This window comes from Malania oleifera, chromosome 10 (assembly GCF_029873635.1).
Source record: "Malania oleifera isolate guangnan ecotype guangnan chromosome 10, ASM2987363v1, whole genome shotgun sequence".
NCBI lineage: Eukaryota > Viridiplantae > Streptophyta > Magnoliopsida > Santalales > Ximeniaceae > Malania > Malania oleifera.
The window spans coordinates 26,446,701-26,518,789 of record NC_080426.1 but is presented as its reverse complement, the minus strand read 5'-3'; the positions used below and the strand labels follow the sequence as shown (position 1 = coordinate 26,518,789).

General features: G+C 36.0%; 2 protein-coding genes and 1 long non-coding RNA gene across 3 annotated transcripts; 1 reads left to right on the top strand and 2 right to left on the bottom strand.

Annotated features, from left to right (window-relative positions):
- The first annotated feature begins 5,156 nt into the window (after positions 1 to 5,156).
- Positions 5,157 to 22,372, top strand: LOC131165856 (protein STRUBBELIG-RECEPTOR FAMILY 7). The gene is made up of 16 exons (XM_058123978.1): positions 5,157 to 5,556; positions 11,918 to 12,050; positions 12,146 to 12,217; positions 12,311 to 12,376; positions 12,476 to 12,547; positions 12,644 to 12,715; positions 13,831 to 13,902; positions 13,983 to 14,048; positions 14,159 to 14,221; positions 14,318 to 14,622; positions 17,867 to 18,150; positions 18,631 to 18,902; positions 19,907 to 20,039; positions 21,432 to 21,568; positions 21,656 to 21,812; positions 21,904 to 22,372. The coding sequence occupies exons 1-16, from the start codon at positions 5,475 to 5,477 to the stop codon at positions 22,057 to 22,059; spliced, it is 2,142 nt and encodes a 713-aa protein (XP_057979961.1). The 5' UTR covers positions 5,157 to 5,474; the 3' UTR covers positions 22,060 to 22,372.
- A 4,508-nt stretch (positions 22,373 to 26,880) lies between these two features.
- On the bottom strand, positions 26,881 to 27,989 carry LOC131165855 (uncharacterized). Its single transcript, XR_009139665.1, has 2 exons — positions 27,624 to 27,989; positions 26,881 to 27,358 (listed from the first exon to the last, which is right to left on the bottom strand). It is a non-coding gene; the product is annotated as an uncharacterized LOC131165855 (long non-coding RNA).
- A 21,096-nt stretch (positions 27,990 to 49,085) lies between these two features.
- Positions 49,086 to 58,478, bottom strand: LOC131165854 (uncharacterized). Its single transcript, XM_058123976.1, has 8 exons — positions 57,915 to 58,478; positions 57,776 to 57,840; positions 57,590 to 57,688; positions 55,845 to 55,892; positions 53,888 to 53,957; positions 53,699 to 53,770; positions 52,613 to 52,768; positions 49,086 to 49,561 (listed from the first exon to the last, which is right to left on the bottom strand). The coding sequence occupies exons 1-8, from the start codon at positions 58,107 to 58,109 to the stop codon at positions 49,418 to 49,420; spliced, it is 849 nt and encodes a 282-aa protein (XP_057979959.1). The 5' UTR covers positions 58,110 to 58,478; the 3' UTR covers positions 49,086 to 49,417.
- Between the last annotated feature and the right edge of the window lie 13,611 nt (positions 58,479 to 72,089).

Genomic DNA, 72,089 nt, shown 5'->3' with positions numbered 1-72,089 from the left:
TTAAATTGGTGTTTGTGAGCCTAGAGATTTTATAATAATTGTTATTTCAAAGTTGAACCGATTGAATTAAAGTATTTGATTTCTGGATTATTGTAGTAGATTTTCTGAATGATTTGATCGGTTAAAATTATTGGTTTGATTTATTACACATATTTTGTAAACAATTGAAGTGAGTAGGGTTGGTTATCTCCGTTTTTCCTTTAAATACACATTTTGCGTTAGATAAATTATGGGGATAAATTAAATCGGTATTTTTGGTAAAATAGATATTGGGTATAAAATGACCCATATTCCAATAGTTTATATAATTATAAGAAACAATCAAATCGTGTGGCATGAGAAATAATTTTATTGCTTAATTAAAGTTATGAGTTTATGGTTTGATATAATGATATAATGGAAATATGTTGATAATATATTATTTTCTGGAATGGTTGAAAAGAGTGCATGTATAGTAAATAATTATGGTGGCGTATAGACCATGGGTAATTTTATTAAATTGCAATGTATGGTTTAAGAACTCCGATGGATCATAAATCGTTTGGTACCGTAACTACAATAATGAAGAGCTTAGTGCAACCACACGTCTCAAAGAGAGTGTTGGTATTGAATAGTTGAGTGGGCCAGTGAAGTGTAAAGTTCCCACCTGGAGTCTAGACCAGTTATGGGATGACTATACGTACTTGCAAACATACAGTATAGTTGACTTAACTTGGTGGCAGGCCGGCCAAGGCTAAGTCCAGCCTATGAGCCGCACAACCTGTCATAGGGGGAAATATGTTGTTTATCCACTCAAGAGTGAGTTCTTATATTCATATTTATAGATTTAACCAAAGTATAACAGAGTATAGTATATAAAAACAGAGCATATTTAATAGAGTATGACAAAGCAAAGTATTCGAGAGATTATAATTCACAGAGTATAGTTGTAAAATATTTATAGTATATAGCTTATAGTTGCAAAAATATTAACAGCTTACAGTTTATAGTATTTATATAGGTGTGAGTTATAGTTTGCATGTGAAAGTTATTTTTAGCAAAGTATTATACGTATTTTATATTGTGGCATTACGTGTGATTGAGGCGAAGTAAACTCTCCGCCCAAGGGCTTGCCGAGTAAGACAAGTGCCTTGATAGGTATTAGTTGTAACCACGATAAAGCTAAATGGGTAAGGTTACACAAGGTATCAGAGCAAAGGGGTATTACATGTTATGGGTCTGTAATCTCCCAAAATCTTAGGAACTCTTGCTTATAAATAATGATGCATGTATGAGTATAGTCTATAAATATATTAACAGTTGTTATTATTGATTAACAAATGGTTATATTTTGTATACACTAAACTCATTGGCCGCACACTGATGATAATTTATTCCATCCTTATTGAGAAGTGTCTCACCCCATCATACAACTTATATTTCAAGACCGTCTCGTGATTGAGCCTAGTGAGTTCCAAAGTGGGGTAACAGTATAGCTTAGAGTGAGTGGTCGTAGAACTCAAATGTATTTTGTTTATTTTATTTTTTGGTTATGTAATATGGATAGAAGGATACATCTTTTTGGGTTGTATAAATTAGTACTCTTGGTATTTTATTTGAGGATGTTTAATTATATTCTACTGCTTGGATGATATTTATAGTATTAGAGATATGTGGAAGGTTTAATTAGATTCTACTGCTTGGATGATATTTATAGTATTAGAGATATGTGGAAGGTTTAATTAGATTTTACTGCTTGGATGATATTTATGGTATTAGAGATATGTGGAAGGAACATATGACACCCCGGGCCTCACTTGGCGGTTTCGGGGCCTTACAAGTGGTATCAGAGCTTAGGAAATAGATTCTGTAGACTTTAGGAGAATTATTACCAGAGTATAGGTATGAATGGCGATGAGGATAAGAACGAGTAGATTAGGATATTAGTAGGAATTTTGAGTTTTGTTTCGTAGCCTGGAGATAGAAATCTCTTGATGCTCTTCTGTAATTTTCTGAAGCAGTTGTGGGTTTCAGAAAATCAAGGTAAATTTATTGACGGTGATGTTTCCGAGCAGAGAGACGGGAACTTGAAATTTGAACTCGAATATTATGTTAGTTGATTGTGAGGAAAAGTCTTTAAAGGAAAATCTTGGTAATTTATGTGTTGTGATTTGACGGTTTGTGGTCAAGTTGGGTGTTTATTGTTTAAACTGAGGATTTGAATGTTAAACTGGTAAATTGTGCAGGAGAAATTCATAAGGGAAAATTTAAGTATTTCAAAATGAGGATTCCCAATAAACTCAAGCTACCAATTTTAGAGTTAGATATCTATTTAAAGGAAAATCTCATAGTGGTGTTAAGTGATTAATTAGCAAATTTCGAGAACGAAATTTTTATAAGGAGGGGAGAATGTAGTAACACGGGAAAAAAATTAATTAATTAATTAATTAATTAATTATTATAAAATTAAATTAATTAAATAAATAATATGGTGGATATATAATAGAGTTCCCACTTGGAGTCTAGACCCGCTATAGGATGACTATTCGTACTAGCAGACATACAGTATAGTTGACTTAACTTGGTGGCAGACCGGCCACGGTAAGTCTAGCCTACGGGCCGCACAACTCATCATGGGGGGAAACATGTCGTTTATCCATTCAGAAGTGAGTTCTTATATTCATATTAGTAGATTTAACCAAATTATAACAGAGTAGAGTATATGAAAACATAGCATATTTAACAGAGTAAAACATAGTAGAGTATTCGAGAGATTATAATTCACAGAGTATAGTTGCAAAATATTTACAGTATACAACTTATAGTTGCAAAAATATTAACAGCTTATAGTTTATAGTATTTATATAGGTGTGAGTTATAGTTTGCATGTGAAAGTTATTTTTAGCGAAGTATTATACGTATTTTATATTGTGGCATTACGTGTGATTGGGGCAAAGTAAACTCTTTGTTCGAGGACTTGTTGAGTAAGGCGAGTGCCCTGATAGGTATTTGTTGTAGCTACGCTCAAGCTAAATGGATAAGACTACATAAGGTATCAGAGCAAAGAGGCATTACATGTTATAGGCTTGTAATCTCTCCACTTCTCAGGAACTCTCGCTTATAAATAATGATGTATGTGTGAATATAGTCTACAAATATATTAACAATTGTTGTTATTGAATAACAAATGATTATATTTTGTATACACTAAACTCATTGGCCACACACTCATGATAATTTATTCTATCCTTACTAAAAAGTATCTCACCCCATCATACAACTTATTTTTCAAGACCGTCTCATGATCGAGCCTAGCGAGCCCCAAAGTGAGGTGATAGTATAACTTAGAGTGAGTGGTCGTAGAACTCAAATGTATTTTGTTTATTTTATTTTCCGGTTATGTAATATGGATGGATATATCTTTTTGGGTTGTATAAATTAGTATTCTAATATTTTATTTGAGGATGTTTAATTATATTCTGTTGCTTGATATTTATGGTATCAAAGATCTGTGGAAGGAATACATGACACCTTGGGTCCCATTTGGCGGTTCAGAGCATTACAATTTTATCTTTCAAAAAAAGAAAGAATTTTAATTTTTCAATTTTGAAAATCGTTAATATCAACGAGCATAAATTAAAAAATTACAATTTTTTATTTTAATTAAACTTTGATATTTTTATATTTAAAATTTTATGTTCTAATTTTGAAAGGATTAGGAAATGGTAAAATATAAAATATGAGTTTGCCTTGTTTGTGTAACCAATACACAGTGGGTCTCCAATGATTAAGAAGTTGTCATTTTTATGGTTAATTAACAATAGTTAATTCTTAATAAGGACACATAACTATGAATTAATTAAATAATTTTCATTGATTAGAATAATTTTGTATATAATCAAGTCAATTATAGAAGGCTGGATTATAAGATGAACCCATTTCAAAAGTTCTTTAAAAGTCGCATTTTTTTAAATATATATATATTTTAAAATTTTCCACTCTAAACTTTCATTAAGTAAAGTTTACCAATTTAAGCAATTATTATCAAATTATGTAGTTGGCTTCTATACATTTAATTATTTAAAAATTGATGATTTTACAAATCTCAAATTATTTAATAATTAATCATAAATGTATTTCATCTCTATGACAGCTGTTATCTTTGTTTTAATTATATAGACTGAAAGTGTAGAAAAGCATCGCCCAAATCATAATGTCACTATGATTATAATTGCTTTAGTAATTTTTAAAAATTATTATATATATATATATATATATATATATGCATTTACAACCATTTATTTATAATTATCACAATACATATCTCAAAATTTAAATTTGATTTAATACCTTTGGTTGACTAGCAAAGCAATTATAATCATAGTGATTTAAATAGCATGAAACAATTATATACACCTTAATTTTCTCAAATTTTAATTTATAATAACACTGTGATTTAAATATATCTCTATCTGAAATTATATAGAAATTTTTTTTATATAAAAAATCCAGGGTCTATTTAGTTGTGGGCATTTTTATTTTTCATTTTAGATTTTCAAAAAATTACAAAATCTTTGTTAGTTTTTTATTTTTATAATATTTGTATAAAATAAATTAACAACAATAAACGACATTGTGATAATACTTTTATATAATTACAAAATGCCATTTTTTTATTTTTTAAAATTATATAAAAAAATAAAAAATAATTTTTTTATTTTTCTAAATTTATAATTTTTACTTTGTTGGAGTATAGAATTTGTAACTTAAAGTTTAATTTGTGTGGATGTGTATATAAAATTTCTTTTAAATTCCAAAGATTTCAAATATAACCTTATATATAATTTGAAAAATAGAAAATAGGTTACTTTTGTGATTATTTAATAAATTAAACAAATAAAAAATTATTTTTCACTTTGAATAAAGTTTTTATTTTTTATCTTTTCAATAGAGATCTTAAAAAATTAAAAAATAAGTTAAACTTTTTATAACTCTTTAAGAAATGAAAATTTTAAAATAAAAAATAATTTTTAACAACTATAGGACTCTAATTATTTTCCAAATTGAGGGTTAAAATTTTATTTATTTTTATATATTTTATTATATATATATATATATATTTTTTTTCTATTCCATGAAAGCTACTAACGAAATTTGGGAAAAAAAAACAAAAAAAAGGGAAAACAACTACGACTAAATTCAAAAGCGTGTTTTCTTTGGGAAAGCTACGCATCATTTCAAACTATAATATTTGCATTGAAAGAAAAGTTAGGACTAACCGAGATAAACCCCTAAATTCTTCCTTTTTTTCTTAATATAATTTTTTCTGTGGCTTTGGATTCTTCTGGCATGTCGTGCCTGCCAGCTTCTCCTCCTCTGTTCTGGGTTTGCAATAAAGTACAGCACTGGTGAGAGAAAAGAGAGAACACAGTGAGGAGGAGAGGAAGAACAGACCAAAAGGGTTGGCTAATCGAGCTCCAGTTCACGGGAGGAAGATGGGGTTAGCCACGCTCTTGCTCATCTGCATTTTCATCTGGAGTCCGACCTCCTCTAATGGCGCCACAGATCCGACAGACGGTCTGCACTTCTCTTTCTTTCTTTTTGCTTTTTGATTTTTTGTGGGTTTTTGATGGTCTTAACTCTCGTGCATTGTTCTTGTTGCTCTGCTTCTGCAAATGATTTGGTTTGTGCTGATAACGTTGATGCTTTCCGGATTTGTTTTGTCGAAATGCTAGTGTTTTGAGGGAAATGGTTTTGAGGGAATATTGTTGGTTTTAGTCGAGGGTCGGTAGATTCAAGCTTAGAATGAGTGTCGGCGTCTACTGGAGCTCTTCTCTTATTGACGGATTTCTGGCAGCTGCTCGGGTTTGTAAGGCTTCAGGGGTTCTTAGTTTTTGGTCACGACCTTTGAAGCCTCTTTCAATAATTGTTGCTGCTTTGGATCTTATTATTTTGCAAATTTATTTTTTAGCTGAAATTTTTTTATGCCGGATCCTGACTGCTGCATCATTGAATTAAAAAGTTAACAAAATGTTATTCTATTCTATGAAAAAAAAAAAAAGAATTTTGTGTGCTTGTGCCCCTGGCATGCACTTGCGCGAGGGTGTCTTGTTGTAAGGTCCAAGTTGAGACTGGGATCAGCGATTGGCTGAAGCATTTACAGGAAAGTCATATTCTGGCATGAAAGTGAGACTGCAACAATTAACGTTCAAGACTGGACTCTTGCAATGGTTGTAGTTGAGTAGACCTCGAATCTTTATATGGGTCATAACTTACAACTTCATTTTTCTGTACAGAATGAACGCTCTTTAAGCTGTTCACTTTCCCTTTGTTCATAGCATTGGAGATGACTTTTTCAAACCCTGCAGAGGAGGAAGGATGCTTTGGCATTTCTTTAGTGATTTTGGAATTGAAGGGATGTGGGAAAAAATAAATGCAGTCTTTCACTCCTTTCCTTAGATATATGACAGGAAAAAAAACTCAATTGGATAAATATGTCTGTGTTGGATGGGATGCGTCTGTTTTAACAAACAATATGCCCATGGACCAAACACGTACACTAATCAAATTGCTGTTCATTTAGTCCTAGAATGTGAGACCGCAATCTAGGCCAGGTTTGTGCGGCCTCTCTCCTGGATGAATATCATATTAACTGCTTAAGATCATTGTGCTTCAACAAATACACCATACATGAATTTTTTCCAAATATATATTATCACATCGTTGAAATATATAATGGCTTATCATGCTCTATCAGCCTTTTCAATGCCAACATCTCTTGTAGTTTGACAAGTGAGATACTAAAGGGAATGTGATGCAGCATGGCAGAGAGAGAGAGAGAGAGAGAGAGAGAGAGAGAAGGGAAGGGAGAACAGGGAGAGCGATTAGAGCAATGTTATCTAGAATGTGGAATGTTCAACGGGATTGAGAACTCAGTATGGCACATGCTAAGTTAGGATAGGAATATGCTTAAATAGATATATCGGTGAAAAAAGTGTGACGACACTTGTATATTTTGGAGAGTATGTTGAGTTCCTAAATAAAGAAGAGATTTTCTTCTGTGAAATAAATTAATAATGACAGAAAATAGAATTAAAATGTGATGAATCCCCACTTTTAACGAATAAAAAATGTGTTATGGGAAAAATACTGAATTGAACTATGGATTATTATATTTAGCATTGTGGAATGAAAGTATATGACATTTCGAAACATTTGTATGCATACGTGGTTCACTAGGATGTTAGTGTTTTCTGGTAACTATGGATTAGAATAATAGAGGAGAAATAGAAAGAGAAGAGGGAAGAAGTAGAAGAAAATGAAGGGAAACATGAGAGACAAGGAAAATTAGAAGAGTGGGGAAGCAAGAAACAAGAGATTAGGAGGTAAATTCTTAATAATTCGTCAAAGACTGCTCAATTAGATACATCAAGTTTGCATTAATGGCAAGTAAAATGCCCTGGATATTAACTGACTGAAATTATAAAATAACTCCAAAATTATCAAAAATCCCTAGACAACTAAACTTTAAAAAAGAAGCAGCCATAAATAACTAGATTTCTTAAAATATCCAAAGGCCCCAAAAATCACAAACATCTTGAATTTATGTTTCTAGCAACTCTTCCTATACTGCATGAAAATGCTATAAAACTTATTCAAAATTGAAATCACATTATCGTTTGTTGGCTACAATAACATGACTATGCTTTGTGGAAATAAGATGAATTTGAGGTGTTTGGGATGATTGGATGAGAACAGTTGGAAAAACAATAAAGTGCAAAGCCTTTTGTCTAAATTCAAACATGTGTATCAAAACAAAGAGCATGAGTGGGCTTTCTCTGTACATAAAATTCCAACTATTTTTCTTTTCATTGTATTTACTTTTCTTACGAGAAAGGAAGTGTGTTTGAAGGAGAATAGAAGGTGTCTTATCATTGGGGTTCTTCCTCTTTAGATGATCGTTTCCACTAGCTAAGTAATGCACTTCATGAACATAAACAATAAGATGAATTTGAGGTGTTTGGGATGATTGGATGAGAACAGTTGGAAAAACAATAAAGTGCAAAGCCCTTTGTCTAAAATCAAACAGGTGTATCAAAACAAAGAGCATGAGAGGGCTATCTCTGAACGTAAAATTCCAACTGTTTTTCTTTTCATTGTATGTACTTTTCTTACAAGAAAGGAAGTGTGTTTGAAGGAGAATAGAAGGTGTCTTATCATTGGGGTTCTTCCTCTTTAGATAATTGTTTCGACTATCTAAGTAATGCACTTCCCTGAACATAAACAATAGGAATTTGAGGTGTTTGGGATGATTGGATGAGAACAGTTGGAAAAACAATAAAGTGCAAAGCCCTTTGTCTAAAATCAAACAGGTGTATCAAAACAAAGAGCATGAGAGGGCTATCTCTGAACGTAAAATTCCAACTGTTTTTCTTTTCATTGTATGTACTTTTCTTACAAGAAAGGAAGTGTGTTTGAAGGAGAATAGAAGGTGTCTTATCATTGGGGTTCTTCCTCTTTAGATAATCGTTTTGACTAGCTAAGTAATGCACTTCCATGATCATAAATCTGTTTACATTTGTAAGACGGTAACATTTATATTAGCAAACTTGCAGTGTCTAGGGAATTATGATGGTAGGGGGTTTAAAGAAGGGTTCTTAATTAGGGTTTTTTTGTTGTTGTTCGTGCCATCTTTGTACATCCCTTGGAATGCGACGGTGATTGCCCACCTAAGATAGTTGCCTTAAAAATGAAGGTCGCTTGGCTAGGTGTAGGACAAACATCGTTGAAGCGAGGTACAAGTCGCCTATGTGATTAAAATATGGAATTGCTTATCATCTAGGCAACCAAGGAATCACAAGTAGCCTCTTAGGCGACAAAAGCCGCACAATCATCAGGCAATGATAGTCACCTAGTTACTGGGGAGATCACCCAGTCATCAAGTGACAAGGCGGATAAGCATTGGGCAAGCTTGTCAACTGTAACAACATTTTCTTCTATTATAATAATTGGACCTTTAATGTTTACAAATGGTCCCAATTTATGATTAGGTTTTTTAATGTTTAGAAATTGACCAAATTTATGATTAGGATTAGTGGCCTAAATTTATGATTTGTAACCATAGAATTGATGTAGGTTCAACTCCATTTCAACTCAATTCACACAATGTGAGAAACAACTATCACGTTGGCTTTCATGCCACTTTATCCATCTATTTTCTATCTCTAATTGCCTATACTTTTCTATCTCTATCCCATTCTCTGTCCCTCTCCTTATCTTTTCTGAACTATTTTTAGTCACCTCTCCCCTTTTCTTCCCCTTTCTATGATTTTTACGACTTCTATGACTCTCTCACTATCCCTATCCTGACACCTCTGACAAGGGGGTTGACATAATGAGTCAATTCACAACCAATCTGCCATCTCCCCATCTCAATCACAACATCATTTTAAAGGGTACTTGATTTTGGATCAAACAGTTCTTTATTATTTTTCCTTTTTTCTTTGCATTATTTATTTATTTTATTTTATTTTTTCTTTTTGAGGATTTATTGTCCTCTTTTAGGTTGTAATCTCTCTTTCTTCTTCCTCATTATATTTATAAAAAAATGAATATGCAAAAAAGGAGCTTAAGTAATCCTCCTTAAAAAAGAGAAGAATATATATCAAAATAAAAACTGCCATCCAATCGCGCTGAAGATCTGAAAATGACAGCCCCCTTTAAAACAAACAGCTGCAGAAATTCACAAAGAGGGCCATATACTGAAACCTATTCTAGAACATAGAGCAAGGCATCTTGATGTAGGACAAGAAGCTAGACCTTAGGAAGATCTTTGTTGGAGAATACTTAAGAAAAATTGGATTGAGGATTGTTGGGTTTTGGTAGTTTTTTATTATATGTTTAGTTTGGTTAAGATAGTATTATGTGTATTTAGGGGTTTTTTTTTTGTAGTATTTGTGTTTTCTAGGGGTATGTTTGGAATTTAATGTAGTTTTAGGGGTTTATATGTATTTTCATGTGAAGTGTGTTTCTTACAAATAGTGTGTGAAAGCCATGGTATTGTTTAATTTGAATTTGAGAAGTGAACATGAGTTCCCCCTTGTATCTCCTCTCTCCTCCCTTCCCCTTCCTTCCTCTCTTCAATTTCTTCTAATCTCTCCCATGACTGCATGTCCTTGATGCTGCCCTTGCATCACATCTTCCTCGTCAAAATAAGAGCATTCATGGAGATATTTTGCTAACAATATCCAGAATTGATAGGGTTCCATTGTATCTTGGAGATGATTTGCTGCATAAACTGTTTTCACACTATATGATGGGAGCAAATTTTGTCTCAAGGAAAATGTATTACTGTTTTTTAAAACATTTTGAGCACTTTCTTTTGGATGGGGACTCATTTTAAAAGAATCCTATATCATACTCCTAGTTTTTAGTGTTGCTCTGGTCATTCTACAGAATGGAGACAGGCATGGTACAACTAGTAGTTTATGTTGATGATATCATCATCTCCTGCAGTAACTAGAGTGGGATTGCACAGGATTGCAGATGTCCAAATCAAGAACTTCAGTACTTGGTGTTATTTCTTGGTATTGAGATTTTATGATGTAAGAAATGGTTGAACCTATCTCATGAAAATATGCTTTGTGCTTTATGAGAATGCATGATGGGGGCTAAATTGATACTTTTATGGGTCCCAATGTAAAATTGTCTAGGGATATTGGATCAGCCTTTGAAGGAAAATGTGATATATGCAGTTGGTTGTCAAGTTGATGTACTTGATTGTCACTTGACCTGAGATATCCTTTGCTTTTGGGAGCATGAGTCACACTCCAATGCTGTTTGTAGCATTCTGTGGTGTCTCAGTGGCTCTCTTGGCAAATGTTTGATATATAAAAGTAATGAAACTGTGAGATTAGAGGATACTTTGATGTAAATTGAGCCAGCTAGTTTGGTGATTGAAGGTCTTTTACTGGATATGTTAAAGTTGCAGGGGGTTAATCTTGTTACCTGGCAATGGCATAACTAGAAGCTACCTAGTGTTGAAGCAGAATATTGAGCTACAGCACATAGTCTGGATGAGCTTATGTGGTTGAAGTGTGTTATATTAGAGATGGTAATGAAGCCATAGATGTATTTTGTGATGATCAAGCTGCCATATATATTGCAAGCAACACATTGTTTATAAGACGCAAACATTGAAGCTTACCCTCATTTTTGTGAGGGATGCTGTGTTGAAGAAGATTGTGAGGACTCCATTTATGAAATATATGGATCAGTTAGGCAATGTTTTCACGAAAACCTTATTTAAGCAATTAAGCCTGCCTTGTCTACTGGTTGTCACAAACTGGTGTTTTGGTGATAATTTATTAGAGGGGGGGGGGGGGTGTTAGAAGATAATATGTTATTTTAGTAATTAAGTGGTGCAGGTGGAGTTATTTGCCCTTTGTGACGTTTTATTGTTAGTATGTAATACGTATGCCTGAGGAGACTACTGACTGGGTTTTATCTGTTTCTTCTCATCCTCTATTCTCCATCTCTAACCCCAAGTTCTGTATTTTTTCCATTGAATCTTCAATTAGTTCAAATTTATAATAGTTTCATATTGTCATCCTTCTAGAAATGCTACTCATCCTCCTTTCCCCTTAAAAAGTTGAAAGTGTCAAGTTTTATGTGGATAATTGATCTTTAGGTAACAGCAGATGGCGTAAGATTTTCTGTAGAGAAGAATTGAAGGGGCATCAAGTAAGCAGAGGTGGATTTAGCAGTGTTGTGCTTTGATGCTTGGATGTTGCATATTCTGGGAGAGATATTCATGCCATTTTGTTGTTCTTATGTGTTCGTTGTTTTCAATTGTAATCACAAGGCAATTGTGGAGAACAAACTGAGTCACACTTTTGTAATATATGTTCATTGTACTTTTTGGCATTTTGATGCACAGCTAATACCCTTAGGAGCATGTTTGGATTTTTAAATTCACCAAGTCAGCTGACCAACTGGAATGCAAATGGTGATGATCCATGCGGACAGTCTTGGAAAGGCGTTACCTGCTCAGGCTCAGCAGTCACAGAACTGTGATTTTTCTGTTTCCCTTGTTTCTTCATACATGTATTTTAAGCATGGCTGATGCTGCTGATTCTGATACATATTCTGTTATGTGTTCCAACAGCAAATTATCGGGTCTTGGACTTTCTGGATCAATGGGTTACCAGCTCTCTAGTATGACGTCATTAATCAATCTGTAAGATCTACAGCATTCTATGATGGTTCTATGATGTAGTGATTTTTCTTTATATTCAATTATCTTGTATGATGATTTAGTGAAATTTTGCAGAGATCTAAGCAATAATAATCTCGGAAACCAGCTACCTTATCAACTTCCTCCAAATGCGCAACGAATGTATGCTTCATGTGGATATTCTTGCTTTTGCTTTTGTTGTTTTGTTATGATTTCCTTTATAATATTTCATTCAGTTTTATGAGCAAGTATTATGTGCAGAAATCTCGCGGGAAATAACTTTAATGGAGGCATTCCTTATTCAATTTCTTCAATGGGTTTGCTTAAGTACCTGTATGTCAAGTTTGATCTCACTGTCTTTATTCTTTCAGTGGATTTAAGTCAATGATTTAGATAAACTAATTGATCTTACCCCTCTTTTGATTATAGAAACATTAGTCACAACCAACTTCAGGGCCAAGTGGGTGACATATTTGGAAATCTTTCTGCCCTCACCACACTGTGAGGACTCCTCCTTCCATTCCCTATTAACAAAGTAATCTTTATGGCTGCAAGTGTTGGCAAATTGAAGAGTTCACACTTAAGTTCCCTATTATTGATAGGAATAATGCTTATTACTCAACTGATAATGAAATCATTCAGCTTTACTTTTCAATGTATGCTTGATATGTTCTCTTATTGTATCATGTTTCTCTTAGAGAAATTTTCTAAATTTATCTTTTGTCTTGCATTATATATTAGTACATGGGTTAAAAGTATAGTGTAGTGTAGCCATTTCCTAGAAACGGTTGTCTACGATAAACGATTTCTAAGGTCAAAACCAAGGTCTTAAATTTCGATTTCGACTCAAATTTTGAAGCTCCAAAAGTACGGAAATTTTGATTTCAATGTCAATTTCAATTTCAATTTGAAAAAATAATGGAAATTAATAGTAAAGTATGGAATTCTTTTATAAAGCTTTAGAAATGATTAATAGACATCATAATGTAAGTTTTAGGACAAATATATTACAAGTAAATGCACCTATGCTGTGTATGAAGTGGAGAAGTTGTAATATAATATGTGCATCAAACACATTTGTAAGATAATGTACATGAAACATATTTAGTGAATCAGTTAATATAAATGAAATTCATAAATCATTTAAATATTATTTATTATACAAATAATGATAATTTAGACATGAATGGTTAAATAAAATGTTGTTGTAAGTTTATTTTTTCATATAATTTCAAAGCACTTGTAATAATCTTTTGTTTCGATCGAAATAAATAAAATGAATTAAGAGAGAAATTTCGCTTCACTCCTAAATCTCTCATTTGAATTCAGAGGAGATTTCATTGCATAGTTCAAATTTCGACAAGTTTTGTTAAAATTTTGAGATTTCGATAAATTTCAAATGATTCGTTGAGATTTCGATGGAAATTAAACAATACGGAAATCAACTGCCATTTTTGATTTCAAGGGTGACGGAAACCGGAAATTTTGATAATTTCGTGGGAATTTAAGACCATGTTTAAAACTAACTATTTATGATACTAGAACACATAAGAATTTGTTAGATTTGGCTTGGTTAAAAAGGTATTGATGATGTCAGCCTCTTTCCCTTGCTTCAGGGATCTCTCCTTCAATACCCTGACAGGTGAGCTCCCACAGAGTTTTGGATCTCTTTCAGCTGTCACCTCGATGTGAGTATTTTATTTATCTGATGTGATAGTTTGTGTTGTTCATGATTATTTCCTCCATTTTCTTATTTTAAGCTATGCAGGTTTTTGCAAAATAACCAGTTTACAGGCACTATTAATGTCCTTGCCAACCTTCCCCTTGAGAATCTGTGAGTCATTTATATATATCAAATACTTTTCATCATGAAAAACAGATTTTCTTTTGTTCCTCTGAGGAAACTTATTGTCTGGCCCTTCATAAATTTTTTTGCTTTCTCAGGAATGTTGCAAATAACCAGTTTAACGGCTGGATTCCTGAACAGTTGAAAAATATTAATCTGCAGTAAGCAATTCACAGTTCCATCAATTATTATTTTATAATTTTTTTATTATGAAATAAAATTCTTTACATTTTTAGACTGAGGAACAATAATAACAGGAAAGATGGCAACCCATGGAACCAAGCACCTGCACCCCCACCCCCTCCTGGTACTCCTCCAGCCAGCAATGCCAACCGAAATCACAAATCTGGTCACAGTGGCAGCCAATCCGACTATAGTGGTGGTGGTGGCAACAGCAAATCAGGTATAGGAGGTGGTGGCATAGCAGGAATACTGATATCAATCCTGGTTGTTGGGGCAATAGTGGCATTCTTCCTTGTGAAGAGAAGACGCAAGTCATCCTCTGACATAGAAAAGCTTGATAATCAGCCTTTTGCTCCTCTTGCTTCAAATGAAGTGCAAGGTAGCCCATGTTCTACCTTTATATTTTTAATCAATTAGGCATCATTAGAATTCACCCCCTTTGGTTTCTTTCTGATGCTTTTAATGTTGTTACTTGAAATTGCTTGATTGCTTTTCATTTGTTGGACTTTCCCTCCTAGAAAAGGGAATAATATAAGTGTATCTGTTTCAAACAACTGCAGTCTTTGCCTTGTTTTTGTTCATTTATGCCATCCTTTGTTGACTGAGAACTCCCAATTTTTTTGTGAGTTTGGTGTATGCTTGTGATTCATCCTTTAGAACTCTTATTTTTATAGCCTGGTTGCTCATGCCTTAATAATTGTATGACCCTGTCAACAAGCAAGTCATTTTTTTCATAGTAGTGTTGGCCATTTGTTATGGCTTATAAGAATAACCTACACAGATATCGATTCTTGACTTAGAGGAATGAAATGTAAAATTTTCAAAAATGCAACTTCAATTTTTGACTTATCACTGATGGTTTTATTACCCAAAAGGTTGTATTTTTTGAATTTCATATCCAACGCCATTTCCAATTTTGACTCAAAAAAGTTCATCTTGCATCTTCTGTTGTAAACTTGTTTATTGTCATAGTAACTTCTTTTTAAAATAATTCCTCACTTCATCATAATGCATTATGTCAGGAGTAGAAGTTGACTTCATGACTTATCAGCATCTAAGGAGTTGATTGATTGAAAATTCTGTTGAATAGGCCAATGTTTGTTTTAAAAAAAATGAAAAAGGATTGGTTAGCGTGAAATGTTAATTTGGCTAGCTGTATTGACAGGAAAGAAGTATATAAAGAAAAAACCAATTTCAATTCAAAGAAGTTTTCAAGCTGGAGATTAATAGTAATGACTACATACTTGATGACCACTTTCCTTAGAGCTTGTACTTTGGTGTATAGTTTGATGCCATCATTCTACTGATCTTTCTTGCACAATTTTTCTGAAAATGTCATCAAAATCTCCCTTTAGCTTTGTGAACTCAACCAAGCTTGGTGCCATTTAGTTCGTGGGATCAAAGATATTCCTACATAAGATGCTGGGAATGTACATTGTATGGCTATAAAAGTGTTTGGTACATAGAATCTTGACAGACTTCTGAAAGGATCAGTGTTATAGCCTTGGCCTTTGCTTGAACAATAGAAGAAGAATAATTGTATTTTCAGCAGAAAAACCTACTAAGAATATGTACCAAATTAAAATCATGCCCTAAAAATTTCAATTATCATAAATAAAAAAAATTTCAACACATAATAATCCAATTAATTGAAATAATGGGAAAATATAGTCTCATACTTTTAACCATAATGTTATATTCTTATAGCATAATAATAGTAGTACTTCCATTTTTATTGATTTCTATCTTTATTATTACAGATATAATGATAGTGTGTAATAATACTATAATTTGGGTGTTAATGTCCAATTAGACAAAACAATGGTGGCAATTTAGTTCCAGAAATAGGATAAACACGGGATTGAGATTCCTATGAAATTCACCTTTGGGCAAGCATGGGAATGGGATTCCCATGGGATTCCATGTTTTGTGGGCCCAAGGAACCCAAGACAAATGGAAGAATGAGATGCCATGGGCATCACATTCGCTAGAACATTAAAAGATGCCATGAATGAAATGAGCCCTTAAGGATTTGATTTTATTTTTCATTTTCTGTCAATGAAGCTTAGTTTTTTTCAAACTTCTTTAAAGCTGACTGAATTAGAGATTTTTTTTTTTTTTTTTTCAGTAGCTGCAAGTGGTAAAAGGGGCTTTTTTTTAATATTTTTTTTTTGACCATTTCATACCCTTATCTGTCCCTGAAAATTGTCTAAATAGGCCATTTAAGCTCTCTTCAAAATTTCACAGGTGTGATAACCCAGTCATAGTCTTCCCTCATTTGTGGAAACAGATGTTTGTGTGGCTTAGTTTGGGCAATCCTACTACAAAGCAACTTGGCTTAAGCATTTTGTGCTAGCCTAAAAGTTCTTGGGATAGTGGGGCTGGGCCAGCTTGCCTAGGATGTTGCGATGGTATCAGAGCCTGAGACTTCTTAGAAGTGTGGGAGAAAAGTGCTGTCTGATACTAAGCGCAGCATCAAGTGCTGGGAGCCACCTAGAAAATCCATATGAGCCACCTCTTGAATCCCTCAGTGATTGAGACCTTGGCCCTATGACTTAGGCAATGATGTGGTGTGACGAGGACATTGCATACTTAAGGAATTTGTGATACCCCAATTCCAATTCCACAAGGGGTGTGGAAAAGGATATTTTTGTGGCTTGTAAGCTAAAAAGTTCTTGGGATGCTGGAATTGGCCCGGGGTGTTGCAACGAGATTATTTCTTGTTGTGGAAATCGAGTATAGGATGCACAACGGAATTTGTAAATTGCAGAAAATGATGAAACACCAAGACAACACAACCAGCATATATGAAAGAAAATAAAGAAACAACATGGGAATATACGTGGTTTGGCAATGCCTACATCCACGGGAGCAATCCGGCCAAGAATTTCACTATGAAATGAAAGTTTACAATACACTTCATACAATGATCTCTCTCTTGTCAAAATATGCTTAGAAGGACCTATTTCGGAGGCTTCCCTCCAAACACCCAACCGTTCCAATGTTCCAATTCAAGATTTGAATTCTTCGTCGCAGCCCAGAGCACTTGTTGACGAGAACAGGGCACTAGTTGACGAGAGAGAGAGAAGGCCACTCGTCGACTAGTGAGTCCACTCGTTGATGATTCTTTGAGTTTCTGATTTCCTGCTCTCGGTATCTCAGAACTTCTGCAATTCTTGGGCTCTCGGTATACTCCTTGCTGCTGAGCACCAATAAATCCATATGCTTTTCTTCTTCCTTTGTTTATGAGCCCCAACAAGTATAAGAGCCACACACAAATACAACATTTCTTTATCATTTTGAAGTTATAGCAGAATTTTGAGTCAGCTATTTTATTTCAAGATTTATATCGAGGATGCATGGATCAGTTGAGTTCTTTTCATGCAGAAACCAATATTAATGATCATTTCTATTGATAGCTTTATTTACTAATGATAGCTTTACTCTATTTAAATGATTTCAATTGTTTGCATGATTTTTTATCTTTAAATGATTTCATTAGAAGTCAATTTTCTCAGACTGAGTTTCCCTCTTATTCTTTACGTAATTGTGGTTCAATGCCTTAGAACTTTCTCTTGTTTGATTGAATTGCTTAATTAGTTGTTGCAGTGTTGTCTTTGCAGAAATGAAGTCTATCCAACCTTCCTCAACAATCAATACCAAGACATATGAAACTTCTGCCTCATTTAATCTTAGGCCTCCCCCCATTGAGCGTCATAAGTCATTTGATGAGGAAGATTTTCCAAAGAAACCAATTGTTGTCAAGAAAGCTAATGCAGAGCCAATAGACGCAGTATCATATTCAATAGCAGACCTTCAAATGGCTACAGGCAGCTTTAGTGTTGAGAACCTTATTGGAGAGGGGTCTTTTGGACGTGTCTATCGGGCTCAATTTGAGGATGGGAAGGTACAGTAATATACTATAATATTTGTTTGCAGGTTGATTTGATGATGGAAATATTTGATATCTCTGCGTTCCAGCTGGGAAGTTTTTCTTTTTATCTGCGTTAAATTACATAATAGTGATAAGGTCCAGTAAGATGATTACTGCATAATGAATGTGAACTGGGAAACTGGATTCGAGTGCGAACTGTGAACAGTAGAGTTTGTACAGTAAATTCTACTTAGTATATATGTTTCCTGTGCTTTGAATCTTTTATTTCTCTCTCTCTCTCTAGTCAAAAGCCCAAAAAAATGCTTTGTTCATCCAATTTTTTGACTATCAATTTTTTTGTATAAGTTTGCATTTTTGTGATTTCTATGACCATATTCCCCATTCTGCAAGTTGTGGATCATCAATGGGGTTTCCTGGTCTGATCTCCTATAATCAAAATCCCTGCTTTTTGATGGTATTCTCAACCTTCATTTCTTTTTGTCCACACTGTAGGTTCTTGCTGTGAAGAAACTAGATTCATCTGCTCTTCCCAACCACATGTCAGAAGATTTTACAGAAATAGTTGCAAATATCTCTCGCTTGCATCACCCAAATATAACAGAGTTGGTGGCTTACTGTTCAGAGCATGGACAGCACCTGCTGGTTTATGAGTTCCAAAAAAATGGTTCACTGCACGACTTCCTGCATCTATCTGATGAATTCAGCAAACCATTAATATGGAACTCACGTGTCAAGATTGCTTTGGGGGCTGCACGTGCGTTAGAGTAAGTTGGTGGGAGCAAACATCGTTTACTGTTCTCATTTCGTTGTTCTGTTTTGCACTGTTGGTTTAATAATATTAGTATTTACATTTATTTATTTATTTACTTCTTTGAGGTGAAGTGGGTAAGAGCTAATCTTGATTTGGTCTCGCTTTCTTCCTTCAGCATTACTGCTCAAGCCACCTGATGAGCAGCGCTGGAAATTGTTATTAACTGTTTTGTACTGATCCAACCCCCCTGGACTGCAAGACCAAAAAAATATCTCATGTACACGAAGGCCAAATGAGGAAAACACGATGACTTACAAAAAATCCTCTTCTTTGTGTTGTTGGATCTTTTCCTGAATACATATTCCTCTGGGATGTTGGGTCTTTTCCTGAATACATATCCCTCTGGGACAACTTATATGATTGATTTGTAAATTAATAGCCCTATATATTTATTGCAATCCAAATGAAATTTCTTAAACAAGCATTTCTTTCTAGTTATTTGCTTTTAATGGATTTATTATAGTGAGAAATCCCCAATCAAATCATTTTGTGTGCTTAAAATTTGATCCTAAACTCTTTGCCAAGCAGCCTGTGTGTGTTCTAGCTATGTCCGTTCTGACCCAAAAAAGTGGCATGATTATTAAGCATTGCTGCATCACAAACATGTTAGGACTAATCATCTTAGTTAAGCATCCATTATTCTTGGGGACTTCATGGTGACTCACTGCTGCTAATTCATTTAAAACTTAAGTTCTTTGGGTTATTTCCAAAATCGTATTCCTTCTGCATACAGATAGTGGGATATAGCAATAGCTCAAATAAGAGCAGAATAGTTTAGTAGTCTCTGTTTATGTATGCGCGCTTTTTTCCTATTTTTGTTTGTGATCAATAGACTACATTTTGACTGTTGCCGTATTTCATTTTACAGAATATAAATCTGATTTTTGCTGTGAAACCTCATGATGGAGTTGCCTGGTACTCACGAAAATCATTTCTTTTTTATATAAATTCTTATAGGTATCTACATGAAGTTTGCTCACCATCGATTGTTCACAAGAATTTCAAATCCGCTAACATATTGCTAGACACGGATCTCAACCCTCATCTCTCAGACTGCGGGCTTGCTAGCTCTATCCCAAATGCAGATCAGGTAGGTTTGAAGTGTCTTGAAGTTTTCCTGGTAGTGCATTACAGGTACTTTCTTTTGACGAAGAAATGTGAAATCCACCTGCATTATATAATTTTATCAGGGCACCTCATGTATCTGTCTTTTTTCTCCATAGCATATGAAGTCACTTCTTTTTTCCATTTGTGTTGCATGCAAGCTAACCGATCTTTTGTCACTTGAAATTAGAAAAGAGTCTGCACTGGCCTGATTTAAGCTAAAAAAATGCATGCATTTGATCAATTGAGGAAAAAAAAAAAAAAAAAACCCTTGCCCATCCAAATTCCGAACTCACCCGCCCAACCCAAACTTGCCCCAAGCCCGCTTGGGTCAAGTGTATGAACATAAAAACACCATGTGGCAGCTGTTTAAGGAAGCAAAAGTTAACTTACATATTATAAATATCCATAATATTAACACAAATGCAGATACACCAGTGCAGCAATCAAAATAATTCGTTTCATGTAAGTTTTGTTGGTGTTAATATTTATATATTTGAAAAACAGAACTGGGCTAGAATGTGCCTCAGTTGACCTCTACTTTAAATGAATATGGGTTCAATATTTAAATGCTAAGTTGCTAAATATTTAAAATCTTACACAAAAGGCAAAAATATGTTTGAATGTCTAAATAAGATGTTCTGGGATAAAATGATATTTGGTGAAGAACTTGGAACTCAGATTGCACCTATTCACAAAAAAGCTCCCTTCTCTCTTCCCTCCCATCTCCAAAAAGGCACACAAACATGTCTCTTCATCTCGTGTAAGGGAATGGAATGGCCAGATTTTAATTGTTAAAAACTTAAAGTAGAAGTACTTTGGACCAACTTTAAAGAAGTGCCCTAGAGGGCTGCCTCCCCATAACTATCAACTCGAACCCTTGATCTTCCCCTTCATATAATGGAGTGATGCCACGGGGGTCTGAGGCCTGCAGCAAGTTAAATGTCTAATCCAAGCAAGAGTTGTAATATCCTAATTAATTTTAAATTGCAGAGTGTTTTTTCACACATTCATAGTACATGCTGCGTGCTAGTATTGTCAAATTGGAGAACTTGCTTTAGGAAACCCTTATGTAGATGTAGTAGTGAACTTGAGATTGTCTCTGGCTTACCAAGCTCATTCCTTCCAAACAAAATCTTCTGTATTGGTGCCATTCATTTGCCAAGTGAGCAATCTTCTGGCATTTAAATGCAAGGCCTCCTCGTTGAATATTGTTTGAATGGAGAGGGTGGTAGCATTACTGTTAGGAATAAAATTTAGATGAAAAATTGATGTTTGGTTTAGGTTTCTATGACTTGCTACATAATGACTTTAGTTTGTGCAGTCGAAATTGATCAGTTGTGTTATTGTTGCATGCTGACATTTTTAGTCTTTGCAGGCATTGAACAATAATGCAGGGTCTGGATACAGTGCGCCAGAGGTTGCCATGTCTGGTCAATATAACATAAAGAGTGATGTCTATAGTTTTGGCGTGGTCATGTTGGAGCTTCTAACTGGACGAATGCCGTTTGATAGGTAAAAGACCCTTAATAACAGTTCTGTAATGAATTCCCCCTGGATCCCCTATCTTTCTTAATTATAATGTGATTGATCTGGTGGCAGCTCGAGGCCAAGATCTGAGCAATTACTGGTTCGATGGGCAACACCCCAGCTTCATGACATTGATGCTCTGGCAAAAATGGTTGATCCAGCACTTGAAGGGCTTTACCCGGTTAAATCTCTGTCGCGATTTGCTGATGTGATTGCCCTTTGCGTCCAGGTATTGTGTTAAATTATATGGGAGCATGTTGGGTTTATCTATCCTGCTTTATAAAATTTCTGAGTTTAAATTGTCAATTGTTTTGGGGCAGCCGGAGCCGGAGTTCCGACCGCCAATGTCTGAAGTGGTCCAAGCTTTGGTGAGGTTAGTGCAGCGAGCAAACATGAGCAAGAGAACAGTTGGGAATGAGAGAGGATCATTCAAGCGAACTGATAGCTTTGACGCACAGGACCCCAACATGTCTTGATGGCCATGGTTCTGCAGTGCAAACATGTCTTCCCTTTTGATCATATACAGTCCAAAACAGCAGAATTTGTAGCATGTTCATCGATATTCTGCACCGTAATTTATTAGTTGGACTTGGATCACCCCTGTACTTGCTGAATCCAAAGTTAAAAATATGGTAAATTCTGTGTCAATGAAACAAATTTCTAGCGAGGCTTTGTTCTTTCACTGCCCTCACAGTCTCAGCTTAAATTTATTTTTGATCTTTTTTTCGGTTGTTTCTTTAATAATAAACATTCATTCAAATGAAAGTAATGTCATTTTATTTTGTGCTAGATTCTCTTCTCAAGCTTTAATCTGGTGTTTGGCAGAATGGAAATTCCAGCCCCAATAACCAAGTAATTTGGTTTTTTTATTTATTTTTTTCAATAAAATCAATATCATATCATTCTGCTTCCATGTAATTTGCAGGACAGAAAGGTGTGAATTTTAGATATAATATGATGCTGATATTATTAGATTTTGCAAGCTACTCTTGATGTTGGCTAAATTTATTCCTTTATTAACCTTCTTATTCATCACAAGAAAACTTTAACAAGAAATGTTCACTAGTAGGAGGATCCTGTGATTGTGAGATTGTCATAATAAGCTTGATAGTGGGTATCCAGTTATGGATTTTGTATGTTAGTATCAGAAGTCATGCTTGTTTAGGACACCATTCAAGTTTGATTTTATTTCAGTTGGATATTATTGTGACAGTATTTTTATTTTAAAAAACTGCTCCATTATTGTTTCTTTAGAATTTAAAATTTAGAATGTAGGGAACTATTATCTTATTTTTAATTGGATTGTAAGCCTTTAGGGCATAGTTGAATATTGAATATAATTGATTTGGGATTTAGGGTTTATACCTGAGCCTTTGTGTGTCCGCTTGCCTGGTTGGTTTTAGTACTACTTGTTACTAGTATAGTTTAGCTTCTAGTTTTCTTTAGATTCCTTGTTTCACTCTGATAATATCATAGATTGGGTTGATGCAGAAGAAAAGAATGCAGTACAAATTCTGAATTTGAGAAGAACCAAAGTCTCCTATTCGATAAATGGGATAATTTAGTACTTCTTCTTTCATTTCCAAGAAGGTTTAGCCAATTTTACAATTGCTGACGAGTCTATACATAAATAATGTTAAGACTAATATTGTCTTAATACTATCATATAATAATGGTACAAGAAAAATAAATCTAATACGTTTATTTAAAGGATAATTCTCCTTTGTTACCTTTCTATTTCACATCTTGTATGTTGTTCCGTGAACATAACAGGTAATAAGCATTCCAAGGATGACTCGAGTGGCTAGTGCAATATACTATATTGTTTCATGAACAAACTTTAAACAGATGATCAGAGTCACGAGCTATACTAATATTTACAAGTTAAATTGAGCAGCCTTTTAATGCGTTCAAACTTAACTTTGAACTTTTTTCTTAAGCAAATTTAAAGTAATGTTTAGGAGTGTGAACTACATACCTAAATTTAGATTTATGCAGATTTAAATAAACAACAACAATAACAAATTGAGCCTCAGGTACCACTAAGTGGGATCGACTACATAATCCATTTTTTAAAATTTATGCAATCATGGATAATTTTCTATGACAAATTTAGAGTTATCAAATCCTTACTATTTTATTCTAAGTTACTTTAGATCTATCTATACTCTTTCTACCGTGAATGTGTTCATTTTTTAATTTATCTTTTAATATTATATCACCTATCCATCTAAGCATTCTCATCTCGACAACTTTTACTTTTTGGATATGCTATTTCTCAGTCATAAAACATTTTAATCCATATAACATAGCTACCCTTACATTCATCTATAAAACTTCCCTTTTAATTTTAAGGGTATTCTATGGTTACAAAGCACACTCATAACATTTTTCCATTTTAGCCAACCTATTTTAACTCTTATGTATTACATCTTAAATTTCTCCTTTAGCTTGCATAACTCAAGGTATTGAAATCTACTTGTGCTATTAATTTCGCCATCATCAAGTTTAATTTTGTCTCAAATATTCCTCCTACTATTACTTATATATTTGCCTTATTTCTACTTATCTAAGATTTCTAAATTCTAAAACTTCTCTATATAATTCTAACTTAAATTCTACTCTATCCCAAATTTCATCAACCAAGACAATATCATCTTCAAATAACATATACCATGTAACCTCGTTTTGGATACTCTTACTCAGTTCATCCATCATTAAAGCAAAAAGATAATGGTTCAAAGCAAATCCTGTATGGTCACCTTTGAAAATTTTCTAGTCTCACTACCTATAGTCCTAATACTAGTTATTACTCTATCATACTTTTATTAATCTTCTTGAAAGATATATAGCTTCTTTATCTGCTAGATATAAAACCAAATTGATTTTCTAAGACCTTTGCTTTTAGCCTTAATCTTTGTTCACCTATCCTTTCCATTGATTTCATTGTATGACTCATAAGTTTAACTCCACGATAGTTATTATAATTTTGAATATATCCTTTAGTTTTATATATAGGTGTAAAGTACTTCCCTCCATTTGTCTGACATTTTTCAAATTTTTATTATTGCATTAAATAAATTAGTTAACCATATAATTTCGTTATCACCTAAACATTTCCAAATTTCAATTAGGATATTATCCAGTCCTATAACTTTTTCATTTTTCATTTTTTTGGGCGCAAACTTAACTTCTTAACTTTAATCTTAAAAATAATCTCGTATTTTTAGTCTTTTACTCATCTATCAATTCTAAGTTTTAAGCTTTATACTGGATTTTCATTAAATAACTTACTAAAGTAAATTAGTCATCTTTCTTTTATGTCTTCTTCCATAACCAAGACAATATCATCTCGCTTTTTATACATTTTACATTACCCCTTATTCTTTTTTTCTCTAACTCTAGCTAGTTTAAAAATGTCTCTTTCTTTTTCTTTCAATGAAACTTAATAAAATTGTATAGTGCGTTTTGTCCAAATCCACACAAAATCAAATCTAAGAGCTAAAATCAATCTTCCTAAACATGTGATAAAAGTTATGATAGTGCTCATTTGTATAGTTAATTAAAGTAATATAACCAAATTCTTAAGAAGCAAAGATCCAACTCATTCATAAATTAACATGGTTCATTTTCAGCCCTAACAACTTCCGTGTCCACAAACTACGGCTATTAAACAAATGAATCAAAGTATAGATATTGGTAAGTCTAAAAGCCTATCATGAAAGGATTAAGACTCCTAGCATTTTTTCAACCACACAAAATCCTAAAAATAATCAAGAAATTGAAGAAACAGAGTAATTAAACCCTAGGTGGGATGGGGTCATCCCAATTCCATTGAGGCATTGTCCATTTTAATCTAATAACCTCACAACTTTATTTTATAAAAGCCCCTCTAATGCTGAGGTTTAAATTATTTTTATATGATCAAGATTTCACTAATACAGACCCAATGAAAGATCGTGACACTCAACTTTTTAATTTAGGCTAGGCAAGTATGTCATTGGTTGAATGCACCTCAAATGACTTTTTATCACCAAAATTGTTAAAAAGGCAATTTGTGTGCAGTCAACAAATCACGGCTTCAATCAAGTTGAAGGTAAAGAAAACTGCATGACAGAAGATTGTCGGTCTTCAGCAGGTTATGATGATCCCATTTGGCCTACTAAAAAAATAGTGTATGAGCATATTTATTGGGACTTGAATTATTTGAGTACATCTAAATCTACATATTCAAATTTAAAATTTCAATTTCTATGATTGTAAACGAAAAGAAAGAATTAATTAAATGTGGCAATCAATCCTACCTTCGGCCCTGACTTTAGGATAGAAGAACTCTTATAGGACTTGTAATTGATTGTTTTTTTTTTTTCTTTGATCTATAAATGTAAATTATATTAATTAAAATGGATATGTTCAAAAACTCTCGGCATACCGGAGAGAAGGAAGACCAATGTTCCCCATCAAATAAAAACAATGCGAATACACTCAACTTGAGCATATCCAGGGGCACAATAGGCCATCAATTCTAATAAAAAATCAAAGGACATAAAAAAGTAACTCAACAAAAGCACTAAAAGGTACTTTTATAGCAACTGTCGAAATAAAAAAATGCATCAACAAGAAGAAAAAAATAATCATAAAGGGGCTTAAAAGGACACAAGCTAATCCAAAACCGTCGCCCAAATAAAAAAATGCATCAACAATAAGAAAAAAAAAATAATCGTCACTTTGACATAAAGGGGGCTTAAAAGGACACAAGCTAATCTTAAATTTTGATGACCTCTGTTTGGGTCCTTTAAGGAGCTTTTGATATCTCTCAAGATTATTTCTCAAAAGTAATCTTAGTTTTATGGATTGCTCAAATTAAGGGTCCTCATAGGCTGAACAACTAAATCATGATCAAACATTCGTTTTTATTCTCTTCATTATTCTCCTTATGATTTGCTAAACTCAAGCTTTCTACACAGAGTTAAGACATCCGCGCATGATGCAATAAATATATATATATATATGTATGTTGAATCCGTAAAAGTGTTGCTTTCATTGTTCATTTGCAGGCTTGATAGATTGTATGATCACTTGATAATTATTCATTCGTAATGACTACTGAGTACTTGATTAGTTTCTTTCAAAGAATTAAAAAATATCAATTTGCACACGAAAGATCAAAAGACAAATTGATGTGTCAAATGAAGCTTCTCTAGAGATCACTGACCTTGTCAATTATTCCAAGTACTGCAATCAAAATCAAAATTTTTACAAACTTTTATTTAAAATAAGGTAAAATAGTTACTCTGTTCTTTAATAGATATTTCCTATTATCCAAAAGCATGTTAATTTTATATAATGACCACTATCAAGGTTCATTATCATCAACTTACATTTGAGTAATAACCACAACTGATAATCTATCACTTTGATACATATTAATTATATGTATTGGCCTACTTGCCCGCAGGTTGTAATAGGTTACTCCCAAAATTTAAATTAAACAAATTAGAGGTAATTGCATACTTCTCAAAATTCACTATTCAAGTTTTCAAGAAACTTTTTCAAGAATAAATGAAAACAAAGAAGGCCCTACCAGTGGGGTTCAGACCTCTTTGGAGTGGTTCCCTCAATTATACACCATGCACTGAGGCGTCTTACTAAACTTCTGGTACCCTTTGATGACTTTGTTAACTGCATCAAGGAAGTCTTTTTCTATCACGGTTTTCCTTTGGGCGCGGATGGCAAACATTCCAGCTTCGGTGCAGACACTCCTTATGTCAGCTCCTGAAAGAAAGGATAAACAACCAAAGTCAGAACCAAATGACCCAAGATGAATCGAGAAGTGAACAGCATAGAAGACATGACAAATTGTCACTCCATTGAAGCCTAGTGGACATTGTTAAAGACATCTGGAACCAAGAAGCAACCTCTCACCATCAGCGTGTATTTATCAACAAACAATGGCATAGACAAATCTCTTGTAAAGCAATGATAAAGTAGCAATAGACGTTCATATAGGTGGTCTGATCCTTCGAGAGAAGCTATTTACCAGTGGAATTTGGGCAAAGGCGAGCCAAGAGCTCGAACCGAATCGGGTAAGCCAAACTCAACCTGACGATCTAATTGTCCAGGGCGTAAAAGTGCAGGATCTAATGTGTCAGGTCTGAAAAAAGATACAAAAAAGACGAAAATATAATAATCGTTAACAAGCTGTGGAAGCGCAAGAGAAATTCAAACATCAATATTTCCTAGAAAAAATGTTTGTAACTCAAGGGCCCATATCAGAGGCAGGGAGGAGAGGACATCTGAAGCCTAGAAGCACTGCAGTTTGAAGAATGAATATGGACAAGAGAAGGGTAAGACGGGAAGCATGCAATAACAATACATTGTTGAAGTAAAACACGATGTGCCAATTTTGCACTCTCCTTCCTCGCACTTTCCATAAAAGTTATCAACATCTTACTTTCCATTAAAGTTATCAGCATATAGGCAACTTCCATACAATTAGCCAAATCCAACACTATTCTCTTTACAGTGATTGTTTTTTTTCATTGATAAAGCAGGAATAAGCATATCACACTGTACACTGAGGTGGCCAGAACAAAGCTCTATAAGGTTGGAGGCTTCAATTTTAGAAATGAAAAAAATATATTGTTAAATTGCAGGGCAGACACGCCCGAGAAGTGGCTTGGTGTCTGAAAAATACTGATGAGATTCCCACCAACCCCCCACCACAAAAAAAAAAAAATGCCCAACGTCCCCCCTCCTGGAAAACTCACATGGGAGCTCAAGCATCAGCCTGGAATAACAAGGAAAAAAATCTGCACAAATATGAACTTACAAAAAAAGCCATAATCCAGCCCTTTAAGAAATAGAAAAAAAAAATTAAAAAGAAAAAGAAGAATGCATAAAGCAACACCATCCACTTATGTAGCACTTCAAGAGTAAATGAAGTCCAAAGAAACCCGTTGGAACCAAATGATTTTGCACAAGAAGCATATGATAGTAAACTTTACCCGTTTGTTGCCATTAGAACATTGATGTTTCCTCGAGCATCAAATCCATCAAGCTGATTCATAATTTCAAGCATTTTACGCTGAACCTCATTGTCTCCACAACACCATCGTCAAACGTGCACCTCCAACGGCATCCACTTCATCAAAAAGCACAATACAAGCCTTTTTGGAGTATGCCATCTGGCAAGGTTTGAAAACCACCACACTGAAAAGTGGTGAGTATGGTTTATTTATAATGAATTGAGGATTGTATGCAATAATTACATATCAATTGTATACTAATTTAAGAACAAATAAATGGAAAGTATATACAAAATATGCTCCTAAAATTAAGGCAGAGGATCCTCAACACCCCCCGGCAATCTAAGCGTCAGATTTGAACGAACGTGAAGCTTGGATTGGAAGAATTCAAAGAGAGGCCTTGACACACGTTTGGTGAAGACGTTGGCAACTTTCAAATGAGAGGGTACATATTGGGTGCAAAGTTTGCCAGCAAGAACAAGTTCACGAAAAAAGTGGTAGTCTAACTCAACATGCTTGGACCGCTAGTGAGAAACATGATTGGAACTCAAGAAGCTCGCACTCTTGTTGTCATAAAGTAGAAGAGGTCGCTGAGGAAGAGGGACTTTGAGATCACGAAGGAGATGTGTGAGCCAAAGAATTTCGGTAGCAGTGAGATCTAATGCACGATACTCAGATTCACAATTGGAGCGAGAAACAGTAGGTTGTTTATTTTCACTCCAAGACACCAAATTGTTGCCAAGATAAATATAATAACCAAAGGTAGAATGATGAGTATCAGGGCATCCTGCCCATTCTGCATCGGAATAAGCAACTAAAGCACCAGGAGCACTAAAGGGAAGAAAAGTGAGGCCAAAATGCAGTGTGCCCTTAATATAGCGAAGAATACGTTTGACAGCAAGGAAATGATCTTCAGTCGAAGTGGAGAAATTGATTGACAGAGTTGACAACATGAGCAATATCAGGACGTGTGATAGTCAGATATTGAAGAGCACCAACAAGAGATCTGTAAAGCGTGGAATCCGAAAACAGAGTACCATCAGTGGACAGGTGCTGGGAAACAACCATTGGGGCGTGGATTGGTTTGCTGTCAAGTAATTGAGCACGTGTAAGATTGTCTCGTGTATATTTCAGCTGACTGATAACGTAGAGACCCAAAGAATTATAGTAATTAAATAATAAAAGGAAAGAGAGGAAAAAAAAATTTCAAGAGGGACTCAGCAGGGTCTCATTGACAAATGCAGAGCACTCGTCGACGAGAAGCCTTCTTGGGATCGTTGATGTAGACTCGTACCTCGTCGACAAAAACTTACCAAGAGGGCTAATTTCAGGGTCTGAAACTCGTCAACGAGGGTTAGCTGTTGGCCGACAAACCCCCTTCTTGGACTCGTTGACGAGAAGACGTGGCTTGTCGACGAGGCCACGTGGACAAACATTCTATATAAGGCCAAAAATCACATTTTCTGTGAGGATTGCATGCAGGCTCCCTCCCTCCCTCTCTCTCTCTCTCTCTCTCTCTCTCTCTCTCTAAAATTTGTGTAACGACCTGCTCCTTTTTCACATATATTTTTTTTTATATATAAATAAATTATCATCACATCATACATTCAAACTCAGCAGGTCACAATCCACCTGGGCTCGTGGGCACCAGGGATATAACAAAACATACAGCAGAAGCCTACGCAGTAGAAAATATAAAATCATATACATCTCATCATAATGTGCATAACACATACCAGAGTCACTACAATTACTATCTCACAGTATATACATCTCAAAAATGAAATCTAGGAACAATCCCCACAAAACCTAACTGTCCCTACCAAAAACTTACCCTTCCAAAGAGGGCAAACAACTGCTCTAGATCAGCGGGGCTTTTCCTGCTCTCCTATTAGGGGCTCTTGAAAAATGTATAAGATTTAGGGGTGAGACACCTCTCAGTAAGGGAAATAAACTAATACCAGTGTGCGGCAACATGAGTATTCTGTGTTCTACATATACCATACATAACATATTCAATAATGTTTATCAAATCTGGGAAAACATATGCATATCAAAACATGGCAGAACATACTACATTTTCATAAACATTTCTCATCTCATATCATAATAATAATAACATAAAAACAATTCTAGTAGGTTAGCTGGTTGTTGTCATGTATTACCCCCACATGACTAGGTTGTGTGGCCCGAAGGCGGGACCTGACAATGGTTAGCCGACCACTGCCAAGTCAAACAGTAGTCTGTAAGTCCGATGGGTCTACCCAGACTAGTCTGTACACTAGGGGCGATAACAACACACTTCTTGAAAATAACCACATCGACCATCAAATCTCACACCACTCTGTACAGCGGCGTTAACACAGATATCATGATCACGAGGACCATGGACACATAGCAACGGTACCGTGCAAGTGCTAGCCTAAACCAAACCAACCAGGTTCTGATATCATATACATATACTAAAACCGTGATACATAAATATCTCATATCATTTATTTTCACATCAATCATATCATTTCACATATATACGTGTATTATGAAAATCATCGGCCCGTACGCCGGTATTACACATTTTAACATAGCACGGCCCGTACACCGGCAAATCACATAGCACAGCCCGTACGCTGGCAAACCACATAGCACAGCCCGTACGCTGGCAAATCACATAGCACGACCCGTACGCCGGCAAATCACATATACATATAAAAATATCTCGGCCTGTACGCCGATTTTCCATCATATAAATCCATATCGTCCTCATTCAAAAAAAAAAAATAGTATTTCACAACATTTTTATACTCATGCCACACTAAACAAATTTTCTACGTATTCAACATATCATTATTTAAACAGTATTTTCCAAATATAAATCATATATATAAATATATTTATTTTTCCTGAAACCAGATGCTATATATATATATACATACATTTTCTCAAAACAAAACTAGTTTAGTTTATTCCCTTACCTGATTCCTGAAAAGCCCCTAAGAAAATCTTTCCCGTACCCACAAGGTTCTCAACTCAACACCCTGAAAATGAAAACTCGCAGAATTAAAGTTTAGTATTTTCGTACGTACAACATTTTCTATAACTACCACTAAGTCAAATTCGACTTAAAAAGTCTTACCTCAACTTAGGGATAATTCCCAACTTTCCCAATCAATACCCTGGAACTGAAAATTTTCAGTATTAAAGTTCAGTATTTTTACGCATATATCACTTTCTTCAATTGTCAAAAATCCAAATATTGAATATAAAACCTTACCTTGGATTTGGGATGAAATCCAACTTCGTTTCCCTGACGATCCGCTCCGGCAGACTTGTAGAGAACTTCGCCAGGAGCATCGTGGTGGCTTCGGTTTGTCGATTCGGCGTAAAACGAGCCCGGAATCGAAGAGAGAGAGAGTCGTAGGAGAGAGAGAGAGAGAGAGAGAGAGAGAAGAGAGAGAGGGAAGAGTGCACTCACGCACACCAAATGAATCCAATTCAAATTAGATTTTTTTTTTTTTTGACTTTTCAAAGCTTAAGCTTGTGGTTTGAATTTATTTGACTTTTCAAAGCTTTTTCTTTTTTTTTTTAAGAAGCTTGTATTATATATATATATATATATATATATATATATATTTTGTCCTTATCATACTATTCATTTTACTTGTTAATTTAATTAATTAATTTTATTTTATTATTATTATTATTATTATTATTATTATTATTATTATTTTAAATTTTATTTTTTTTCCCCGTTACTACAATTTGTTCCCCTCTTATTCTCTCTACGATTCTGGCTTCGTTCTTCGCTAGTTCGACAATTGGAAGCCGCCACGCTACTTCTGGGAAGATTCTCTTCAAGTCTGTTGGAGTAGATTGTTTATTAGGCCAATTTGAGCACTATCCCAAAATCAGGGTAAGTTGATTATTTGGGTATTTTCAGTATTACCAGGCTTATCTGAGTTTAGATTCTGTGTTGTATGTTCATACTGGTGTTTTGTGGAGTAAAACTAGGGTATTATGTTTTCAGGGTTAGGGTATTTTTGGGACCCTGCAGGTATGGGTTAAGGACCCTAGCGAGTATCTTGCCAGGAGCTCAAGTAAATTATAGTTTAGAAATGCTGGATATGTGGAGTTGGGGAATATATGAATGTGATAATTATTATGGTAAATTCATTTGTGTGACTGGGAATTATACGGGTGTTGTTTCAGGGTGTTGAAAATTATGAACGCCACATGCAAGAGATTATTAAATAATATCTAGAACTAGATAGTCAGGTAAGGAGAATACATGTTATGTCAGCGTTATTAGACATTTTACTAGTATAGCATAGTATTTGATCAGAGCATGAAAATTATACAACTTTACAGATATATTTATATGAAAATTTATTTAGTTGTGTGACATGAGAATTACTGAAATATTATTTATTATTCAAACAGAGTTCAAAATTATGCTTATGTATATAGTTTCTACAGAAATATGTTATACAGTTTTACAGAAACATGATTATATAGCCTACAAAGTTATAAAACATAACTTATATAGTTTTATATACAGAGCTACGACTATACAAAAATATACAGAAATACAGTTTATATGATATACAATATTTTACAGAATCATGCTTATACAGTAGGCTACAGAATTATGATTACGTAGTATATTTCAGAACATGATTGTATAGTGTTCTACAGAGTTGACTATACAGTGTCTTTATTACCATGATTATACAGAATTTTATAGAACCATGATATATAGAACATAGAAATGTGAAGTACGGAAATACAACTTATACAGAATATAGAGCCATGACATACATAATACAGAATTATAACTGCAGAATATACAGATATTACAACATCATGGCTATACAATTGATACAGAATCATGTTATTATAGAAATACAGAATCATGGTAAAATAGTTAGACTTATATAGAAATATTATTATACAGTATCAGACCCTGATGGAATATAGCAGTTTAGAGAGTACGGTACCGTTGTGATACAGTATAGACAGTGTAACCATACATCTTAGATAGAGTATGGTACAACCAATTATGCCCTCAGGTAGAGTTGTGAGCTCCCTGGTGTCTGGACCAAGTGGAGCGAGCCTTTTGTGCTATAAGCATCTAGATATGCATACAATTAGGTTAGCACTGGAGAGCCAACCACTGTTTAGCCTCGCCTATAGGCCGCACAACCCAGTCATGAGGGGGTAAGTCATGACATATAGCCATCTAGGGGGAAGTTTACAAATTTATGTTTATATATAGTACACAGAGAAAGCAAGATTACTTATTATAGATAGAAGTACTTTTGAATAGATAACTCAGAAATTTTCATATTCTAAATGACATAAGCATGTGTTATTATACAGATATTTTTCTTGATGTATATCGTATACAATATTAATTAAATGATATGTTGTCAATTAACTCATATGCCACACACTGGTAATAACATGTTTTTCCTTACTGAGAGGTGTCTCACCCGAACATTATTAAATATTTTAGGTAACCCAGAGAGGCAAGCAGGGCTGGCTCATAGGTAGAGGAAGTGTAGAGTTGGCGTAGTTTGGGGTGAGTTTTGGGCTGGTCTGTGGAGCCCACAATATTTTGGGATTTTGGGAAGTGTTATGTATATGTGTGTATGTGTACATTTAGGTATATGGTACTTTGACATTGTATTTTGGAATATGTTGGATATGTATGTACTTTTGCTGCATAGGTATTATATGAAATGCGCAGGATACCACAGTCTCACTTCAGGTCGTGATGATGTCAGCTATGCTCATGCAAGGTATTAAGAATTATAATGATATAGAAAAAAAATGGAAATTTCAGGTCGTTACAAATAATAAAACCATTAGTGGTGGAGGTAGCTTCAAGACCAAGGAAGTAACTGAGGGAACCCAAATCCTTGGTAGCGAACTTAGAATTGAGCTTGCAAGTAAAACTGTCAAGAAGCTTGGAGTTGTTGCCTATAATAATTGTAATGCCCCGAACCCCTAAACCCGGGTCCAGCGCATTATACCTGATAAAATCCCTAATAATCCATAATTCCATACATACGCAACAGAAAAAAAAAACATAAACATAATCTCCATATAACATATACCATAATACCGTAATACCAAAGTTTTCTATTTTCTATCTAAAAATCCATAAAATTCAATCATCACCTGCATTCTATAAATACATACATCCCCAGAACATTTCAGTATTTTCACAACCATACTTTCTCAATAGACTTTAAACATAAAGATATAAAACATAAACTTAAACTTAAACTTTATACAACTCCTCAGTATATAAAAAATATACCCTTTTCTCTTTATAACCCTCAAAAAGCTATAAACCCTCGAGCTCCTAAGCCCGACCTCAAGGATATCCTGAAAAAGAAACATTCATATTCGGGTGAGACACATCTCAGTAAGGGAAGAAGGATATCCTGAAAAAGAAACATTCATATTCGGGTGAGACACATCTCAGTAAGGGAAGAAATACACATATTAAAACAGCGTGTGGCTAACATGAGGTAAAAAACATCATTTTAATTACATTTGAAAATCATCTCCTAACATTGAAATCGTTTTATGAACCTAAACAATCACATGCAAATATTTAACCCATGAGATTACTCAAGAATAGGAGTGAGTACCCGCCCATACAAGTAGCACCCCTCTGCTCTGATACTTAGATAACCCTAAGGTCACGACTAAAGCATACCAGGGCACTCACCTTATTCAGTAAACCCTCAAGTGTTAACTTGATCTCGTACTCACGCATTCAACAATAGTTTACGGCAAAGGCCCTAAGGATAGGGATATCTACCCGCCCATACAAGTAGGTTCCCTCTGCCCTAGTATGTTATGCAACTACTGCCACACTTGAAGCTACTAGTGCACTCGTCTTTCTTGGCAAACCCTCAAGAGAAGAGTTTGTCTCGCCCAATGGTAACATGTTCTACATGCATAATTACTTCTAATAACATATTACATTCTTCCTTACTTTCATTATTCATTCATACACATTTGTTCATGTTCATAACTTAAACATTGCATTTCATTTCACTTTAAGTGACTCTTTCCCATTTACATCGTTCACATTTGCCAATTCATTTCATTGCCATTTCATTGTCATTTCATTGCATAACATTTCATTTCATTCTTTTGTACTACAACTGATCTTTAGCTATCACCAGTTAGTCCACATAAAAATGTGTTAGAATCTGCTAACATAGCTGTCTTACATTCATATGGTTGCATTTAACATACACAAGCAACATTGTCCATATCATATTTTATTCATAAAGTTTTACTTACTTAACCTGCATCTCGTACATTTAACATATATATTAGCACAGAATCTCCTACCACACAGTTTAACAATAAAATTCATATACATTCCTTACAAATTAAGCCAACCCACATTTAATATTTATTTGTTGAAAATATATTTCATTCCTTACATAATTCCTCAGAAAATTTCTTTTCACTTTCATTCGTTTACTTTCATATATACATAACTATGTAAGCATTCCTAGGCTTAGAAAACATAAATTTCATGGCTGGTATTTTAAACCCGCATATAAACATATATACATAATTAACACATAATCCATTTTAATTCATGAAAAACATGATTTAATATATAAATTTCCCCCTTACCTTACTTTCAAATTACGCTAGCAGGATCCCCAAACCGATACCCATAGCATTCACTTGGACCCTGAATCAAAATCCTAACTTAATTAAAATAAATTTCAATTGACTTAAATTTTAAGAAAAATACTTATTTGCTACTTCCTAGGCTCCAAGTAACAACATTCATTAAGGAAATCCCAAAATAACTCACTTATCCTGATTTTAGGATGTTTTCCAAACCCCTTAATCCAACGATCGACTCCTACAGTCTTACAGAGAACAATCCTATGAACCTTGTGGTGGTTCTGGATCATCAAACCGGGCCACAAGCGTCCCAAAATCGAAGAGAGAAGGTAGGAAAACCATTTTGGAGAGAGAGAGAGAGAGAGAGAGAGAGAGGAGAGAAAGAGTTTGTGAATTTACTTTGAAAATGAAGCAGCCTATTTATAGGCAGGGCTTCATCGACGAGACACGTTGATTTGTTGACGAGGCAGTATAAAGACTTCATCGACAAAATTTAGAGTTCCAAAATATACTCTCTCGGGATTCCTTCGTCGACGAGAAACCGGATTCGTCAACGAGCTTAGAAGGACACTCGTTGACGAAGACAGGACATTCGTCGACGAGGCCTGTTTTTCTAAAATCCTTCCTTTCTTCCCGTTATTATCCATTAATCCATTTCATTTATTATATTTTCTATTTACTTTAATTTTCGGGTCATTACAATAATGATGTCATCAACGTAGAGAAACAAATATATTATGTCAGACTGCTTATGAAAAACAAAGAATAATGTGTCGAAACGACTGTAGTAAAAACCAAGGTGAGTGAGAAAGGAGCTGAAACGCTGAAACCAGGCGCAAGGGGCTTGCTTTAGGCCATAGAGAACTTACTTCAATTGGCATACATGATTGGGGAAGTGAGGGTCAATATACCTAGGGTATAATGACCCAAAATTTCATACCATTTTTTAAAATAAAATATAAATAGACTGATAATCATTTACTTTGATACCCCTGTAATGACTTCTGGGAAAACTTATGCAACGAAAAAAATAATATTGTATAACCATATACACAATACCTGTAAGAACCTGACCCGTAAGATATGGAATAAATGAATAATAAAAGAGTAAAATAGTAATTTGATCAGGCTTCGTCATCGAAGCCAGTGTTTTCGTCGACAAAGGCCCTTCTATTGTTTAGCGGTGAAATGCAGAGGTTCGTCGACGAGGAGAAGCTGAGAGATTTTGGGAAATCCTGAAATCTCAGGCTCATCGACGAGGCCACAGCGACGTCGATGAATTTCCTTCGCTGGCTCATCCACAAAGACGCTGCCTCATCGACGAGGTTGGCCGGGTCAAAGGCTCTATAAATATCCATTTCCTTTGCTTCTTGGCTAAGTTATCTAAATTCTCTCTCTCTCTCTCTCTCTCTCTCTCTCTCTCTAAAACTTGAAGCTTCACTCTCTCTCTCTCTCTAGATTTCTTCGCCATTCATCGTTAGAATCGACAATTCGATGTTACTGCGAGGATCAGGGAAGGAATCTCTACGTGTTTTGTGGAATGGATCTTCATTTTGAAGTCTTCAAGTTTTGACCCAAAAATCGAGGTAAGGCTTGATTTTCATTTTCGTTTTGGTAGATTTGTAGAGAGTAAGATTGTAAGTAATTATCGTACTGTGATTTATAGGTTTTGGGAACTCGGTTCGCTATTTAGGAGCCGTAGAGTTCGTGTTTGGATTTTCGGGGAAAGGTAAGGGGATTCTGTTTATATCGGTTATTTTTTAAATCTGATTTGGTAGAACTATGATTCACGATCCTGTGTATGTTTTGACTAGTTATTTGGAGAAATCTAACGAGTAAAAAATTAAGGGGTTTTCACGTTACAGTTTTGCCAAAAAAGGGGGCGTCGGGTTGCATCTCTAGTTTCGTTGGAAAACCATGGATATATATTGTTGAGTATTTTGTGTTATGGAGATGGCCGTACCTTGACTTATTTTAAACTGTATTTTAAAAATCATAATTTTATGATTACCAAATAAGTGTGGAATGAACCGTTATATGAATATGCAGTTGTGATATGCTGAAATAAGATATAGGAACGTGTGTTCTGAATTGTTCCAGGTTATGAAAGTGTAACAACCTCCTTATAAAAATAAATTCTCTACTATTTTAAATTAAAACAATTTCCTATACAGCGAAAAGCAAATAACATGAAACACAACCTTATATATATACAATACCAGAGTGTCTAAATATTCCACAAATATTACATATTTCACTGTACTCTCAAAAACTACTCTTATTAATACCAGGGTTAACAAAATTGTACCCCAAAAACACTCACCCTCAAAAAGGACAGACTAACAACTCCTTTATCTACGAGCCTGCTTCGCTCATCCAACTGGCTCACCTAAAAAATAATTCAACACTAGAATGAGCCAAGATTCAGTAAAACGAAACATGCTATCACTAGTGTGTGACTACTGAGATGTAGATCTGTAAAAATTAATACAAGTTAAGAGTAGTACAAATAACTAAAATTGAAAATGCTGATACTACATAACATATTATAAAAACCTTTTACTACATAATTTAACATGTCAAACTGTATGAAATTACTTTTCATAATAATACTACTATTTCAAAAAATCTGATAATACCATAATATCTAAGAATATTTCCCTGGATGGCTGTATGTCATGATTTAACCCCTCATGACCGGGTTGTGCGGCCCGAAGGCTAGATTTATCCTAGCTGGCCTACCAAGGTAAACCACTCTACTCTTCGGTCAGATCGGCTCTCCTCAACCCATATCTGATGGGGAGCCAGTCCACAACTAGGCACGATCGACCTCATACCACTTACTATCTGAGTTAAGTGGTTGCACTCTGAACTGAATGTCTGTATATCTGTAGCTACGGTATCATGCTCTGCTGTCTGATCCATCATGGTCTGATACTATATAATATGTTTCTATATACAACTAACTGTTTTACCATGATTCTGTAATAACTGTATAAACCATAACGCTGTAATAATCTGTAACTATATCAATTGTGTTTTTCTGAGATAAACTGTAAATCTACCTGTTATGGTACTGTAAAACTATAAAATCATGGTATTATGAACGATACTATAAACGCATTTCACTGTCTGTATATTCTGTAAAACATATTCCTAAATATATTGTAAAAACATGTTTCTATACTGTATTCTTACTCTCATGCCACACAATAATTTTAAAATATTTTAACATCGATAATAAATTGCACAAATTTCTGCTCTGAATAATAATCTCGTAAAAATATAAACTTCATATTGAAATCATACTAGGTTTTCCTAGCGTAGCATGTTTCCCTTACCAAACTGTTGAAAAACCCCTATTGTATACTGATCCTACACCCGTATGACTTCCTATTCCACACCCTGAAAACCACATTTTCCATAACAGAATATCAATATTTCTTTGCCTACATCATTTCTTACAACTGCCAGAATGCCAAAATGTGACTAAAAGGCCTTACCTTGATTCTGGAAGAAATGCGACTTGATCCCACCGACGATCCGACCCAGCAGACTTGAAGAGAACTCTGTAAGGAGCGTCGTGGTGGCCTCAGATCGTCGATCCGGTGATTGACGGGGCCGAAATTGAAGAAAAAGGGAGGAAGAACCGTCCAGGAGAGAGAAAAAGAGAGAGAGAGAGAGAGAGAGAGAGAGAGAGGAGAGATTTACGCCGAAAATTATGTGTATAAACGAAGTTTAGGCTATTTATACTACGAGTTTCGTCGATAAGCCACGTCACCTCGTCGATGAGGTCAAGATACAATTCGTCACCAAACCCTACCCTTCATCGACGAAATTCAGAGTCGCCCAAAAATCCTCTCTGTATTTTCTTGTCGACGAAGCTTGCCCTCGTTGACGAGGTCCTGTTGTACCCTCGTCGACGAATCCCATGTATTTGTCGACGAGGACTAAGGAAAAATTTTTGGTTATTACCGCCAAAGTGCAATGTCGTCGATGAAGTCTGCCGTCTCCTTTTATTTCTTTTTCCATTTCTATCCCTCTTTATTATTTAAATATCATTATTCTTTGGGTCACTACAGAAAAAGTGTCCGACTTTATATCCGAGGGTGTGAAATACCACTTGCTAGTGGCAAGAGTGTCCGGATCTATATCTGAAGGCGTGAAATATTGCCTCTTACCGGCTGATCATCGAAGAGTGTGGATCCACCAGATGTACTGGTACAATGCCATGGGAGCCTGGGGCTACGCCATATGTCGGGGACGCCATGTAATGCTGGCTGACTTCGTGCCGAAGAGTGTGACGACATTGGGTTGATTGATCTTGTGTGTGTGTGTTGAGAACTATACTGGAACTGTGTTGTGGAAATATTGGAACTGAACTGTGTTATGTTTTATATCATGATAACACTCATATGCCACACACCGATATAACCTGAATCTGCCTTATTGAGATGTGTCTCACCCCTGTTTTACGTATATGTTTTTAGGTTCTTCGAGTAACCGGGACTAGCATCCTAGTGTTAGGAGCGTGGTGGTCGGTTTACTGCGTAGAGTACTTGTGTAAGTACTTGGACTATAACCGGGTTGTCGTTTTGGGTATTGTTAGCACCCTGGGTTATGTTTTGTAATATGGAGCTTAGATTTTGTTTGTATATACTCTAGTATGGTACGATGTATGTATGGAATGAACTTTTCCGCTGCATATATGTCGTGTATGTGAATGTGTATAGGGTGTACAAAAACCCCACGGGGTCAAACCCTCATTCATTATAGTATCATGTGTGTTTTGTATGATACAGGGACAAGTTAGGTTACGACATCACACCCTGGGGCCCATTGCTGGACACGGGGCGTGACAGCTTGGTATCAGAGCAAAACCAGGTTGTTAGGTCTTGTAGACTTGGTTAGGCGTAGCTATGTGTACATACGAGAGTATAGGATGTAGGAAATGAGTAGAGTAGGTCAAGAGTTGATTTTTTGCTAGACAGGGACTCGTTGGCGGTGCTTTGTGTTTCTTCTGAGATGAGGATTTCAGTAAAATCACAGCAAACCATTGATGGTTTCATGTCAGTGTGATAGGACATACCTGGACTCGTGAGAGTAATAGTTGACATGATTAGTTCTAATGATAGTGTTAATTGTGTACGATATAGGAATTCTAACCGATTCCTATTCTATTTTCAGAATGGAGCCCAAGGATAACTTGGATAGTGGCTCCAAGGGGACTGCGAGCGATGAGTCCCATTCTGTGCCTCGGGGTTTGATGAGGCTGGTTATGCGTGAGATCAGACGGAATATTAGGGATCGTGGGCGTTCTCCTACTGCTGCGGGGTGTACCATTGAGAGGTTCACACGTATGCACCCTCTGACGTTTTCATGAGGACTCGATCCGATGATAGCGGAGGAATGGGTCGAGAAGACCGAAAGGATTCTGGAGGTCCTACATTGCACAGATAAGCAGAGAGTCCTCTACGCTACCTTCCAGCTATCTGGGGAGGCTGGGCGATGGTGGACCATAGTGAGTCTGTTGGAGAAGTAGAGAGTCGATCCAATATAGATGACATGGAGCCGCTTCAAGGAAGTGTTCTTTGAGAGATACTTCTTGGCCTCTACACACGATGCTAAGGCGGATGAGTTATTTATTCTAACATAGGGAGATATGGCAGTACAGGGGTATGCTGCTCGGTATATAGAGTTATCCCGTTTTGCACTGTGCTTGATCTCGAACGAATACAAGAAGACTCGGAGGTTCGAGAAAGGCCCGAGGAAAGACATCAGCAGATTAGTGGGTATGCTGCAGATCCGTGAGTTTTCGATTTCGGTGGATAAGGCCACTGTGATCGAGATCGGCATTCGGGAGGATGAGGGGGATCAGGAACCGAAGAATAGGCCAGTGCCATTTGGTTCTCGTTAGGGATCATGGAAGAAGAGGAATAATGGCTTAGGTTACCACCAGAATACTGAGCGTCAGGATTTTCAGGTGGACCAGTCGCGTGATTGTTGTATCAGATGCCACAGATGGCATGACAGTGAGTGCCAGTCATTTGGGGGTAACTGTTACAGTTGTGGCAAATCAGGCCACATAGCTCATGACTGCTGCGCACTGAAGAGAGACACGCCTGCATCCAGTGTGAATTGGGGTAGCAATCAGATACCTCGAGGAACCATCCAGGCAAACACAGCTCCGGCGAGGTTATATTCTCTTACTCTAGCGGATGCTGACCGTGCGGGGAATGTAGTGACAGGTACCTTGTTATTGTTTTCAAATAGAGCTGTTGTTTTATTTTATTCGGGTGCAACCCATTCTTTTGTAGCTATGAGCTTCATAAAGCTATATGGGATTGAGATCCAAGTTATGAATAAGGGGTTATTTGTAGCTACATCGTTTGGGAGTGTAACGTCCTAAAATTACTTCCAACTAAGATCATTTTGAATTATTGGGTGTGCATGTACCCACTAAAATCTAAACATAATGACATTTAAAACTTTGCACAATCAAATTGGGAGTTTAAAGCCAGGTAAGGCTTCAATAAGGAATGTCTGCAAAGTTAATCTAATGAAAGTTACAATGCTTGCCTCAAATAAAGACTTCACTTCCCAACCTTACAATTGAGAAACAAGTATACCTAGTTGAGGGTAGAAATGCTTCATTTTGACATCAAACTATTGATAAGTGCTTGTTATTCCTAAACATCTAAAGACACATGTTAATTAAAATAGTTTGAAAAGAATGAATGTATGAATGAGTGAATCTTCTCTTGGCCTTAAAGGGGTCAATTTATATAACATGTCTCACATGGGTTAATCCATAAAAGATAAGTATTCACATATATAGATCACACGAGTTAATTCATACAAAGTAGGTGTATGTGTCACATAGGTTAATTTATACAATACATATATATATATATATATATATATATATATATATGATTGTATTTATAAACAATTGTATCTTTTTAACATCCCCCCTCAAAGTTAAGGAGGTAAAGAGACCAGTTTAAGTTTGGAACTAAGTGATGAGAGTTACTATCATAGAGCACTTTGGTGAAGATGTTAGCTAGTTGTTCAGAGGAAGAAATACGAGTTAAGGGGCAATGATGCAAGGTGGAGCATGGTTGTTTGTGGTCATGGTAGTCTAAAGATTTGAGGTTGAAGAAGTTCCCGAAAAGGTGAGCAAGGAGTTAGGAGCAAATCTAAGCAAGGAGAGGGGAGCAAAGAGTTAGGAGCAAATTTGAGTAAAGAGAGGGGAGCAATGATCTAGAAGTTAGGTACATATCTGAACAGGAGAGGTGTGCAAGGAGTTAGGAGCAAATTTGAGCAAGGAGAGGGGGAGCAAAGAGCAAGAAGCATATTTGAGCCAAGAAAGGTGAGTCAAGAGTTAGGCAGCCTATGATGACACATACAAGAAATGTTGATGGGGAGCACAAAAGATGTTGGCGTGGATGGGTGTCACGGGCTAAGCTTGTTCAGGGCATTATGCTTGCCTATGACCGCTTATCTCGTGTGTTTGGGATGGGTTTCCATCATGTAAATACTAGTGTAGGGTTATTTTCTAGTATTTCTTTCATTGTAAGCCAAATAAGGCAGTATGACTCCTCGGTCACTTTGATGTTTCCTAGTGCTAGAGTGAGAATGGCCTAGAAAGCTCTTTAGGGGAGGGTGAGTGTTCATCAATCATTGTAAAACTCACTAGCAATTGTCAACGTGCTTAGCCTACTTGCCTCCCTCGCTAAGTACAACATGTCAACGGAGGATTTGTTAATGAATTACGTTTGCTTCAATATTTACTGCTTGGTTGCCACGGCTTTCATGAATTGATTATAATTTCCGCTGCTATCTGATTGAATGTTAATGAAAGTGTTCCGTGGATGAATGTTGGTAAACAAAAGGCTGGCTAGTTAAGCAAGAGTGCTTTAGCTAGCGCCGCACGGCCCTTCACAACGGTGTGAAAAAGGCGGACCGTGACATTTGGTATCAGAGCCCAAGTCGGTGACACTTGGTGAGAGCCCAAGGTTGAGTTGCTACGTGAATTCGTTTGCCTTCGTTGTTGGGTTTGGAAAGCTTTGGTAAGTGACCATGGCACCAAACAATGCTGAGAGGATCAGCGTGCTGGAAGCACAGGTTGAAGAGTCAACCAACACTATGGCCGCGGAGGTGGCCCAGATGAGAGAACTTGTTGATGAAGTGAGGGGATCACAAAAACATCAAGCAGGTTTGATAGGCGACATGTCAGAGGACTTTCGCCACACGGTGGAAACTTTGCAAGCCCGGATGGCAGATCTGGATGCAAAGGTAAATGTGATGGTTCTTGCTATGGGGAACTCCAACACTCCGGGAGTTAGCAAAACCAAGGTGCCAGAACCCAGGACGTATGGGGGTGCCCGAGATGCCAAGGAGTTAGAGAACTTCTTGTTTGATGTGGAGCAGTACTTTCGCGTTGTGAGGATGGCCTCAGAACAGGCAAAGGTGGATACTGCGACCATGTACTTGGTTGGTGATGCCAAACTGTGGTGGCGTACCAAGTACAGAGAAATTGAAAATGGAAGCTGTGTGATTGATAGTTGGGCAGACTTGAGGAGAGAGCTCAAGGCCCAATTCTTTCCTGAGAACGTTGAGTATAATGCAAGGAGAAAACTGAGAGATCTCAAGCATACGGGGTCAATCAGTGACTATGTGAAACAATTTTCTGCTTTAATGTTGGATATTCGGGATATGTCGGAGAAGGACAAGTTGTTCTATTTTCTAGAGGGGATGAAACCGTGGGCAAGAACTGAACTTCATAGACAAAGGGTTCAAGACTTGTCAACTGCACAAGCGGCTGCAGAACGCTTGACAGACTACGCTGGTGATGAGACCACTTCGTCCAAACGGTTTGGCGGAGAGGGAAACGGTGGAAAGTCTTTCAAGAATGGCAAACCCAAGAGTGGGGGAGCCGACCCTAGTTCATCAACCTCACAGGAAGCTTCGTCGTCTCGAGGGTTCAACACACCCAATGGAAAGGGGAAGAGTAAAATTGAGTGTTTCTTGTGTCGAGGTCCTCATAGAGTTTTTGAGTGCCCTCACAAAGCATCACTTAATGCCTTACAGGCTTCCATTGTAGAACAGGCAGTGGAAGACGATGGGGAAGAGGATGAAGCCCCGAGGGTGGGTTCAGTGCGGTTAGTGAACGCATTGGAAAAGCAGGCCAAAATACCGAAAGTTACACGAGCAAAAGGGTTAATGTTTGTGGACTTGAGGATAAATGGGAAGAGTACTCGCGCTATGGTGGATACGGGAGCTACTCATAATTTTGTTTCGCAGTTGGAAGCAGGAAGACTCAACTTATCCTTAGAGAAGGATACAGGACGCGTGAAAGCAGTTAACTCTGTAGCCCAGCCTACTCTGGGAGTAGCCAAGCAAGTGGCTATAAAGCTTGGACAGTGGGAAGGTCATGCGAATTTCACAGCGGTGCCATTGGATGACTATCCAGTCATTCTAGGAATGGAGTTCCTAATGGGGACGAGGGCAGTGCTGATGCCTTCGGCTGGTTCCCTGTGTCTGATGGAAGATCACTCGTGCATGGTGCAAGTCGTTGCAACGAAAGGAGACGAAGGGAAGTCCCTTTCAGCCATACAACTCAATGAAGGATTGGGTCAGGGTGAGCAGACACGTCTAGCCACGGTGGTGGTAGACAAAGAAGTAGGCCAAGAGCTGGAGCCTACGACCATCCAAGCGGTGTTGGATGAGGATAAGGAGGTGTTGCCAGATAAGCTGCCTCAAAATTTGCCTTCACGACGGACTGTGGAGCAAGAGATCAAGTTGTTATCAGGAGTGAAACCACCTGCTAAAAGGCCATGTTGGATTGCGCCTCGAGAGATAGTAGAGTTGGGGAAACAGCTTGATGAAGTGGAAGCGGGATGTGTTCGCCCTTCCAAAACACCGTTGGGAGCATCGGTGTCGTTTCAGAGGAAACATGAAGAGCATCTACGGAAGGTGTTCGACAGGCTGAAGGGAAACAGTCTGAATATGAAGAAGGAGAATTTCTCTTTCGCTCGGCGGAGCAACAAATTCCTTGGTCAAGTCGTTGAACAAGGTCGTATCCGGAGGGGTATGGAGAAGGTAAGGAGGATTCAAGAACGGAAGATCCCCACAACAGTGAAGGAGTTGCGTTCCTTTCTTGGCCTTACTGGTTACTGCAAGAAGTTCGTTAAGGGGTATTCGCGGAGAATGACTCCAAGGACAGGACTACTGGGAAGGTATTATTGGCCGCACACGCGGGATGATGTGGTTAATTATACCAAAACTTGTCTCACTTGCCAACAAGACAAGGGGGAGCGGAAGAAGTATGGTACTTTCATGGCCGCACCAAAGTACTGTTCGGCAGAGGGGACGACACAATTGTTCCTTGTGACTATTGTGAAACTTTGGGGTTTTCCCAAAGTTATTATTTGTGACCAAGATTTAATGTTCACTGACAACTTCTTAACAGGGTTTTTCAGGATATTCAGGTCACATCTTGACATCTCTTCGAGTTATCATCGACAGACAGACGAACAGATGAAGAGATTCAGAGAGCTACTAGATGAGTACTTGTGCCATTTTGTCAACGACAACCAGAAGAATGGCGCGCTACTACTTGATGTGGCTCCGTCCTGTGGCAACGCCCAAAGGCGCTCAACAACCAAAAAGAGCCCTTTTGAGCTTGTTACAGACCAGCTGCCGCTGTTACCTCACACAGTGGGCGAGCCGTACAGACGAAAGAGTCCTAAGGCATACATCTTCACCAGTGAAGGGAGACAGAATGCAGACTTTGCCCAAGCCTATCTGGATAAAGCTTCTAAGCAGATGAAGAAGTGGGCAGATCAGCAGAGAAAACCGCAATTTCATGTCAATTGCCTCGAGCCATTCAACGCCAACACCAACGACCTGAGCAGAAGTCAGTCAAACAGCGTAGAGTTGAAGACAGTGCAACCTGACAGACATGATGTTGAAGAGATCCTTGCAGGCAGAAAGTTCATATCCTCAAGGAAGAAGCGGCAGAAGTTCCTAGTGAAGTGGAAGCGCCTTGATGACAAAGAAATCAGCTGGATTTCTACGGAAGATTTGAAGCCATTCGTGGACAAAGTTGAAGTGTACCTATCGCCAAAAGTCTACGAGGCCGTCGACCGCATAAGTGGGGGAGAATGTCACGGGCTAAGCTTGTTCAGGGCATTATGCTTGCCTATGACCGCTTATCTCGTGTGTTTGGGATGGGTTTCCATCATGTAAATACTAGTGTAGGGTTATTTTCTAGTATTTCTTTCATTGTAAGCCAAATAAGGCAGTATGACTCCTCGGTCACTTTGATGTTTCCTAGTGCTAGAGTGAGAATGGCCTAGAAAGCTCTTTAGGGGAGGGTGAGTGTTCATCAATCATTGTAAAACTCACTAGCAATTGTCAACGTGCTTAGCCTACTTGCCTCCCTCGCTAAGTACAACATGTCAACGGAGGATTTGTTAATGAATTACGTTTGCTTCAATATTTACTGCTTGGTTGCCACGGCTTTCATGAATTGATTATAATTTCCGCTGCTATCTGATTGAATGTTAATGAAAGTGTTCCGTGGATGAATGTTGGTAAACAAAAGGCTGGCTAGTTAAGCAAGAGTGCTTTAGCTAGCGCCGCACGGCCCTTCACAACGGTGTGAAAAAGGCGGACCGTGACAATGGGCGATGGTAGAAAGAGTGATCTTATGGATGATGAGTGATCGTCATTACTAAGGGAACACACAGAGGACTGACGATGACAAGTGGCGACATAGGGGGAGCACCAACCATGGTGAATGATTGGCAATGGTGGTGACGTGACAATGTATTGTAGGCAATGCGCTCTATATAAGCACATAGTGAAGAAGAAGCTTTGTTTTAGATACCATGTTAAATTATCACTTCATCTAAAAGTTTAAATTATTAGATTGAAAATATCAACATGTTTACAGCATTGAAGGTTGATATTTACATATATGGATCATATTGATTAATTTATACGATGTATGTATACAGAGTTGTATCTCGCTAACACCAAGAAGCATTCACACACAAAATAGAAATGCAAGGGGATAATAAGTATCCCCTCCGACACTGAGTTTTAAAGGGCTGAGAGGGAACCATTCTGACATTGACCTCGGAGGAAACAGCCATGGAAGGAGCATTCTGATGTTTCTGTATTGCTCACCAAAGTACAGCCATGGGAGTCCCTCCTCTTACCTAAGATAGTCCGGTTCCCCATGCTGTTCATTAAGCCCAGTGCTCTCCCTTCAACATACAGTTGGCTCCAGACAATTGTACCTAATGCACCTGCTCCATTCCCATTTCATCACCAGTTGATGGATGCAACTCTCTTCATTTCTAAGATCATCTTGCATCAGAAGCAACCCATTTTTAACCGGAACAGAATGAAAAGAAATTAAAAAAACAAAAGAATTAGTGACAAGAATGTATTCAGTCCGATTCCATTCCATTCTTATACCAAACATGCAATAAGAATTAAGAAGATTTAATTTGAGAATGAACATTACCCTCCATTTCTCTGTTTCAGTTCTTCAATTGGTGGTACACTAATTATGCTTGCAAACTGTTTTAAAGGTAGATGAATTAGGGATCCGTTGGTCCCAAGCTTGGAGGATAATGTCCTTACACTAGGAATAAGCAGCCACATTGTTTGAAACCGGTGGGGTCTTCTGCCTATATTCACACAGGTCTCTGTTTCCAAAAGGGTGAATCTTTACTTCAATTTTTTTGAAAAAGAAAAAGCAAAAAAGAAAAGTCTCCAACCAATGAGCCTGATAGCAACAAAAATATATATAAGAAATCTTTTCATCAAATTCGGGTTGCACGTACATGTTAATCAATCATGATTTATCAAATCAACAAAATTTTCCAGAGTTTGAATCAATCAATAAATGACTATGTTCAACATCCTTTCTGAAAAAAAAAAAAAAAAATGTCTAGACAGCGAGGGACAACCCGATAGAGCTTGGAATCATCCACCCATGGGCTCATTTTCAGGGTCATTGTACGAGACGATTCTCCAAATAAATGCAATGGCATTTCCTCTCCTTCAGGCTGAAACCTTGCTATGTCCTGCACCATATGACAATATGCACAACTTTGAACTATGTTGAATTCCGAAATTTCAAGACATCCTTCATGTCCAAATCAAAGGTCTTGCAGATTTCCAAGATAGCACGCTTATCTACAGCATCATCAGCATCTCCATCCCGAAGAAGTTTATCCAGCTCCTTTGAAGGCCGCAAGACCTAATTACAGAGACGATCAATTCCTCAGGTAGCAAAAGATAAGGTATATTTTAAGAGATTTTATTTATATGTAGGCCACTTGCAATTAAAACTGAAGGGTAACCATGAAACAGAGATTGAAGAATGGCTATCAGAGATTCAGGTTTCACATAAGAAATAGGAAACCAAATGAAAACTTTGAATACCTAATAGCTCATAATGGCAAGGCACTTACCTGTAATTCACTTCTCTACCACTGAAAGGGAAAACATGGTTCCCATGAAAAACTGAACTTGAACATATTTAAACTTTTCAACTTAAAAGCTTCAGAGTGGAGCAATCAGATTTCAAATTGTTATTTAAATTCCACTTTCCCTATCCATTTTAATTAATTCAGATACAACATATGTACGACCCTAGTAGTCTATTTTAAAGTAGAATGGTCAATCAAAATATATGGTGTATAAAAATATATATTTAAAAGAACCATGGCTATTGTAAGGACTAAGGAGGGATGACGAGTTTTTGTTGAAAAGATTCACTATAACAAATCTCTCTCAATTTTTTTCTTGGTGAAGATTAAAAGATAAGTTACATCTAACTAATACTAACAAAAATCAATCTTAAACACAGTTATAGTCTTTAGGAGAATGTCTTTTGATCTGTTTTCTTTTGTTTTGGGGCATTCTAAAACTTGGCATCTTGAATATCTTTTTAAGTATCACTAGCACAAACTTAGAATATATATCGCGGATAAAATTTACAAATCAACTGGAATTTAGAGGTCAATTTAGCAAGAGAATTTAAAATTTTGAAAGCAGAGAACTTCTCCAATGAAAAAAAAAATTCAAGATATTGCAGAACTCCGCTAACATAGTAAAAATATTTTGAGAAAAAATAATTTTCAGACATTTCTAAAAAATAAGCATGCAAAGGAATACTCAATAAGCAGCAGAGCTCTCCTCCCAGATAACAAAAAAATAACTGGCACACCATAACAATGAACCTTCTCATGCTAATAATATAAGTCCCCTTTTTTTTTGTCTGTGTGTGTGTGTGTGTGTGTGTGTGTGTGCGTGCGCTGGGGGGGGGGGGGGGGAGAGGAGGGAGAGAAAGGGCAATGAGAGGGGTGTCATGAGACCATCTGATATGTGGTTCCATCAGGCTCAACCATTCATTGTATGGAACTATGCCAGTGGCTACGAAACCCAATCAGCAGTACAACAGAAACAAAGCTAGCACTATAGTTGGTTGCTGGAATGGAGTTGATACTGGAATCGAATCAATGTACTGAATGGAATTGAGATATTGACATCGGAAACTCAATCAGCAGTACAACAGAAACAAAGCTAGCACTATAGTTGGTTGCTGGAATGGAGTTAGTACTGGAATCAAATCAAGGTAATGAATGGAATTGAGATATTGACATCAGAATTCAATTACTAGTTCAGTTACCCACATGGCATAGCTTCTGGAATGGAATGAAAAACTAATCCTTTTATTAAACCCCATTTCTTGTACCAAATTATTTTGGAAATTAGTTTATGAGAGAGAGAGAGAGAGAGAGAGAGAGAGAGAGAGAGAACATATTTAAGGAAAAAAAAAATCCCTGGTTGTGGAGGTTGTCATGGCTGGAGACCAAGGATGTTGAGCTAGGAAGCCAGGGTGGTTGGCCATGGATAGGCTGGGGTTCTTTCAAGAAGCCCACCAATCCCTAAATTGGAGAGAACAGTGAGAGAGAGCTTCTTGGATAAATTGCAATAAAAAAGAGGAGGAAATAAAATAAAAAGATGAGTTGCCATTGCGGTATTGCTCATACTGCCTTTGTTAGAAATGATGGAGCAAGAGGTTATGCCTGCAAGTTTTTCATATCATATAATGCAGAAAGGCTTTAAAATAATAATAAAAAAGGGCCAAAAATTAGAAAGGGAGCAAACGAGCAAGAAATTAGAAGAAGAGGTTGTGCCTGCAAGTTGTGGTGACTGCTGGCCATGGTGAGTGTGAGTTAAGAGGAGATTAGATGAATGCTGAGTAGGTTAGGAACAATGGGGCCTGGAAACAAAAGGGAAACTCCATAAGGGTGTAATGGAGATTTAACATATCATTTAAGGACATTTCAGGAAAATAAAATATTGAGGAACAATTGCAAGGGAGTGGAGAAATTCCAATCCATTTGGGTGGGAATTACAATTACATTACTAACAGTAATTATGAATCTATGGTTTCATCTCCATGGAATACAGAGTGTTTCAATTTGATGCAGTGTGCAGACAATGGCAATTAGATCCACAAATAGAAGATCGGCCAACAGGGTAATTATGAGGAGAATTATTAGTCCTTTTTCATCAATTACCCAGTCAAGTTTCAAATTTACTTCTATATTTATAATCTGAAGCATTTCATTTGGGAAAAAGCTGATTGCCCAGAAATCTTAATCAGAAGAGAAGTGCAGAGTTGGGCAATATTTTAGACCAGCCATGAATGTAACAACTCAGTTATTTCATGACTTCAGCAAATTGATAAACCTCCTAGTAGGCTCAGAAGTGAGAAAAAAATACTTCAGAAATACATTGCATTAGAAAAATGTTCACAACCAAGGACGGTAACTTTCAAAAATAACTAGTTACATGGGAAAAAAAATCAAAGGTGTTGTTAAGGCTTGATATACTTGCCGGTCCACAACCTAACAGCTCAAGCTTTTCAGTAAAAAGTTAATCAAATATGGTATCAGAGCCATGGTTGTCAAGAGGTCTTGGGTTCTTGTCTTGTTGTCCATGTTTACTGTTTGTTTGTTAAGAATTATCTCCCTATAATGGGTGATGTTTAAGGTGTGTTTGTCTTTCCAGGTAAAATTGAGCTACACATGTGAGGGAGTGTTAAGGCTTGATATACATTGTTGGCCTACAACCTAACAACTAAAGCTTTTAGGAAAAGTGGCAATCTAACAGGATCTAGCAAATCCAAAAAAGTAAATCCCTTGAACAAATTTCTTCCTACAATAAATATCAATTAATAGTCAAAATCATGATTGAATTATCTCAATTAAATTCAAGATAGAATAAGAAAAATCACCCATGGATAATCAGAAGAATGTTTAGAAGAACTTCCATTTCCAGGCCAAACATTTTTATCTGCAACTCCAATCCCATGTGCCTCCTGAGGGTCCTCAGAAGAAGACTTCTGTTCCTGTGAGCCATCTGAGACAAGCTGAAGAAGCCTTTCACTTCCCTGAAACATCAGTTTATAAACTGGTAAACAAAGTGAATAATGGTGAAAACTGTAGATATGGTGTGTAAAGAGAGAGACTTAAACAAAAACGTTGAGCATACCAGGAAACTCTTGGACCAGGAAGAACACCATACTAGAGGTGAATCATATAACATAAATCGGTATACATAATCATAAGGAATTCACGCCATATCTAGATTAACTAATCAGTAAAAGGGAAATTAAATGAAAATAATAACTGAGGAAAGCAGAAGATGAATTGTTGGGAGATATTCATGACTGTTAGGGAACATTTTTCTTATCTTAGGCAAATAACCCAAAAGGTTGCCCATAGAAATAGAAGAAGATGAACTGAATGCTTCTAAAAGCTGTATGGCCAGCACATCTTCATCAAATTAAGCATGAAATTGAAGTGTTTTTATTTTTTTTTATTTTTATAATAGTGTGAATTTAAAGTGGTTATGAAGCTATTCATACGACATACATAAAACTTTATGGTCAAGTAATAACATGTACATCAAATGAGTTGTCTTATAAAGATAAGAAATCATGATATTGGAGACCTGCAAAATGAACAAGAAGACAATTACAAACATATTCATGTGCATCTGTTGATAATCATTGAGATAGTACTTTGATTGCATGCTCAAATTGGGTGGGAGATACACAATTCTGTTGGCACTTTACTTTTCATTCACATTCCCATACCATCATGGAATCAAAGGCAACCCAAAGATGATAACACAACATACACACACACACACACACACACACACAAAGGAACATGAACAAATCTAAACTCAACTTTCCTGACTGCTAATTATTCACAACCACCAAATATAAAGATAGTTAGGGAATTAATCAAGTGAAACTAAAAAAGGAAAAGATTAAGTCACAGCTATCTATGCCACCAAAGGATATTGTACACACCTTGAGAGCTTGCCAGTGAGAATAGGTGCGGAATAAAACCCAAAAGAATGGGACATTAGGCAGAGGAAGGACCTATATGAGATTGAAAAATTAAATCACAGGAGTGGGGAAATAGTGAGAACATACATGACATAATAAACCGAATTGTACTTATGTATGAAAAAATGAAGTTGACATTCCAATACGTACAGTGAATGCACTTGTCAGTGGAAGCAATGAAACTGCACCATAGAAGTACTTCTTGTGAATAATAGTTCCCCTGATAATGAAATAGCACTTCTCAATAAAATATTGTCCAGCTAATGAAGTTTTGTTAACTAGCAAAGATTTACACAAAGAAATAAAAATTCAATTCCCAAGCACTTCAACAAACAAATATAATACATCAAGAGATGCTTTAGCATTCAATAGATAAGCTAAGGTGATAAAAGGCTTTTCTGAATGGACATGGATGTCATACTAAATACTTGCATGTAATCATGCACAAGCATTTGTATAAATTTTGGTCACCCAAAAAGATGCAGCAAAGGGAAATTTTAAATAAATTCTTTCACCATTCTAATCTACCTAAATGTCACACTCTGAAAAATGTAACAGTATGGAAAACAAGTTCTACAACGGCATCACACGTTACACTTTTAATTTGTCACAAGCACAAGGAATGAAAAAATAAGAAGACAATATATCATCACCTTACATAGGGTGCAATCCTCCAACCAAGATGCTTTTTAATGAATTCCACAGAATATAAATATTAAGAATAGCAATCCCTATTCATACAACATTTTGATCAACGGTCATAATTCTCCACTCCCTATTTTCCACTTGCATCCTTGGTGTAGCTCTTGAGCTGAAATTAGCAAGGATAAATTTTGATGTAGGACAGGAAGCAGATATAAGGTGGGATCATTTCAAACCAATTTGGAGATCAATCAAAGAATAGAATCAAATCAGTCGTAAACCCAAATGTGTAGTTTTTGCAGTAGACTTATGTGTATTTGGGGTTAGTTTGTATATATATTTTATTCTAATTTGTCGCATCTTAGGGATTTACGTGCAATTTCTTGTAATTTAGGCTTTCTTATAATGAGTAAAAGCCATGTCAAAGGTTGTTTTTTTCAATTTGAAAATTGAAGTGGTCGCATCTTAGGGATTTACGTGAAATTTCTTGTAATTTAGGCTTTCTTATAAATAACGAGTAAAAGCCATGTCAGAGGTTGTTTTTGTCAATTTGAAAATTGAAGTGGTTGCATCTTAGGGATTTACGTGTAATTTCTTGTAATTTAGGCTTTCTTATAAATAAGGAGTAAAAGCCATGTCAGAGGTTGTTTTTGTAAATTTGAAAATTAAAGTCATCATATTACATTTAAGTGCTTTTATTGAGCTAGTTACAATTAGTGACAGTAGAAGGGGTAAGGGTAGATAAAAAATAACTTGGAATGAGATAGTGAAATTGCCCAAGATTGTGTAAATTGACGAAAAAGAATTCATGCAACCAACCCCACCTACTGGGGCATAAAGCCTGGTTTGTTGTTGTTGTTATCACAATATTACACCTAAAATTCACGGCCTATCTTGAATTATTATTATTGCAATCTGGTACATGCAAAGATAAATTAAGAAATGAACATATTCATGGTAAGTTAGATATAACTCCTATAAAAGATAAGATAAGGGAGGGACGACTCAGATGGTATAGACACTTGCAACATAGGCCACATAGTGCACCTGTGAGGAAGAGTGACTTAATTACTGTGGGGGATAGTAGAAGGGGTAGGGGTAGACCTAAAATAACTTGGGAGGAGATAGTGAGTAAGGATTTAATATCCTTGAATCTATCAAAAGAAATGGTCCATGATCGCATAAATTGGCGGAAAATGATTCATATAGCCGATCCCACCTAGTAGGACTAAGGCTTGGTTTTGTTGTTGTTGTTGTTGTTGTTATTGTTTTGGAACATGCAAGGACTAGTAATAAAATACAAAGAAAATTTTGGTGATAATGTCTAAACTGCTGAGGTTGTACTACATCAACAGAAGAACAACAATATGTAAATTATACAATGGTAGGTTTAAGAAAATTATCGCTAATGGAGGTGATAATAGCTTCAAAAAGGGAGGGGGTGATCTGGAGTAAAAATAGTTACCTTATTGCAACATGTCTTAGCCTTCGGCGTACAAGTCGTGCATTTAAGCTGCAATGTTTAGCAAAACTATTAATATTAATGGTAACAGATTTAACCAAAGAACAAAACACCAAAAAATATATGATACAAATCCAGCCTACTTCCACATTTACATCCCTCTCATGAGACTAAAAGGGGCACTGTAGCAAGTTTGAAAGCTAATGAGATTATGTTTCAGGATATCTTTCAGTATTTTTAAAACAAAAAATTCCAAAGAAAATTCAAGTTAAAGTTGACTCAATGATGATTGGATTACTTCAACTTCCAAAACTTTAGAGCACATCAATTCATCTAACTCTAACTAACAGATGTCAAAAATCATATACACATTGAAAATTTTACTTGATTTAAACCATTTAGCACCTTGGGAAATATACAAGAACCTTTCATTGCTAAATTAAACTTTACGCTTTACAAGATTTAGCAGCCAGCGTACGATAAACATGCACTAACTGTTTTGGTGAATAAATCAACTGCAACTGTGAGAATACATACAGAACCATCCCAATTCTCTCACATTCTAAATATACCCAAAAATAAAAAGTCATTTCCCAACAATTTACCCTCTCTTTGGTGGGGGAGAATTGGAGAGAAAGGAAAAGAAAAGAAATGAATTTTTCTCCAATTCTCTCATTTGGTTGATATAAAGTAGATAGAAGAAGAAAGAAGTGAAGTGATGTGAAAGTCGTAAACCCAAACTAGAGAGAAACTACTAAAAAATGCTGAAACACCCTTTGGCCATTTTAGTAAGCGGCTTTGTAGGGTTATTATTGCAAGGAAAAGAAAAGAAATGATTTTTTCTCCAATTCTCTCATTTGGTTGATATAAAGTAGATAGAAGAAGAAAGAAGTGGAGTGATGTGAAAGTCGTAAACCCAAACTAGAGAGAAACTACTAAAAAAATGCTGAAACACCCTTTGGCCATTTTAGTAAGCGGCTTTGTAGGGTTATTATTGCAATTAGAGTTGACTTTTGTTTTCTTCCCTTAGGTTTCTCCCCATTCTTTCTTCTAGTAAACCAAACACGGTGGACAGAAAGTAGTTTCTTTTCATTTCTCTCCAACCAAACTATTAGCATAATTTGAAACCTTTGATTTAAAATTTATCTTCAATCCCAGGCTAACATGGAGAGAAAGAAGCCTCTCTTCTCAATTATAGACATTTGACGAAATCATATTACTCACAGTAGTGCAGCCATGGGTCCTAAACACAAACATCCATCTAACCCAGTTTTCTCTCCTTTTGTTCAATTACTGCTACATACCTAACAACTGAAAATAGTTCATACTATTCTTTCTTATCTTGGCTTTTTACACTCATAAAGTAGCATATCTCAAACCCCTCATTTCAGCTATATGCATTATATGAAGATATAACCAAAAAAAAATAAAAAATCTTCATTAAAGACAATCTTTGTGAAAAAGGGAAAAAGAAACAATAAAACAAAACATGAAAAAGAGGAAGCATTGTATAAATTTGTTCGTTTTTATTGTCCGCCAATCCGACACATTAAAAAGTTGAAAGTAACATTCTCGATTAGCAACAGCTTATCAAAATATTGATTAGCCGAGCACGTCCCTCGAATACATATCAAGTGACATAAGCCCTTCATAATGCAGTGATAAACGTTGACACGATAAGAGGTAAAAGCCACCCAGAAAGGAAAGAAAGAAAGAGAAATGAGGTCAGGAAGTGAAAGGGAACAAACCTTGAGGGATATGTAATTTCAACATTTGAGACTTCTTTAGAAATGGATTTCAAAAAAATCTCCGCAGGCTTAACACGAGCCAGGAGACGCAATCCCAATCTATTTCAGAAAGAGACTAAATATTTCAGTAAAAGCATAATTCGTATTTCTTTCAACTCTGAGAAAATATTGAGGCAATAAGTTTACCCATGAATCTTATTTTTGAAGCTTCCATCAGGCGCCTTTTCGAGATTAATCCAAGCTCGGTTCATCTATAAATGCAGATAAGAAGAAGAAGAAGAACAAGAACAAGAATAATAACGGGAGAATGACATTGAGTTCTTACCTTATTAGCGGCGAAATCAACAATGAGTTGAGCGTTAGCGGTGATGGGCTTGTGATCGGAGGAGATCTTCTTCCAGAGGTCTTTCAATGTTGAGGGCGTGCAAACGGACTCGGACTCCGAAACTGAAGGGTCAATGGATCTGCTAAAGCACCAATTCCTTCCTCTGACAGGAAACACAACCAATCGGGCTCTCATGATGCCAAGCACTGGACTTTCGTATCTATAAGAACCCAAACCCTAGAAAAAATCAATGTTCAAAGCAAGAAGATTAAATCAAATTTCTTTTCCATTTCGTCCGCCGAATCATGAAGAACGACGGCCACACTCGCAGAAAGCCATTGTATAGCCGGCCAAATGACCAAGAGGCAGACGGCGAGCACTAAGTGCTAAATTTCGAACTCGGAGTCGCAGTCGGGAGCTTCCTCCGCCGGCCCGGTTGAAAGGAGAAAACCGGAAGATGCAGGGGACAAGTGACGCGGCGCGCTTACAGAGACCACAGGGCACAGATCACAGTGGAAGATTTCTTAGCGGTCCCCCTGTTCAGAGGACACGAGTATAAGGGGCAAACCGTATAGGGTATGTTTGGATGAAGTATCTGGATTTTCTAAATTAAACAAATTTTAATTTTTCAAAATATTTTATAAAGTGCGTGTGTACATAGTTTGATTATAATATTAAGAATTTAAAAATTTTATTTTTAGAATATTAAACAAAAGCTATTATTTAAAAAATTAGTTTAAAAGGATTAATTTGATAAGACAAATTTTAACTTTTTAGCGGGAGAAAGTAATTTTGTAGCATTTTAAAAAATAAAAAAATTTAATAATCATGATATTATTTAACTTGATAAATATTGAACGATAAAAACGTATTCAATTAGGTAAAAAACATAACTTTTATGTATTGATCCAATAAATAATGTTTGAAATACAGGAAAAGTCATGTTAAATAAATCAATAAATTAAATTAAACTTCTATAAAATACTTTAATCCCAACTTTGTTGGAGGAGATCATAAATTGTATAAAATAATTGCATTATTAACCATTTTTTAGTTGGGTTTTGGTTTGAAAATTTTAATTTTTTCTGTTATTGGTTTAGTTTTTATTCAGCTCATTCAATAATCATAATTAACCGAACCGATAAACTATGAATATATATAATATTATATAATATTTTAAGAATTTAAATTTAAAAAGTATTATTACACTAAGATTGATGCTTAAATTTTAATAATAAATATTTTAGATTTACATGTCTAATATTATGAAAGAAAAAATATTATTTGTAGTGACTTTAAAATTTTAAATTATACTTAACGGTTTGATTTGATTAACTATTGGATATTGATTCAAAAAATATTTTAGTTAACCGCTTTAAATGGTTCGACTTCGGTTCATATTTTTTGACGAATCATAACTAGGGTTAAGCCAATGATTTAGTGGGTATGATACGCTAGAAATATCAAAAAGAGGATATCAAAACAAAAAAAGTTCAACAAAATTGAGAATAGATGGAGAGAATAAAAAGAAGAAGAAAACATGATGAGAGAGAGAATAGAATTGGAAAAATAATAGAATGAAAATAATAATAATTGTAATGACCCCGATTCGCCATGTCGGCCTGGAGGACTACTTTAGTGGCGTCTGTGCATCTAATACCTTGTTCATCACATATAAAACATATATATGCAGTGAAAATAAAATTCAAAATTCTCAAATTACATTACCAGAGTTCTAATTATATTTATACACAAATATATCCATTATCACATAATTACATCTCATAAAATTAAACAAAAAATAAATAAAATCTCTATCTACACACTACCTACATAAATTTACACCTCCAACCTGGCTCCTCTAGTCCACTAGACCCGATCTCTAGGATTTCCTGAAAATATAGTTTCTAAAGTAGGGGTGAGACACAATTCAGTAAGGGAAAGACTAAGTTAATGTCAGTGTGTGGCCATCATGCATTTAGTGTACAAAAAAATAACTAGTTCACGAAGCAGATAAACAAATTTATGAAAACATTCTTATTTTACACTTACACACACAATTAGTCGAGGATAGGGAAGATTACCTGCCCATACAAATAGTTTCTCTTTGCTCTAATACCATTACTGCTACTAAGGCACTCGCCTTTCTCACCAAGCCCTCAAAATTATCTTATTAATTATTCGTATTCACATAAATTAACAGATATGCATATAAGACACTGCTTGTAACAAACACGTCATTTACTTCTCTCATGGCACGAATTGTGCGACTCGAAGGCTGGACTATTGTCCTGGGGGATCCACCCAAACAATAGTCATTTGTACTCTCCGCTAACATACTCCGCAGGTCTATGCAGCTCCAACTTTTGGTCTAATTGCCCTCACCCAGGGGGTGCATTTACCTCACATAGGCAAATCGGACAAGGCCACCCTACATGTCACGATCTACTCATTTTCCACATTTTTTATATATAATAATATCAATGTCATACATCCCAGCTCAGCAGGTCACCATCCACCTGGACCCGTGGGTACCAGGGATTTAACAGAATATATATAGCAGAAGCCTAAGCAGCAGAAAGCATATAAATCATATACATCTCACCATAACATGTATTACAATATATCATAGGCACTATACCACTGTATTTCTTTATATATACATACCAAAAATCATATCTAGGGACATTTGTAACGACCCAGAAAATATTGATATTCAAATGTTAAAGAGAGAGGAAAATAGATACAGAAATAGAAGGAGGCCGTAGACTTCGTCGACGACATTGCATTTTGGAGATAATATTAAATAATCATAATTTCAGAAATTTTCCAAACTTCGTCGATGAACACAGGGTCTCTTCGACGAAGGTCTTCAGAATTTCGTCGACGAACACAAGGTTTCGTCGATGAGAAAATACCGAGAGACAGTTCGGCCTGCTCTGAATTTCATCGATGAACACAGGGTCTCGTCGATGAATTTTGTGAAGGGCTCGTCGACGAGGTGACGTGTCTCGTCGACGAACCTGGCCCTATAAATATTGGAAATTCAGGATTTTTATCATTTTTCACCGAGTTCTCTCTCTCTCTCTCTCTCTCTCTCTACGTCTCCCTCTCCCTTCTCTCTTCGTTTCCAGCCGCACCAGTCGTCGGATCGACAATCCGAATCTACCATGATGCTTCTGGTGGAATTCTCTACAAGTTTGTCGGAGCAGATCATCGAGAAAACAAAATTGGATTTCATCCCAAATTCAGGGTAAGGTCTTTTATTGAGTTTTTGACTTTCTAGTAGTTATAGGAAATTATGTAAACTAAGAAATACTGATGTTTTGTTCTGGGACATTGTGTTTTCAAGATGTTGAGTTAAGAATCCTGCGGGTATAGAACCAGATTTTTATAGGGGCTTTTCAAAGTTGAGGTAAGGGAAATATGCTATGCTAGGAGTTTTTGTAATGATATTAGAGATTTTATAGATGCATAACTACACCATTTTACTATACAGAATTTTCAGAATATAAGTTTGAAACAGTATTTGTTTTAGAATATGAGTTTAAATGCTTGTGTGGCCTGAGTAGATTTTTATGAGATAAAGAAATTTACACAATTATTATAATATATCATACTATACTGAATTGAGGGACGACGATACGTAACGCCTCAATCTCAGTGAGAGATTATACAGACTATACAGATAAGGATATGCATATACAAAGAAATTTACATGCATGTACAGTTTTTATACGAGTAGTTTCATGAACAGATATTTATATATATATATACATATACATGTATGCATATTTATTCAGATCAGTATGTGTATCACAGTTTTGTACAGAATGTTATATATATACAGAGATTACAGCATTTACAGTACAGAAAGAAGGAGTTACGGTAACTTTTGGAAACATGATGAAAACAGTAAAAGAGTATATATGTATATATGTATATAGTATCAGATCCCTGATACACAGATAGATACAGATTACAGAGCACGGTACCGTTGCTAGATACAGATAGAGTGCAACCACATATCTCAAAAAGTATGTGGGTACCGTCAGCCGTGCTTGGAGAGTATGCAGCTCCCCAATACACTAGGTTGAGGGGGCCGATTTGACGAGGTAGTAGCCAGTCTCGAGCTTAGGAGAGGATGCAGTTTGGCCAGGCTGAGGTAGTGTAGAGTATGATGACTTATCTGGAGGGCCGACTAGATAGAGTCCCGCCTACGGGCTGCACAATCCTGTCATGAGGGGTCAAATCATGACGTATAGAGTTCCAGGGATACAGAATAGTTATATGTATGAAAACAGTTTTACAGTATATGATGAGAATAGTATGATATATTATCAGTATGAAAAGTAGGAAACATATGATACAGTATATTTTAATTGAGAAAGAAAGAAATGTTTGAAAAATATGTTTTACAGATTATTTGTTGCATTACAATTCAGTTGCTATTTTTAGTATTCTTAACTTAGTTGCCACTGTAACGACCCGAATTTTTAAATGGAATTTAAATAATAAAGGGAGAGAGAAATAAAAATAGAAAAGGAGGCCGTAGACTTCGTCGACGAGAAAATACCGAGAAGGGTTCTGAGGCAGCCTGAATTTCATTGACGAATACAGGGTCTCGTCGATGAAATTTATGAAGAACTCGTTGACGAAGATCAGGCTCGTCGACGAGTTCCGCCGCCTATAAATATGAAAAATTCGATTTTAAATTCATTTTTAAGTTTCCTCTCTCTCTCTCTCTCTCCTCTTCGGCCCTCTCACTCTCTCTCTCTTCGATTTTGGGCTAGTTTTATGCCGGATCGAAGATCTGAGGCTACCACGACGCTCCTGGCGAAGTTCCCTGCAAGTTTGCCGGAGCGGATCGTCGGGAAAACGAAGTTGGAAAGCATCCCAAAGTTGAGGTAAAACTTTTTAAGCCAAATTAGACTTTATGGTAGTTATAGAAATTGACGTACGCATGAAAATACTGATGATTAATACTAGAAGTTTTGAATTTCAGGGTATTGAGTAGGAAATCCTATGGGGGTCAGGCTAGGAAATTGTAGGGGCTTTCTCAGTAGCCAGGTAAGGGAGTAAACTAAAGTAGTTCTTTTCCATGCAAAATATTATTGATTATGAGCAAATTTATTTTCAGAAAAGCATATGATATATTTGTTTATTATGAATGTAATGTACGATTTGGAAAATACTGCTATGATGCTTAAAGTGTATATATGTATGTATGAGATGTCAGGAAATCACGATTTTAAAAATATGAAGTATGACTTTTAATAGAGCATGTGTGGCATGAATATTATTTTACTTGAAATGAGATAAGATAGGAATGCTTTTACGAGTAAAACACATTTTCAGGTATTTTGGAAAGATGGGTTATGTTATATTGAGTTGACGAATATATGATAAATGAGTTATTTTAAAATGTAAATACCTGAAATGTATTCGGCGCGAGGCCGTATTTATTATGTTATCGGCACGAGGCCGTATCTATGTTTTCGGCACGAGGCCGTAATGATGTTATGTATGATCATGTATTATATGTTTTCACAACCAGGATGTTAGTTTAGTTTAGACCAGGAGCTCGGTACCGTAGTTATGGGTTGATTTTGGCACGAGGCCTTATTAGTGCTACCGTCCCACGAGGGGATGGGAGATGGATAGTCGATGAGGCTTTCAGTAGAGTGTAGACGTCTACCTGGAAGTTCGGACCAGGGTGCGGCCGGCCCATCGTACTTATAGACGTAGTTGATTCGGCAGTGGTCGGCCAGCCATTGTCGGGTCCCGCCTTCGGGCTATACAACCCGTCATGGGGGGTAATACATGACATTAGCTAGCTATTCATCCTAGATTGATTTTCAGTATTACGAGTTATAACAGATATTTATGTATGTTATGATTTATTAACAAATATGAAATTACAAGATTATCCAGTATGATATTACGATTATTTTCAGAATTATGAAATGTACTGTATATGTATAAGCACTTTAAATATTCATGTTACCACACAGCTGTATTTAGTTTACTTTCCCTTACTGAGAAGTATCTCACCCCCAACATTATTAAATTTTTCAGGAAACCTAGAGAGATCGGCGGGTTAGGGCCGCCGCTGAGTGATTGGTGCTTCCCTACTAGAAGGGTAAGCCCTGAGCTAGGACTAGGAGATTTTGTTGCATAATCCTAGTGTTATTTTGACTTTTTGGAGATTGTACATATGAACAGTATATTGACGTTAATAGAAAGCTCTGGTATTATGTTTTATGGATGGATGCATGGATTTTTATATTTACTACTGCTAGGTTTTCCGCTGTGTATGACAAGAGTCCCAGTTACCCACGGGTTCGGGTTGACCATTTATTTATTATGTTGTATTTTATTGAGGGACGTTATAGCCATACACTAGCAATAGCATATTTCCACTTACTCAGCGTCGACTCATCCCATTATTTTACCATTTTTCAGGTGAGCCAGTTAGGCGAGTAGATTAGGCTCGCGGATAGAAAGTAGTTAGATCACCCTGGTTATAGGGTGAGTTTTTGTCAAAGCTTTATATCTTTTTTTTTAATAGATGACATTGGAGGGATATTTTTGTATGATCTGTATATTCTGGATTCTGGTATTGTACAGTTTATGGATAAATGGTTTTATGATTTGTGTTTCCGCTGCGTAGGAATGTTTATTGTATATATTAAAAAAAATGATAAGAATTTTGAGGTCGTTACACATTTCCTACAAAATCTAACTGTCCCTACAAAACTTACCCTTCGTAAAGGGCAGATATACAACACTAGCTCAGCGGGGCTTTTCCCGCTCTTCTATCCGGGGCTCTTGAAAAGTTTATAAGATTTAGGGGTGAGACACCTCTCAGTAAGGGAAATAAACTAATACCAGTGTGTGGCAACATGAGTATTCTATATTCTACATATATCATATATAACATATTCAGTACCGTTTATCAAATCTGGGGAAACATATGTACATCAAAACATGGCAGAACATACTGCATTTCATAAGCATATCTCATCTCATATCATAATAATAATAACATAAAAACAACCCTGGTAGGTTAGCTGACCGTTGTCATGTATTACCCCCACATGACTAGGTTGTGTGGCCCGAAGGCGGGACCTAACAATGGTTGGCTGACTACTGCCAAGTCAAATAGTAGTCTGTAGGTCTGATGGGTCTGCCAGACCTGGTCCATACACTAAGGGCGATCAGCACACTTCTTATAAACCACATCGACCATCCAATCTCACACCACTCCGTACGGCGGCGTTAACATAAATAACATGATCACGAAGACCATGGACACATAGCAGCGGTACCGTGCAAGTGCTAGCCTAGACCAAGCCAACTAGATTCTGATATCATATACATATACTAAAATCGTGATACATGAATATCTCATATCATTAATGTCACGACCTGCTCATTTTCCACATATTTTTTTTTTAATAATATCATCATAAAATCAATACCACACATCTCACATTCCAACTCAACAGGTCACAATCCTCCTGGACCCGTGGGTACCAAGGATACGTAAGAACATACAGCAGAAGCCTACGCAGCAGAAAATGTACAATCATATTCATACCATCATATCATACATCATAATGTACCAAAGTTACTACAATCACTATACTTCCATATATACATCCCAAAAAATGAAATCTAGGGACAATTCCCACAAAATCATATTATCCTTACCAAAAATTTACCCTTCAAAAAGGGCAGATAAACCACTCTAGATCAGCGGGGCTTTTCCCGCTCTCTTATCAGGGGCTCTTGAAAAGTTAATAAGATTTAGGGGTGAGACACTTCTCAGTAAGGGAAATAAACTAATACTAGTGTGTGACAACATGAGTATTCTGTGTTCAACATATATCATACATAACATGTTTAGTACTGTTTATCAAATCTGCGAAAACTTATATATAAATCAAAACATGGCAGAACATACTGCATTTTCATAACATATCTCATCTCATAATAATAATAATAATAACATAAAACAATCTTGGTAGGTTAGCTAACTGTTGTCATGTATTACCCCCACATGACTGGGTTGTGTGGCCCGAAGGCGGGACCTGACAATGGTTGGCCTACCACTGCCAAGTCAAACAGTAGTCTGTAGGTCCGATGGGTCTACCCAGATTGGTCCGTACACCAAGGGCGATAACAGTACACTTCTTGAAAATAACCACATCGACCATCCAATCTCACACCATTCCGTACAGCGGCGTTAACACAGATATCATGATCATGAGGACCATGGACACATAACAACGGTACCGTGCAAGTGCTAACCTAGACCAAACCAACCAGATTCTGATATCATATACATATACTAAAAATCGTGATACATGGATATCTCATATCAATAATTATCAAATCAATCATATCATTTTTCACATATACATATTTCATGAAAATCATCGCCTCGTACGCCAGAATTACACATTTTATCATAGCTCGGCCCGTACGCCGGCAAATCACATAGCACAACCCGTACGCTGGCAAATCTCATCCATATAGCTTGGCCCGTACGCCAGCAAATCACATAGCACAGCCCGTACGCTGGCAAATCTCATCCACATAGCACAGCCCGTACGCCGGCAAATCACATATACATATAAAAATATCTCGGCCCGTACACCGGTTTTCCCATCATAAAAACTCGTGCCATAATCACATTCCCATAAAACAATTTTTCATACATTTTATGCTTATGCCACACAAACGGATTTTCACATATTCAATCATACGATCATTTTCACAGTATTTTGCAAATATAAAACATATATATAAATATATATACATTTTTCGCAAATCAGATGCTAAATATATATATACATACTTTTTCTCAAAATAAAACTAACTTAGTTTATCCCCTTACCTGATTCCTGAAATGCCCCTAAGAAAATTTCCCCTGCACCTGTAGGGTTCTCAACTCAACACCCTGAAAATGAAAACTTGCAGAATTAAAGTTTAGTATTTTTATACGTACAACATTTTCTATAACTACCACTTAGTCAAATTCGGTTTAAAAAACCTTACTTCAACTTAGGGATGATTCCCAACGTTCCTAATCAACACCCTTGGAAACGAAAACTCCCAGTATTAAACTTTAATATTTCAATGCTTATATCACTTCTTCAACAGTCAAAAATTCAAATATTGAGTATAAAGTCTTACGCTGGATTTGGGATGAAATCGAACTTCGTTTCCCTAACGATCCGCTCTGCTAGATTTGTAGAGAATTTCGTCAGGAGCATCGTGGTGGCTTCGGTTTGTTGATCCAGCGTAAAACTGGCCCGGAATCGAAGAGAGAGAGAGAGAGAGAGAGAGAGAGAGAGAGAGAGAGAGAGAGAGAGAGAGAGAGAGAGAGAGAGAGAATTGTTCAAAATTAAAGCAAGCTTATTGGAGAAGCTTGTGCAATCATATATGTGTATATATATATATATATATATATATATATATTTTCCTTATCATACTATTCATTTTACTTGTTAATTTAATTAATTTATTTTATTTTATTATTTTACTATTATTATTTTTTAAAAATTTTATTTTTCCCGGTTACTACAATTAATTTCCACATCAATCATATCATTTTGCATGTATATATGTGTGTCATAAAAATCATCGGCCCATACACCGGTATTACACATTTTATCATAGCTCGGCCCGTACACCGGCAAACATAGCACAGTCCGTACGCTGGCAAATCACATCACATAGCTCGGCCCGTACGTCGGCAAACCATATCACAGCCCGTACGCTGGAAAATCACACACATAGCTCGGCCTGTACGCCGGCAAACCATATCACAAAAATCTCGGCCCGTATGTCGGTTTTCCCATCATAAAAATCCATATCATCCACATTCCCAGAAAACAGTATTTCACAACATTTTATACTCATGCCACACAAACGGATTTTCACATATTCAATCATACGATCATTTTCACAGTATTTTGCAAATATAAAACATATATATAAATATATATACATTTTTCGCAAATCAGATGCTAAATATATATATATATATATATATACATACATTTTCTCAAAACAAAACTAGTTTAATTTATCCCCTTACTTGAATCCTGAAAAGCCCCTAAGAAAATCTTCCCCGTACCCGCAGGGTTCCCAACTCAACACCCTGAAAATGAAAACCTCCAGTATTAAAGTTTAGTATTTTCGTACGTACAACATTTTCTATAACAGCCATAAAGTCAAATTTGGCTTAAAAAGTCTTACCTCAACTCTGGGATGATTTCCAACTTCGTTTTCCCAACGATCCGCTATGGCAAACTCATAGAGAACTTCGCCAGGAGCATCGTGGTAGCTTCAAATCTTCGATCCGGCAAGAAACGAGCCTAAAATCGAAGAGAGAGAGAGAGAGAGAGAGAGAGAAAACCGAAGAGGAGAGAGAGAGAGAGAGAAGAGATAGCTTCTTTAGAAAGTTGAAATCCGGATTTCCATATTTATAGAACAAGGGATTTCGTCGACGAGACACGTCACCTCGTCGACAAGTCCTTCATTAAATTCGTCGACGAGACCCTGTATTCGTCGACGAAATTCAGGTTGCCCCAAAACCTCTCTTGGTATTTTCTTGTCGACGAAGCCCTGTGTTCGTCGACGAATTTTCTTATGCACTCGTCGACGAGGCCCTGTATTCATTGACAAGTCCTGGAAATTTCCTTGAAATTATGGTTATCCCCCAAAATGCAATGTCGTCGACGAAGTCTATGACCTCCTTTTGTTTCCGGTTTCCATTTCCCTTCCTTTTGTTATTTAAATCTCATTTTTATTCGGGTCGTTACACTACACCTCTCAGCAAAGGTGTGGGCGCACACGACCACATAACAAATCTTTAGCAATGGTACCGTGCTCACAATACACTGGTCCCTAGGGTTCCTAAAGCATATCATCCAATTTAGATACTAGAAAATACTATTTAAGGCATCATTTCATATATATTCTCTGTTATTCCAAAACTTGACCCCCGACCACAAAATACAACCTGGCTCAAAGTTGTTTAAACAAAACCCTGGCCCTTGGTTGTCAAATCAAAGTCCTGCATTTTTCACAAGTAGTTCCAGTATTTTTCACAAAAATTCAGTATTTCAAAATCCCAAATCCAGATATACAATAATTCATACAAATTAAATCATCTGCCATACAATTTTTCACATTTTCACATATCCATATAAACAAACAAGCTTCCCGCTGTTCATTTTATTAAAAAATATCATACCATATATCCTAAGTTTGTAAAATCCGTTTCAAACGGTTGGTTTTCAAAATAACCTTTAAATTCCCAAATAAATACATAAACAAATAAATAAATATGTTGACATAAACATAATAATTAAATTGATTCAAATTTCATAAAATTACTGACTTAACTTAATTCGCTTACCTGATTCCTGAAAAGCCCGCTAACACCCTGGCCTATGCCCCACATCGTTCAAAATCCCTAAAACCCTGAAATTCAAATTTCACTACATTACTCATCACAATCCTTAAAGTAATTTTTCCTAAAATTTCCCTAAGTTCTAAATACCCTAAATAGCCTAATAAAGTCTAAATTATTAAACTTACCCCCGATTTAGGATTGGTATCCTGGAACTCCAATTTGAAAACCCGCTCCGGAAAGATTGTAGAGAATCTCCCCACGAATCTCCTGACAATTTCCGTTTGTTAATTGAGCTTATAATTTAAAAGAAATTGAGGTAAGTTTGAGAATTGGCCTGACCCTAGGAGATATGCATATGCTGCTTCCACGACATATCCGCTCTAGTAGAAGTGTCGGTGGCGGTGAACAGAGTCCAACTGTATTTCTGAATTTTGGATCGGCCGAATATCGGAGACGAGATTGAGGAGAGTAGGAGAGATGAGGCGGAGGCTGCTTCCTCTACATTTTCTTCATTCTGAAGGATCCTGAGATCTTTCAGGATATAATATATATATATATATATATATATATATATTTATATCATTATAATATTATATTATATTATTTAATTAATAATTTTTATTTATTTAATTAATTTTTTTAGGATCACTACAATAATAATAATAATATGCACACACTTATTAGAAGTTGAAGTGTGAAAGCACCACTGTTATTAAAGTCGATTTCGTATCTATGAAAAAAATATATGTCGATGCATATAGTTATTGTTTGCATGATCTTCAAGATTACTAAAAAAACTAAATTTTGTGTGCATTCACAAACATCAAAACTAAAAGAGTCATAGTATTCAGTCATCCAACAAAAAAAATAGAAGAGTAAGGAAACCATGATCAAGCAAGCAAACTCAATGTTAGGGAAGTGGAGAAAAGAAAAAGAGAATAAAAGAGAGTGAATGATGGAATGAGAAAGTAAGGGCTGGAGCTATAGATCTAGTAAAACAGATCGAGTTGGATAATTCGTAGCAAATTAAGTGGATTATCGAGTAAGGAAATTGAAATCTATATATAACTAAATTAAGTGACGGATTTATGGCTATTTAGATTGGATAATGGCAGATAGCGGATAATTTGTGACCCCGAAACTGGTAGGGGTTTAGGGTGTTACTTTCTATAAATAGTTTACAACAGAAGTATATAAAATCTCAAATACATTATACCAGAGCGCTAATTACTCTATTACATTAATATCTCCAATATTAAAATAAAAATCCTCAAAAATTTTAAAACATTAAAAATATAACTAATTTAATATTTATCTTAAATAGCTTTTTCTAATCCCACCCCATGGTTTCACTGCGTCACTCTGATTTTCTGCACGCTCTTCAATCCTATCTGTAATATGATATAATGATTGGGGTGAGATAACGCTCAATAAGTATAAGCTAAATTATTATCAGTGTGTGGCTGAGATGAGCTTTATAGTGTAAAAGGTATTAATTTAATCGTTAACCACAGAAACACACACACACACACACACACACACACACACACACACATATATATATATATATATATATATATATGCATACTTTCCTTCAAATTATCATTTAATCATAATAAATGACTTTGATCACATAAATATATAAATATATATAAAAAAACTCTTTTGGTCTATAGGTATCATGTTTACCCCCATGACTAGGTTGTGTGATTCGAAAATTGGATTTAACTGGTTGGCCGACCAAACTAAATCAAACATCATGTCTGTAAGTGAGATTTTCCTATCACATTCTGGTTGGGAAGTAAATGTGCATTCATACTCATACTCAGGACAAATCCACTATCACCCACCAACACTTACACAACAGTGCGATTGCAGTCATACTCATCTGTAATTACGGCACCAAGCATCTACAACCTTCGAGCCATTAGGGTTCTTCAAACATACAATTATAATTTATGCAGTAAAAACAGTATCATAATAATTTCATCATTATAAGTAATAATTATAACATCTTAAAAATTCATCATTACTCATTTATGCAATAAAATAAGCTCATGTTACACGATTTGTGTGCTAATAATTATTATAATTAAATTTACGTACTTAATTTAACTTAGGTATATTTAAGAAAATATGACATAATCAAGCCCATTACCTTAATCTACTCCTCTAATATGATTGAAAATGAATTCTTAAAGTGAGTTGGGAAAGAGTGGAAGATGAGAATTTTAAGTATAAAAATTCTCCATCCTCCACTAAATCTTTTTCCTCACTTTTTCTTCAATTCCTTCTTTGAAATTTTCTATGAAAAATGTTGACTTTAGTGTATTTCCAAGAGGGGGGGTGAATTGGGTATTTAAAAATTCTTCCTAAGTTTAGCTAATCCAATAGTAGTATTTCACAACCTAGAGTCTTTCTAAGCATATACCAATTGTGCAGATAATATGCGGAAATTAAATTATGAGCAACATTCACCATATATCGAATATTAACATACGCGTGCAAGAATATAAAGTGCTGAAAATATAAAGTACACGCATGATATGTTATCGGGGTTCGGCCAATACAACCTACGTCCCCGCCTCAGCTCACAAGGTCGATGATTACCACTATGACTCACTTAACGGATGGAGTGACACTAATTACAACCAGGTCAAATTCTCAGGGTTGACCTCAACCTTTACAAACTCTTTTTGTGGGGCGAAGAAGGCCCTAGGTCAAATTCACAGGGCTGACCC

Bases quoted from the DNA above. Each gene is read 5' to 3' on its own strand.
- LOC131165856 (XM_058123978.1), top strand. From the start codon at position 5,475: ATGGGGTTAGCCACGCTCTTGCTCATCTGCATTTTCATCTGGAGTCCG. The intron at 12,051-12,145 runs GTGATTTTTCTG...GTGTTCCAACAG, and splicing joins GGCTCAGCAGTCACAGAACT to CAAATTATCGGGTCTTGGAC. The intron at 18,903-19,906 runs GTAAGTTGGTGG...AAATTCTTATAG, and splicing joins GGGGCTGCACGTGCGTTAGA to GTATCTACATGAAGTTTGCT.
- LOC131165854 (XM_058123976.1), bottom strand. From the start codon at position 58,109: ATGAGAGCCCGATTGGTTGTGTTTCCTGTCAGAGGAAGGAATTGGTGC. The intron at 55,893-57,589 runs GTTTGTTCCCTT...TAAACATTGCAG, and splicing joins GAAATTACATATCCCTCAAG to CTTAAATGCACGACTTGTAC. The intron at 53,771-53,887 runs GTACGTATTGGA...AATCTCATATAG, and splicing joins CACTGACAAGTGCATTCACT to GTCCTTCCTCTGCCTAATGT.